This window comes from Loxodonta africana, chromosome 21 (genome assembly GCF_030014295.1).
Source record: "Loxodonta africana isolate mLoxAfr1 chromosome 21, mLoxAfr1.hap2, whole genome shotgun sequence".
Taxonomy (NCBI): Eukaryota; Metazoa; Chordata; class Mammalia; order Proboscidea; family Elephantidae; genus Loxodonta; species Loxodonta africana.
In genome coordinates this window covers 24,965,008-25,037,096 of record NC_087362.1, presented here as the reverse complement: position 1 = coordinate 25,037,096, position 72,089 = coordinate 24,965,008, and the positions used below count along the sequence as shown (strand labels likewise).

The 72,089-nt window shown below is 40.3% G+C and overlaps 1 non-coding gene, 1 pseudogene and 1 gene segment (V, D, J or C); 1 reads left to right on the top strand and 2 right to left on the bottom strand.

The window, feature by feature from the left end:
* Positions 1-12,315: 12,315 nt before the first annotated feature.
* On the bottom strand, positions 12,316-47,945 carry LOC100666956 (putative V-set and immunoglobulin domain-containing-like protein IGHV4OR15-8; annotated as a pseudogene).
* Positions 47,946-64,420: 16,475 nt separating this feature from the next.
* LOC111752830 (U6 spliceosomal RNA) lies at positions 64,421-64,527 on the top strand. The gene has a single exon (XR_002787730.1). It is a non-coding gene; the product is annotated as a U6 spliceosomal RNA (small nuclear RNA).
* A 1,415-nt stretch (positions 64,528-65,942) lies between these two features.
* Positions 65,943-66,410, bottom strand: LOC104846663 (immunoglobulin heavy variable 4-59-like). The segment is given in 2 exon segments: positions 65,943-66,259; positions 66,344-66,410. Coding segments are annotated over 2 exon segments (384 nt in total).
* Positions 66,411-72,089: the final 5,679 nt, after the last annotated feature.

The window sequence follows — 72,089 nt, the reverse complement described above, 5'->3', positions numbered from 1 at the left end:
CCTGTCCTGTGCCATCCTCACGATAGTGGGTATGTTTACACCCATAGGTACAGCCACTGTGTCAATCAATCTCGTTGAGGGTCTTTCTCTTTTTTGCTGACCCTCTACCAAGTATGCTGTCCTTCTTTAGGGATTGGTCCCTCCTGATAGCATGTCCAAAGTAAATGAGACAAAGTCTCACCATCCTGGCTTCTGAGGAACATTCTGTTTTTCCGCTAAGACAGATTTGATTGTTTTTCTGAGAATCTATGATATATTCAATATTCTTTGCCAAAAGCAAAATTAAAACACCTTAAGTCTTCTTTGGCCTTCCTTTTTCATTGTCCAGCTTTGCATGCCTATGAGGCAATCGAAAATACCATGGCTTTGGTCAGGCACTGTCATGGATTGAATCGTGTCCTCCAAAATCTGTGTATCAATTTGGCTAGGCCCAGATGCTCAGTATTGCGTGATTGTCCTTGCAACGCGTAAAACATTTTCGCCCCATTATATCATAGAAAAAGTCTTAAATCAACTCCAATTTGACTTAAATCAACTCCTGATGACCAAGAGGTCAAGGAACCAGGATGCAGAACCTGAAGGGACAAAGAAAACAGGAAGCCGAGCTGCCTCAGTCTTAAAGGATATGACCACGATCTCTGGGGTCTCAATGGCTGGAGCCATGGCCTCTGGAGTTTCTAAGGGTGGAATTGCCACTCAGATGGGCTATGAGGATGGTGCACCTAAAGGAGAGTGAGCAGAGTTGCTGTTCCAGTGGGCCTGGAAGGCACTGCTGAAGGCAAGGGCTGAGGGGCCTTCACTCAGAATCCAGAGAGTGTGTCCAAAAGCTAGAGTCCAGAGGACAAGGGCATTGTATAAATGGTTTCAGAGAACAGAGGATTATTTTCAAGCCTTGAGGGCTAATGTGTTCTGCTGACTTGCTTGGTGCCAGTTATGCCTTCTTTCCCTCCATTTTCCATTTGTAATGCAAACGTCTAGCTTGTGCCCGTTGCACCGTTGTACTTTGGAAGCAGATAACTTGTATTCTAGATTTCACCAATGAAGAGGAATTTTTGGATATTGGACTTGGAGTTGATTTAAGACTTTTTCTATGATATGATGGGGTGAATGTGTTTTAAATGTGGCAAAGACATGAATTTGGGGGGAGGGGCAAAGGGTAGAGTGTCATTAGTTGTACTGTGTCCCCAAAAAATACGTGTATCCATTTGGGTATGCCATAATTCCCAGTATTGTGTGATTGTCCACCATTTTGTTATCTGTTGTGATTTTCGTATGTGTTGTAAGTCCTATCACTATAATGTTGGTGAGATGGGATTAGTGGCAGTTACGTTAACGGGGCAGAACTCAATCTACAAGATTGGGCTATGCCTTCAGCCACTCCTTTTTGAGATATAAAAGACAGAAGTGAGCAGAGAGATATAGGGATCTCGTACCACAAAGAAATCAGTACCAGGAGAAGAGTGTTTCCTTTCAACCTGAGAAGATCCTTGACCTGGGAAGATTGATGACAAAGACCTTCTCCCAGAGCTGACAGAGAGAGATAACCTTTCACTGGAGCTGACATCCTGAATTTGAACTTCTAGTCTATTAGACTATGAGAAATTAATTTTCTCTTTGTTAAATCCATCCACCTATGGTATTTCTGTTATAGCAGCCCTAGATAACCAAAATAGGCACACCATAGTCAATAAAGTGACATCTTTTTTTTTTTTTTTTAAAGAAATCACATGCAACGGATTAGTTCAATGCAATATGTCATTTGATTTCTTGACTGCTGTTTCCATGGGCACTGAGATTGTTGATCCAAGGAAAAGAAATTTGATATGACCATGAATCTCATGTTGTCAATCTTCCAGTTAGCTAATGCCCATCCTCCAGTTCAAACGCAGAAAGACCTTGTAACAAGGCAGGCTGACAAATGTCCATAAGATGGCCTTCTATCAACTTGGATTTCCATACATGACATACGACACTTTGATGACACCCAGTGTGTGCTGTAGTAGGTTGCTCCTGGAGTCCAAGAAAGGATCCTAGTATCTCTTCTGTTTGGTGACTTCACATAGAAATTGGCCATAACTGAAATATTTACACCACGGAGATGCAAAAAGTCTACATATCAATGTGTTTTCGTCTTCCTCACTGTCTTAGGCTGGGTTCTCTAAAGAAGCAAAACCAGGGAAGTGTATGTCTCTCTCTCTCTCTATATATATATATATATATGTAGAGGGACAGAGAGTTTTCTCAAATAAATAGCTCATGAGGTTGTAGATGCTGGTCTATCCCAAGTCTGTGGGTCAAGCATTAGGCTGGAGGTTTCTCCTGACTCACATAGCTGCAGGGGAGACATACACAGGTTTGGCAAGGCAGATGGAAGGTTGCTGGCTCACAGACTGTAGAAGCTGAAAAATGCAAGATCAGAAGATAAGATAGTAGGCTGCTGGATCAGAGGCTGTGGAGAATGAAGAATGCCAAGATTAGTAGACAAAACAGCAGGCCCGTGGCCCAAGTCCCAGAAACCAGAGGTCACATGATCATGCACCAGATGCAGAGTTCAAGAGCCAGAAAAAGCCAGAGACTTGCCAGAATAACCATACATATTGTATGATGGCCATGCCTCCAAGGAAACTCCCTTTGCAAGTGATTGACAGATAACATCGTGGAAGTGATTACACTATATCACAAAATGGAAATGTCATGGACTGAATTTGTCCTCCAAAAATATCTGTGCACTTGGCTAGGTCATGATTCCCAGTATTGTATGATTGTCCACCATTTTGTCATCTGATGTGATTTTCCTGTGTCGTAAATCCTATCACTACAATGTTAATGAGATGGATTAGCTGCAGTTATGTTGATGAGATCTAAAGGATTAGATTGCTTCTTAAGCCAATCTTTTTTGAGATATACCAGATAGAATCATTCAGAGAGACAAGGGGACCTCATGCCACCGAGAGAGAATCACCAGAAGCATAGTGGATCCCTTGGAACTGGGGTCCCTGCAAAGAGGAGCTCCTAGTTCAGGGGAGCAAAGGCATTCAACTATGTGGATCATAGCATATTATGGATAACACTGTGAAGAATGGGAATTCCAGAACACTTAATTTTGCTCATGAGAAACCTTCACACAGATCAAGCGGCAGTTGTTCAGACAGAACAAGGGGATACTGATTGGTTTAAAATCAGGAGAGGTGTGCATCAGGGTTGTATTCTTTCACTATACCTATTCAGTCTGTATGCTGAGCAAATAATCCGAGAAGCTGGACTAGATGAGGAAGAATGGGGCACCAGGATTGGAGGAAGACTCATTAACAACTTGCATTATGCAGATGACACAACCTTGCTTGCTGAAACTGAAGAAGACTTGAAGCACTTACTAATGAAGATCAAAGAGCACAGCCTTCAGTATGGATTGAACCTCAACATAAAGGAAACAACAATCTTCACAACTGGACCAATGAGCAACATCGTGATAAACAGAGAAAAGATTGAAGTTGTCAAGGATTTCATTTTACTTGGATCCACAATCAACAGCCATGGAAGCAGCAGTCAAGAAATCAAAAAACGCATTGCATTGGGTAAATCTACTGCAAAGAGTCTCTTTAAAGTATTGAAGAGCAAAGATGTCACCTTGATGACTAAGGTGTGCCTGACCCAAGCCATGATATTTTCAATCACATAATATGCATGTGAAAGCTGGCCAATGAATAAGGAAGGCTGGAGAAGAATTGACACCTCTGAATTGTGGCATTGGTGATAAATATTGGATATACCATGGACTACCAAAAGAATGAACAAATCTGCCTTAGAAGAAGTACAACTAGAATGCTTCTCAGAAGCAAGGATGGTGAGATAGTGTCTTACACACTTTGGACATGTAGTCAGGAGGGATCAGTCTCTGGAGAAGGACATCATCCTTGGCAAAGTACAGAGTCAGTGGAAAAGAGGAAGACCCTCAATAAGGTGGATTGACACAGTATCTGCAACAATGAGCTCAAGCATGGCAAATATTGGAAGGATGGCACAGGACTGGCAGTGTTTTGTTCTACTGTGTGTGGGGTCATATGAGTCAGAACCGACTGGAGGGCACCTAACAACAACAACAACAGAAACAAAATCAACAAAAACGAAAAAGAAAATACATAGAGATATACTACTCAACACAAAAAATTAAGTGGGGAAAAAAACTGTCAACAACACACAAAAAAAGATATCAAAAAGACAGCACTAAATTCATACCTATTCATAATCATTCTGAATGTAAATGGACTAAATGTACCAATAAGGAGACAGAGAATTCCAGATGGATAAAAAAACACAATCTATATGGTGCCTAAAAGAGACATATCTTAGATCTAGACACAAAAACAAACTAAAAATAAAAGGACGGAAAAAATATATCAGGCAAACAACAATAAAAAGAAGACCAGTAGTGGCAATATTAATTTCTGAGAAAATAGATTTTAAAGGTAATTCTACCACAAAGGATAAGGAAGGACACTATATAATGATTAAAGGGACAATATACCAGGAGGATATAACCATATTAAATACTTATGCACACGATGACAGGGCTGCAAGATACGTAAAACAAACTCTAACAGCATTGAAAAGTGAGATACATAAGTCCACAATTACACTAGGACACTTGGTCACACCACTTTCCGTGAAGGGTAGAATATCCAGAAAGAAGCTCAATAAAGACACAGAAGATCCAAATGCCACAATCAATCAACATGACCTTATAGACATATACAGAACACTCCACCCAACAGGAGACAAGTATACTTTTTTTCTAGTGCACAGCAAACATTCTGAAGAATAGACCACGTATTAGGTCACAAAGCAAGCCTTAGCAGAATCCAAAACACTGAAATATTACAAAGCATCTTCTCTGACCATAAGGCCATAAAAGTAGAAATTGACAATGGGAAAAGAAATCAAACGCTTGGAAACTGAACAATACCCTGCACAAAAAAGACTGGGTTATAGAAGACATTAAGGATGGAATAAAGAAATTCATAGACTTTTAATTAGAATAAAAGCACTTTTTATCAAAACTTTTGGGACACAGTGAAAGCAGTGCACAGAGGTTAATTTATATCAATAAATGCACACATACAAAAACAAAGGCCAAAATTCAAAGAATTATCCCTACAACTGGAAAAAATAGAAAAAGAGCAACAAAAGCAACTCTCAGTCACCAGAAGAAAGCAAATGATAAAAATTAGAGCAGAATTAAATGAAATAGAAAACAGAAAAACAATTGAAAGAATTAACAAGACCAAAAGCTGGTTCTTTGAAAAAATTAACAGAATTGATAAACCACTGTCCAAACTGACAAAAGAAAAATAGGAGAGGAAGCAAATAACCTGAATAAGAAATGAGATGGGTGATATTACAAGAGACCCAACTGAAATTAAAAGAATCATGTCAGATTACTAAGAAAAATTTAACTCTAACAAATTTGAAAACCTGGAAGAAAAGGATGAATTCCTAGAAACACACTACCTACCTAAACTAACACCAGGAGAGGTAGAACAACTAAGTAGACCCATGACAAAAGAGATTGAAAAGGTAATATTAAAAAAAAAAAAAAAAAAACTCCCAATAAAGCAAAGCCCTGGGCTAGGCGGCTTTACTGCAGAGTTCTACCAAACTTTCAGAAAAGAGTTAATACCACTACTACTTAAGGTATTTCAGAGCATAGGAAAGGACAGAATTCTCCTAAACTCATTCTTTGAAGCCAGCATATCCCTGATATGAAAACCAGGTAAAGACACCACCAAAAAAAGAAAATTATAGACCTGTACCCCTCATGAACTTAGATGCAAAAATCCTCAACAAAATTCTAGCCAATAGAATTTAACAACTTATCAAAAAAAATAATAATAATTCACCATGATCAAGTGGGATTCATACCAGGTATGCAGGGATGGTTCAACATGAGGAAAGCAATGCAATTCCAACAAAACACAATAATCACACAATTTCATCAACTGATGCAGAAAAGGCATTTGACAAAATTCAACATCCATTCATGATAAAAACTCTTAGCAAAATAGGAACAGAAGGAAAAATTTTCAACATAATAAAGGCCATTTATACAAAGCCAATAGCCAACATTATCCTAAATGGAGAGAGCCTGAAAGCATTCCCCTTGAGATCGGGAACCAGACAAGGATGCCCTTTATCACCGCTCTTGTTTAACATTATGCTGGCGGTCCTAGTCAGAGCAATTATGCTACATAAAGAAATAAAGGGCATCCAGACTGACAAGGAAGAAATAAAAGTATCTCTATTTGCAGGTGACATGATCTTATACATGGAAAACCCTAAAGAATCCTCAAGAAAACTAGTGAAAACTAATAGATGATTTCAGCAGAATATCAGGGAAAAAGATCAACATACAAAAATAAGTTGGATTCCTCTATATCAATAAAAAAACATCCAAGGGGAAATCACCAAATCCATATCATTTACAGTAGCATCCAAGAAGATAAAATACTCAGGAATAAATCTTACCAGAGATGTAAAAGACTAATACAAAGAAAACTACAAAACACTACTGCAAGAAGCCAAAAGAAAGCTACATAGGTTGACAAATATACCTTGCTCATGGATAGGAAGACTTAACATTGTAAAAATGTCTATTCTACCAAAAGTCATCTGTAGATACAATGCAATTCAAATCCAAATTCCAAGGACTTTTTTTTAATGAAATGGAGAAACAAATCACCAACTTCATATGTAAATGAAAGAGGCCCCCTATAAGTAAAGCATTACTGAAAAAGAAGAACAAAGTGGGAGGCCTTTTTCTTCTACAATCTTCACCATTTTACAATTTTATATTTAGGTACTTGATCCATTTAGAGTTCCTTTTTGTGCATGCTGTGTGGTATGGGTCTTGTTTCATTTTTTTGCAGATGGAAATCCAGTTATGCCAGTACCATTTGTTAAAAAAAAAAATTGTCCTTTCCCCATTTAACTGACTTTGGGACTTTGTCAAATATCAACTGCTCATATGTGTATGGATTTTTGTCAGGATTCTCAGTTCTATACCACTGGTCTATGTATCTGTTGTTGTACCAGTACCAGGGTGTTTTCACTACTGTGGTGGTATAATAGGTTCTCAAATCCGGTAGAGTGGGGCCTCCCACTTTGTTCAGGCACTTCACTAAAGAAGACATTCAGATAGCTAACAGATACGTGAAGAAATTCTCACTATGATTAGCCGTTAGAGAAATGCAAATCAAAACTACAATGAGATTCCATCTCACTCCAAAAAGGCTGGCATTAATCCAAAAAACACAAAATAATAAATGTTGGAGAGGTTGGAGACTGGAGCATTTATACACTGCTGGTGTGAAAGTAAAATGGCACAACCACTTTGGAAATTCATTTGGCACTTCCTTAAAAAATTAGAAATAGAACTACCATAAGTTCTAGCAATCCCACTCCTTGGAATATACCCTAGAGAAATAAGAGCCTTTACACGAACAGATATACGCACACCCATGTTCACTCCAGCACTGTTTATAATAGCAAAAAGATGGAAGCAACCAAGGTGCCCATCAACAGATGAATGGATAAATAAATTATGGCATATTCACATGATGGAATGCTATGCATCGATAAAGAACAGTGATGAATCTGTGAAACATTTCATAACATGGAGGAATCTGGAAGGCATTATGTTGAGTGAAATTAGTCAATTGCAAAAGGACAAATATTGTACAAGACCAATATTATAAGAACTCAAGAAATAGTTTAAAAAGAGAAGAAAATTTTCTTTGATGGTTACTAGAAGGGGGAGGGAGGATGAGAGAGGGGTATTCACTAATTAGATAGTAGATAAGAACTACTTTAGGTGAAGGGAAAGACATCACACAACACAGGACGGGTCAGCACATATTGACTAAGCCAAAAGCAAAGAAGTTTCCTGAATAAACTGAACACTTTGAAGGCCAGCATAGCAGGGTCAGTGGTTTGGGGACCATGGTTTCAGGGGACATCTAAGTCAATTGGCATAATAAAATCTATTAGGAAAACATTCTGCTTCCCACTTTGGAGAGTGGCATCTGGGGTCTTAAACACTAGCGAGCAGCCTTCTAAAATGCATCCGTTGGTCTCAACCCACCTGGAGAAAAGGAGAATGAAGAACACCAAAGACACAAGGTAATTATGAGCCCAAGAGGCAGAAAGGGCCACATAAACCAGACACTATATCAGCCTGAGACCAGAAGAACTAGGTGGTGCCCGACTACAACCAATGACTGCCCTGACAGGGAACACAACAGAGAACCCCTGAGGGAGCAAGAGAGCAGTGGGATGCAGACACCAAATTCGCGTAAAAAGGCCAAACTTAATGGTCTGAGTAAGACTAGAAGGACATCGGTGGTCATGGTCCCCAGACCCTCTGTTAGCCCAAGACAGGAACCATTCCCAGGGCCAACTCTTAAAACAGGGATTGGACTGGACAATGGAATAGAAAATGATCTTGGTGAAGAATGAGCGTCTTGGATCAAGTAGACACATGAGACTATGTTGGCATCTCCCGTCTGGAGTGGAGATGAGAGGGCAGAGGGGATCAGAAGCTGGCTGAATGGATGCAAAAACAGAGAGTGGAGGGAATGAGTGTGCTCTTTCATTAGCGGGACAGCAATTAGGAGTATATACCTGGGTATATATAAATCTTTGTATGAGGGGCTGACTTGGTTTGTAAATTTTCACTTAAAGTACAATAAATTTTTTTTAAGTTAACATTTTAATTCAAAGAAAAAAAAAGAATCCTACCTCAAAAACATGCAATGACTTTTATTCTCTGACAGGTTACAACCTTACACATGTTCTGGCTTTTGAAATTTTTACTGTATTTGAACTATCACCCTGTTTAAAAATCCCTGCGGGTGCAGATTGAAATATCAGGGATTCCAAACCATGCTCAAAACACATCAGCTGCTCCATGGGAAAAACCTGGGGCAGACTGCTTCTGTAGAGATTAAAGAATTGGAAAGTCTATGGACTCTGTCCTATAGGGTCCCTAAACCCAGTGCCTAAGAGTCGGATTTTACTCAATGAAAATGTACTTTTTTTATATCAATGTGTTTGACCTAACTGCAATTTATAGAACATTCCACTGCATTGCAATATAACCCATCGAAATATCACTGTTATTTCTGTTTCCATTATCTTTTACCATGTCAAAAATTTAGTGGATTGTTTTCCTATGTGCATGTCTGCCATTCCAAAAGCAATTAAAGAATATGTTTAAATACAACTAATGTATACAACATAATGCTGATTGTTTTCTTCCTTGTTGTTTTATGGCTTAAATCAGAGAATACCAGAAAGATGTTTATCTGTGTTTTATTAACTATGCAAAGGCATTTGACAGTGTGGCTCATAACAAATTATGGATAACTTTGTGAAGAATGGGAATTCCAGAACACTTAATTGTGTTCATGCAGAACCTGCACATAGACCAAGAGGGAGTCATTCAAACAGAAGAAAGGGATCCTGAGTATTTTAAAATCAGGAAATATGTGTGTCACGGTTTTATCCTTTCCCTATACTTATTCAGTCTGTATGCTGAGCAAATAATCTGAGAAGTTGGACTATATGAAGAAGGATGTGGCACCAGAATTGGAGAAAGACTCATCAATAACCTTCAGTATGCAAACGACACCAGTTTGCTTTCTGAAAATGAAGAGGACTTGAAGCCCTTACTGATGAAGACCAAAGGCTGAAGCCTTCAGTATAGATTGCACATCAACATAAAGAAAAAAAAATCCTCACACTAGACCAATAAGCAACATCATAATAAACAGAGAAAATATTGAAGTTGTGAAGAATTTCCTTTAACTTGGGTCCACAATCAACATACATGGAAGCAGTAGTCAAGAAATCAAAAACCTACTGCATTGACAAATCTTCTACAAAAAGACCTCTTCAAAGATTGAAAAAGCAAAGATATCACCTTGAGGAGTAAGGTGTTCCTGACCCAAGCCATGGTATTTTCAGTCGACTCCTATGCATGACAAATTGGACAATGAATAAGGAAGACCAAAGAATAGATGCATTTGAATTATGGTGTTGGTGGAGAATATTGATTATACCACAGACTGTCAGAAGAATGATCAAACCTGTCTTGGAAGAGGTACAGCCAGAATGCTCCTTAGATGCAAGGATGGCAAGACTTCTTCTCACATACTTTGGACACGTTATCAGGAGGGACCAGTTTCTGGAGAAGGAATCACGCTTGGTAAAGTAGAAGGTCAATGAAAAAGAGGAAGACCCTCACTGAGACGGATTCATGCTGTGGCTCCAACAATGATCTCATACATAGCAAGGATTGTGAGGATGGTACAGGACTAGGCAGTGTTTAATTCTTTTGTAAATAAGGTCGCTATGAGTTGGTACTGCCCCAATAGCACCTGATGACAACAATGGTGCAACTGAAGATAAATGCCATACAAATTTTGTTTTCAAATATAAATTTTGTATTTAAAATTATGTTTACTTCTAGGCTCTGTGTTGTAATATTTTCCATTTATACAGTAGCATACTCTCTTATTATGTTTAAAGGAGCCCTGGTGGCTCAACAGTTAAGTGTTTGGCTGGTAACCAAAAGTGTGCTGTTCAAGCCCATCCAGCTGCTGTGCAAGAGAAATACCTGGCAATAGGTTCTCATAAAGATTTTTTTTACATGCTAGAAAATCCTATGGAACAGTTCTACTTGATCACATGGGGTTGTCATGAGTCCAAAATCTAATTGATGGCAAATTCCAATAACCATACCGTCAGTGGAAAATCAATACATTTAATAAATAATCAGGCAAATTATCTTCAATTTTAAATTTGTCATTACTTTCCTGGTTTTACTAACTCCTTGTTTCATAAAAGTGATGACACTTCTACATGTTAAAAAAAAAAATCATTTTTCAGATGGGAAAATGAAAATAAAATAAACAGAAGTCTTTCCCTGTCCAGGTTTCAGGGTGCAACATATAGGAACATATGTACTGGTGAAACTAGAAATATATTGACTAAGTGCTTACATATTTGTAGAACTTTAAGCGTCCTTGTTAGGTACTGTTAGTTAATTCCAACTCACAGTGATTCCATGTGACAGAGTAGAACTTCCCATAGGGTTTTCTAGGTTGTCATCTTTATGGGAGCAGATCACCAGGTCTTTTCTCCCTTGAAGCTGCTGGGTGATTTCAAGCTACCAACCTTTGGGTTAGCAGTCGAACACTTAACCATCACGTCACCAGGGCTCCTTGCTTCAGGTTCACGTAAGTATAAGCTGCATTTACTTTCTGCAGGTGTACATTTCTATTGCCGTTGGCCAGTTTTAAGGCTTTTTACTATACAGTTCCTCAATATCAGCAATATTGCCATTTTGGGCCATAGAATTATTTCTGTGGGGAGCAATCCTGAGTGTCGTATTTTTTAGCAGCACACCTGAACTCTAACACTAGTGCCATAAATACCTGCCGCCGGTTGTGAAAACCAAAAGTGATCCAAGAATTGCCAAAGGTCCCTGGGAGCAAAATTGTCATGGAGCAGTTCTACTCTGTCCTATAGGGTCGCCAGGAGTCGGAATCGACTCGATGGCACTGGGTTTGTTTTTTTTTTTTTTGGTTATGTGGACATGAATATAGACATGGAAATGCTGGTGGCGTACTGGTTCAGAGCTATGGCTGCTAACCAAAAAGCCTGCTGTTCGAATCCACCAGGTACTCCTTGGAAACCCCATGGTGTAGTTCTACTCTTTACTATGGGTTTGCTATGTGTCAGAATCAGCTAGAGAGAAACAAGTTTTTTTTCTGCTCTCTTTTTGAATATAGACATATACAATATTACCCAATTACCCAAGTCACTCTAAGGGAAACTCCTTTTGTCATCCTGCCTTGAGGAGTATTCCTGTGAATGATAAGATTGGAAATCAATCTGAGGGTGAGAGGCAGGTCTGAGGTTCAGCATGAGAATAATTTCCTACATTAAATGTTCCTGGTAAGCAGTGGCACTAATTATTATCCTGCATTGAAAACAGAGATTTCATCAAGAAATATTACTGTAGAGCCTGTCCTGGGACAGATGGGGAAAGACAGACAAAAGTCATTCCTGTGAAAAGCAGTCATGTTCATAGACATGAAGGTTCCCTAGAATCACTGTGCAGGGGGATCCCTAGAGAGGTGCTGACCAGGTGGGGAAACCACAACATCAGAGAGGAAGTCCTTCCCACTTCCTTCTCCTGAATCTGCTGACAAGATGGGCCACTAAGTTTAGTGGGTCCTGAACTCCCCCTAGAGATCACTCCCCTATTGGTCTCGTGCAGGGAGGTTTGTGTCTGGGCTCACGCTGACTTTCCTGCATTGTGCCTCTTGCACAGTAATACATGGCCACATCCTCAAGATTCACAGAGCTCAGTTTTAAATAAACTTGGCTCTTGGCGGTGTGCCTGTCGAAGCTGAGTCGGGACTTGAGAGTTGGGTTATAATACTTGCTCCCGTCATAAGCTACTACACCAAGCCACTCTAGCCCCTTTCCTGGAGCCTGGCGGATCCAGCTCACACCATAGCTTGTTAAAGAGAATCCAGAGACCGTACAGGTGAGGGACAGGCTCTCCGAGGGCCTCACTAGTCCTGGGCCTGATTCCTGAAGTTTCACTTGGAACAAGGCACCTGGAGACAAGGAGAAAGTCAGTGAGTCATGAGTTCAAATGCAGTATCCCCAGATCTTCATGTCTGAATCCCATAGATGCTCACCTCTGAGAGCTGTTACCAGAAGGAGGAAAACCCACATGTACTCCATCTTATTGTGGATGAGGTCCTTGACTCCCAGAAAATATTCTCCAAGATAAGGAGGAATCTGAATTTAAGTAAATGCGTGCTCTGATTTCTTCTGGCTGCTTAAATGAGATTTGCATGTGGGATGTGCATTTGCATGCAAAGTTGAAAAACAGTGAAGGGAGGTCCCTTTTTCTAAGGTTCTCACTGGATAAAAGTTGCTGAATGTTCCTTTGGGAGAATACAGTCCTCATTCTGGGTCTTCACTTCACCAAGCCCAGAATTCTCTTAAGCCACACTAGAACATATTAAGATCAGGGAGCCAGATGCAACAAAGGATCAAGGACACATTTGGGAATAGGGTCAATAAACCTCTTCTTCCAAGGATGGATAGATAGATAGATAAATACATACATAGAATACATAGATACACAGATAGATACATAAATACATACATAGATGGATAGACGGATAGAAGGATATATAGATCAATTAATATCAAATAGTTACCACAACTACGGGGCTCGCTGATTGGTCACATACACATTCTGATTCATTTCATGCCTCCATTAGTTCATGTTTAAACTTTAACTCATCCACAGTGTTGAGACAGCAGCTAAATGGACCAAAAATATCAAATTCAGACAAAATTCAGTCTAAAGTGTTTATCATACATTCAAATGACTTTGAAAGACTCATTAACTTGAGTGAATATTTCTTCACCTGGAACACCTTTACAACCATGTTTATTCAAGGGTTACTGCAGAGGGGGATAACTTCATGCTAACCTAAAGTCCTTTTTTTTTTTTTTAACACAGATTACAGATTTCTGCATAGGTAGTAATCATTACTAGTGTTGTTGCAAAAACCAGCAATCCTCTAGTTCTCATTTTTGCCAGGAGCTGAGTTTCTCCATTAAATTTCTGAGTCTGTAGACTATCTACTTGAGGGAAGACTTTGAGCAACATGAACCATCAAGACCATGAACACAGAGATTTAGTGCAAAGTCCTCAGTTCACCAATATGTTGGATCAGTAACCTGGTCTTTGTATACTATTAGTTTGTCCTAGATGTGTCATTCCCAGGTGGTGTAGTGGTTAAGTGCTATGGCTGCCAACCAAAGAGTCAGTGGTTTGGATCCACCAGGCCCTCCTTGGAAACTCTATGGGGCAGTTCTACTCTGTCCTATACGGTTGCTATGAGTGAGAATCGACTCAACGGCACTGGGTTTGGTTTGGTAACAGAGTATATTGAATTGAGTGAAAATGATTTCCATTAATATAGGGAGAATAATATTCATGATTCTTGGAAATAATGCTGTCCTCAAAGGAATTACAGAAGGCATGAGTTCACCATTGCCAGTGGGAATGTCACCACCCAGGAAGCAAGTCCCATTGAAAAATCCTGCTGAGGTCTGCCCCCGACATCCTATGTCACTGAATCCGGGATTATGCCCTGTGGCTGTTTCTCAGTGTGGGAAATGCTTCCCAGTCACAGGGATGGTGAGAATCCTCATTATGTCTGGTTGTCAAGAGGAAGAAAGGGTCATGGAGGAAGCTGGAGAAGTTCCTTCTGACCAAGACCATCTCGTGCAACAGAGGATCCTTCTTTCTCTTCTCAACTGCAGTAAGAATGTGAGAAATTGGGCGGGGGGGGGGAAGAAAGCTTGCTGGCATTAGAGCATTGAAAAGGAAAGGAAATCCCTGAGAGCTACGAAAGGAAAGGAAACCCCTGATCCACAAGGAAGACCCTCATCAGTCCCTCTCTGCACCTATTCTTTTTCTTGGGATCATCTTGCTTGGTGGATCCTGAGCACCTCCTAAGGCACAGCATCATCAATTGTTCCCTGGAGTCTCAGTTTGTGTCTAGGCTCCCGCTGCCTTCACCTCACCATGACTCACACACGGTCATATCATTTGCCATTACGGAGCTCAGGTGCAAGAAGACCTGATTCTTAGATATGTCTTAGGAGATGAAGAGTCAAGTTTGGAGGGATAGTTATATGGTTTTCTGCCACTCAAAACAAAAATATCCCATTGCGATCACATTGATTCCAGATCATAGGAACCCTATAGGTCGTTAGTACATACATATTTTTCTACTTTAATCCCTTCCAAGTTGGCTGGTGGATTCAGTGTCAGTCAGCAGTGACCACTGGTTGTGATTGAGAATCCAGAAACAGCTCAGGTGAAGGAGTAGGGGTATGAGGGCCTCAGCAGTTCTCAGCCTGACTCCTACAGCTGCACCTGGACATGACATCTGGGGAAAGGAAAAAAAATTCATCCTTATTGTCAAATATCAGACACCTCATCCAGGTCATCTCATTGTACAAATCTCTGAGATACTCATGGGGTGAAATGACTACAAGGTGGAAGCACATCAACAGGAATCTCATAATTTTTTGAACAAGGCTTATAATTCATGGAGAATACAGCACACAGTATGAACGTTCTTGTCAAATTCTGGAATTTAACAAGGGGAGGCCCCAGGTAGAAATCAGAGAAAGGCCAGGCAAGATCTCATCTCTGATTTAGAAGCTGGAAGAAGGAAGCCAGACTCATTCTCCAAGGATGACCTTAGCCTTACTGACAGCTTAGGAGCCTAGAGCTAGAGATTATATGTGTTTCCATTCTTGAGAGAGAGATCTTTGAGAACGGAAAAATAAACATTCATCCCATAAAAAATGCCCTTTTCCTTTGATCGGGACACACCTGTCTTCTTCTGTGCCTTCTTTCAGGAATGTATTATTTGACATGCTCATATTCTTTATTGATTCTAACATACCATTGGGTGGCACTTGGAAGGACATTGGAGGAGAACATATTCTATGGAGCATGCTGCTCCAGAGACAACAAATATGGGGCCACTTCCAAGCTCACCCTATGAGCACTGAATGACCTTTGCCAGGTCACTAGACTCTTCCCTGGTGGCTCTTCACCTCTGGAATGGGCCTTGTTAATACCTACCAACCTGGATTTAGGAGAACATACCCACTCCAAAAAACCCACTGCTGTTGAGTTGATTCTGATTCATAGTAACCCTATAGGACAGAGTAGAGCTGCCCCATAGAGTTTCCAAGGAGCGCCTGGCGGATTCAAACTGCCAACCTCTTGGTTAGCAGCCATAGCATCCACTAAGCCACCAGGATTCCAGGGGAATATAAGTGGATGATAATTCTTCCGGAAGGATATACACAGAGTTTGTATTCAGTGATAGTAAATCATTATTCATAACCATGAAGCACCTGGATTCTTACTTATTGCAACTCATAGCACGGATCTGAGAAGATTCTTCTTGCAACTCAAACTTCCTGGGCTCCGACCTGAAAGGGGGTCATGAAGTGTGACAACTCTCCCACTATCTCCTCAACTTCCATGATTCGCTGTTCTCAGATGGAACCTACTTCCACAGTTCTGTGCATGGGCTTTGCTTAAGTGAGCACTTATGGCAGTAAAGATTTTCTAGAATGTATGTTAGTATGAGCGCATGTTGACATTTGCATGTCAAATGTTTATGTGTGTGTGTGCACATGTGCTGAGGGTTAAAGAGAGGTTTCCATGCAATTTGAGCAAAATTATAAATGCTTAGACTTGGAAAGTTCTCCATGTTTGTAGAAAAGGAAGAAGGCTGTATGGTGAGAGTGCTGTGAGCATGTGAAAATGACAGAAATAAGAAAAAAAATTGAACTCTTAAGTCCTTCAAGTCCTTAAAACTCTCCCTTTTCCACACCATCACCTAGGTGGTCATTACCTCTGGAAGGCCTGAAACTGGTTCATGCATCCCATATACTCCCCTGAATCTGAAATTGAGAAGTCACTTAGGAAGCTGAACATCACAAGCAGACTAGGTGATCTCAAGAGCTGGGCCAGTCCTATCACATGTGTTCTCCTAAGTCTGTACTTATCAGAGGGAAGATTGTGTGAGGTGAGGTTCTTGTGCATGAGGCTCTAGGGAATTCCATGGATGGAGGTGCTCTGTAAGGAAACACAGGCAGGAAAGACAAATCCATGGACTGAATAAATGTCATCAGTCTGAGGACTCTTTCCTAAAGATCAAAAAGCACTTTTCATGGGTAAAGTAAATCTACTGTCTGTCTGTTCTTATGTATTTAATGTGGGCCTTTGTTTGTTCAGGTTAATTCAGTAGGATAAATTCCTGCTTATGTTGTAGGTGTGATGCAACTTTATAAATATTATCATCAGAATTACCCATATAGAGATGATCTAATGAAATTCCACCAAATTCTTTATTGTTTCCATGTAACAGAATCAAAACAAGACCTCCATGAATCTTCCCATAAAGCTGAACACAGGAACAATGGGATATCTTCCCTAAAGCTTCAATTCCCTGTGACATTCAATCTTATATAGAGAGAGGAGAGAAAAAAAATACCCCTATACTTCAATGTTATCTTCTAATTTTAGAGTCAGAATAAAAAGGTTTTCTCTGGATATTGTTATTTGTGGAATTAGAAGAAATTCCTGACAGTGACAGGAACCTCCCTTATCCTCCCCTGATTCTGCCCCAGGTGGGACCTGGGCTCATTGGGTCCTGAGGACTCCCTGCTTACAGTCTCCCACCACTTTCAGGTGAATGTTTTCTGGACTCCCACTGTCTTCCCCCCACTGTGGGTCTCACAGGGCAAAATCATCTCTGGTCCTAAGCTTCCAGGCTACTGATCAGAGATGGTGCCTGAAGCTCTCTTTCCAGGTGTCCTGGCCATGGATAGTTGAGCTACATTTGTGGTCAGCACAGCTGTTATAGCTGAGCACCCACTGCAGCCCCGTGCCAGACTCCTCTCTGATCCATCTTAGTTAGCAGGCATCAAAACTGCTCACTGTGCTCTCTAGCTACTGGATTTTCATGGTGTCTCAGGGACACAAATCACTGGGTCAGAACAAGTGTTTGTTGGAGACAAGAGTAAACTCAGACCCTGAAAGGAAACGCCAAATGACATGAGAAACATCAATCACCAGTTTCTTTCTTCACCTGACTGAGGAGCTGATGGCTTCTGAATGACCCCTACTGATCAGCCTTACCCTTGCAGGGAGTTTGTGACTGGGAAAACAATGACTTCCCCTCACTGTAGGTCCCTCATAGTAACAAATGGCCATATCCTCATTTCTCAGGAAGTCCATTTGCAGAATGTTCTTGGCCTTGTCCCTGGAGATGGTGAACCGATCATTCACTGAGTCTGCGTGGTGTGTATAACTTCCATCACACCATATACCAGCCAGCTACTGCAGCTCTTTCCTTGGAACAGATGTACTATGTCTGCTGTGGTGGTTAAGGTTGTGTGCCAACTCAACTAGGCCACGATTGGCAGTCCTATGATGGTGTGATCACCTCCACGATGGGATCTGCTGAGTAGCGAATCAGTTGAAAGGGAATTTCTTTGGGCGTGTGGCCTGCATCGAATAGAATTGGACTTTTTGGCAAATACCATGGGGTTTTTACTCATGCTTGACCCTGCAGCTGACTACTGTTCTTCTGACCTCTGGTTCTTGGGACTTGAGCTAGCTGCAGTCTTGCCTTCTGATCTTGGGATTTATCCATCTTTACAGTCTGTGAGCAAGAGCCCTGCTCTCTGAGCTGCCAGTCTTGTGTTTGCCAGCCCCTGTGGCTACGTGAATCAGGAGAAGCCTCTTTAATGGTCCACAGACTTTGGACATTCCAGCCTCTAAAACCACATGAGCCATTTCTTTGGCATAAACCTATCTATTTATAAACTTTACTGGTGAAGCTTCTCTAGAGAACTCAGCCTAAGACAACGGCTAAAGGTAAAATCAAAGTTTTCCCAGGATATTCTCAACCCTCAGGTTTTCTCAGGTCTCCTGCAGGCTCAACCAGTGTCACATCACACAAGACACCTGCAAACAAACATTGGGCTCAGGAGGCTTTTTCTCTCCACATATTTGGGCACACAACTTTGCATCGGTTTCCTATATCTCTAACAATAACCTTGCAGAAGGATGAAAAGGAGCCCCCAGATCAGTTTAAACTCCATATTGTGGCCACTGACTTCATGGATGCTTGGGATCAGCAGAGTACCTGGGCCTGGGGCCTCTCTCTTAGGGATGGAGGGATATGTTCTGTGAGAGTTTTATGAGAAGAAGGCGGGGCCCTATTTGCATGTTTCCTTTCCTGTAGAGGACTATTCCTTGTAAATGGCATGTATGGAGAGGTTCCTTAGGACAGAGAAGCTTGCAGGGGTAGATGGTGGGAGGAATGGGTGTAGAAATAATTTTAACAAAAGACTTCTTTTAAGCTTTTCTCTCTACATGAACCTGGTAAGCATGTTCCATCATTACCTTATTTAATTTTTTCAACAGTTAGTAAAGTTACCATTGTATTATGTCCTGTATATACAGACAGGGAAACGAAAGCTGTGCTCAGAACAGTTAAAACACTGGCTTCTCTCTGTAGCGCTACCAGTTGGCACAGGCATGACCGGAGCTCAATCAGTCCATACCTCAAATTGTTCACAGGAACTAGTCTAGCAACAAGGTATTCACCACTTATGTAGTGTTACACAATGTTGTTCCTTCTGTAATTATACTTCACACATTTCTTACAATAATTTATTATTTTGTGTAAAACATACATAGCAAAACACATACCGTACGAATAATCTCTACATGTACAATTCAGTGACATTTTCACTTTCTTCAAGTTGTGAAGTTATCCTCCCCATCCTTTTCCAAAATGTTCCTTTACCATTAACATAGAATCAATGCCCCATAAGCTTCTCTTCTAATCTTTATAGTTGTTGGAAAATTGATCACGTACAGATAATTCTTTAAAAGGGCATGATGCTCAAGGCAGACATTCTTTCCTAATTAAACTATTGTTTGGTTTAACAAATACTTCAGGGGATAATTTTGCTTTGAGATTTATTTTAAAAGTGTAATTTATTTAAGCCAGGTGGTTTTAATACTGCTGATATGAAGAACGACACAAGCTCAAAAGTCCTTCCACAGCACATCCAATATTTAAGTGCATATCAAGTAAAAAGCAGGGAGCTATTTATTAAGGAACAAAGTATAGTGAGGTGGCCCTTGTTGTCCACAAATGAGAGTCCAAGTTGGGATACTAAAGCGCATTACTGCAAAAAAAAGGCTATGTTAACATCAGATGGACAAGGTACCTAATGCACTAGAGGTGTTTCTCTGTGTGTGTATGTGTGTGTGCGTGTGTGTGTGTGCGTGTGTGAGTGTGTGTGTGAGAGAGTGTGTGTGTGTGTGTGTGAGAGAGAGAGAGAGTGATTAGGATATCATGTCATGCAAAAGAACCATAATTTATTTATAGTGTCTTAAATTAAGTACATGACCCTGGTCTTGCTGGCCATAGAGAATATAGAGAACAAAGCAAGACAACTTGTCACTGCACCTATGGCCATGCCAGGCTTTCCCTTCTCCTACTCTTTTCCCATGGGCACCTACAGCCTCTACATGATTTGGGCAGGCTAAGTTTGGGAACCAGGACTTCCGAAGTAGCCTGGGTAAGGAAGTACTGTCCTGTTCTCAGGTACCTTGAGAAAATAATATGTTATGGACTAAATTATGTTCAACCAAAATATGTGCTGAATTCTTACTCTTGTACCTGTGATTTTTCTTTATGTTAATTAAGCCATAAGAGTGTACGTTAGGTCTTAATCCTAATCACTTCTCAGTTATGCAAAGAACAGGATAGACACAAGGTCACATGGAGGAAAGAAAGACTCCATGTGAAAAGATATTTGATTAATGAAATTAAACAGGAGATTGTAAATAATTATGATTCATATGTTAAAAGCTCTGAAAGAAAAGGTATACTTATGGCAGGATCACACAGGAAACTTCAGGAGAATGATGGAAACTATAAGTAACAAGCAAATGGAAATGTCAGAAATTTTGAGAGACACCACAGTAACAGAAATGAAGAATACCTTCAACAAGCTACTAATCGAGTTGACGCAGATGTCAAAAAAGAGGGAATTTGAAAAAAAGATCAATAGAAATTACCAAACTGAAAAATAGAATGAGGAAAACATAGCAGTACCTCCAAAAGCTGTGAGACAATCCCACAAGACTCAAAGCAATAACAATACATATGAATTGTGCCTTACGTAAAAGTGAATGGAACAATGCAAAAAGAAAAAGAATGGGGAGGAGGAATTGGGAATATATTTTTAAAAATATCCTCACAATCCGTATGAGAGGGTAGAATCATTTTGTTTTAAAACACATATTGCAAACCCTAGGGCAACCACTGAAAATCCATAAAAGGAAATAAATAATAAATCCATAAAGGAGATACAAATAATATATTTAAAATGTTAGTTTAAAACATGAGACAGCAGGAAAAAATGAATTAAAAAGAAAGGGGAAAAATTTCAGCAAATAGAAAACTTGCAAGATGTTAGATTTAAATTAAAAAAAAAATTTTATATCAATAACTTTAAATGCTAATGGTCTAAAAATATCAGTTACAAAAGAATAACTGTCCAATTGGAAAAAAAGTAAACCCCCCAAAAAGAAAGGCCTTTAAATATAAACATATAGATGGGTTGTCCTCAGGCAGAAACTGTATATAGAAAAAGAGGTAGTCATTTGAATAGGAATATTGCATGGTTTAAATTTGGGAAAAGTATGTGCCATAATTATCCAATCTTTATGCTGAAAGTGTGTGCCATAATTATTCTATCTTTATGCTGAGCAAATAATTTGAGAAGCTGGACTACATGACGAAGAACATAGAATCAGGATATGAAGAAGATTCATTAACAGCCTTCATTATACAGATGACACAACCTGGCTTGACAAAAGTGAAGAAGACTTGAAATATTTACTGATGAAGATCAAAGACTACAACCTTCAGTATTGATTGCACCTCAACACAAAGAAAACACAATTTCTCACGTTTAGAAAATAAGCAACATTACGATAAACAGAAAATATTTAAGACATCAAGAATCAACAGCTAACACGCATGGAAACAGCAGTCAAAAAATCAAACGAAGTACTACATCGGGCAAGTCTGCTGTGCAAGACCCCTTGAAAGTCTTCAAAAAGTAAAGATATCATTTTGATGACTAAGATGCTACTGACCCAAGTCATGGTCTTTTTTATCTCTTCACATGCATACAAAAGCTGAACAATGAAACAATAAGGTCAAAGAAGAACCGACACATTTAAATCATGGTGTTGAATATACAATGGACTGCCAGAAGAGCTAACAATTCTGTCTTAGAAGTAGAGCCAGAATTCTTCTTAGAGATGAGGATGGTGAAACTTTTGTCTCACTTATTTTGGGGATGTTGTCAGCAGGAACCAATCCCTGGAGAAGGACATCATGCTTGGTGGAGAGTCAGTGAAAAAGTGGAAGACTCTCAGCAAAGTGGATTGACACAGTGGCTACAGAAATGGGCTCAGCCATACCCACTATTGTGAGGATTGCACAGGACTAGACAACATTTCCTTGTGTTATACATAGGGTTACTATGTGTCAGAACTGATTCCATGGCACCTAACTACAACAACAACAAATTGGGTAAAAGTAAAAGATAAGGAGACATAAACCATGAAAACAAAGCTTCAGAAGTGATACTAATTTCAGAGAAAGCATACTTCAAAAAACAAGAAGATTTTTAGGGAAAAAGATGAACAATATGTTTTTATTGTTCATAGTGATGAAGAAGTCAGTTCTCCAAATGCAGAAAGTCCTAATAGTACCTAAAAGGGACATAGACCAACCTCAAATATATCTGGAGACCAAAATACTCCACTCTCTGAAGTGATGGAACAATTAAGTAGAAAATAATTAAGGATATAAATACACTGAATAGCACTATGAAACTACTTGACTATTGCCATTTATAGATGATTTAACTGAAAAACAGCTGAGCACACACAAGGTCACTGATTAGAAAAGACTTAAGAGGTGTTGTGACTAAATTCAATCTGATGTCTTAAAATGAATCTTTAAGCAACAACAAAGGACATTTGTAGATAACTGGTGAATTTCTAATGAAGTCACCAGCGTGGTAAATATAAGTGTAATATGTTAATTTCCTGGTTATTATAATGTACCACGGCTATGTGAGATGTTTGCAGTAGAGGAAACCAGGGAAGAGGTATATGACCACTCTCTTTATTTTCTTTGTAATTGTTCTGCTAATTTGATATAATTATGAAGAAAACATTTAGAAAAGAACCTCTATCAAAAATGAAAATCGCAAGAACTGTGGAATAGATTTACATTATGGTAATATTAAATTCTTCATAATGATTTTTAAAGACATATAGTTAAATTACAGTCTGAACAAATGACAAACAGATTTAATACAGGCAATTAATGCAAAACACCTGATCCTGAACTCTATAGATGGGGTGTTATTTTCTCTTACATGATTGGTCAAATGTTATAAATAGCTGTTTATTGACCAGTGTGAATTAGTGCATTTTATCTTTAACAATTTTGCATTGATATTCAATTAATTACAAAGTGACATTTGCAACATTTCTTACTTCAGGAATCTTATTAAAACAAATCTAGGTATTTTTGCTCATCATTAGTAATACATGCTATATGCTTAAAGGTTACAGAGCAACACACACAAACACACATATGATCAATTACAAGAATTTGCAGATATGTGGGGAAGATGTTTTCTGTGCAGGAAGAAGAAATACAAGGCTAATTTAAGAAACCGTTTCCTAAGCTTCCCTGCATCTTCTCACTAGAAGGTCCCTATGATCTGTTGGTCCAGAGTGGCCCTGCAACCCATCCCTCTTCCAGAAAGGGAGCTTTGTTTCTGGGCTTCCACTGCGTTTTCCTTAATGTGTCTTTCACACAGTAACAGGCAAGAATACCCACGCAGTCACAGAGAAAAGCTGCGGGGAAAACTGGCCCCTGGACAGGTCTCCCAAGAAGGAAAGTTTTCTCTAGAAGGATGGGTTGATTGATGCTCTACCACTTGTAGTGAGCTCCATAGATGCACTGGGCAGAGGAACACATGTCCCGTCCATGGGACCCAAGGCATGCAGAGTGGTGAGGTATACAGACGCAATTTTAGAATAATGAGAACAGGGGCCCTGTCTCTTCCAACCCTTGTATCAATATTCACACTTAAATTAACCTTCCACTTGACTTATCTCATTCACTCATTATTCATACATTGATGCAGTCACATATTCTTATATTTATAAAATGTCTCTATGTTAAAATAATTTCTACAACTTTATGGGAAATAATATGAATGGTTCTTGGCAATAGAGTTGCTTCTAAATGATTTGCCAAACAGACAAGATTATGATGGACAGAGGGAACTGTCTGTCTAAGGAGGTAGGTTATGTTGAAAAATCTTTTGAAAGCTGATCTCTTGAGGTTATGTGTCACTGAATACTGGAATTGTGGCTGAGATTCTACAAGTAAGTAGTGGTGGAAAGAAAAGTATAGTTCCATCCCTTCTCACTGTGTGACCCTGAGGATTTGGCCTCACCCACTGAGCTTCAGTCTGAAAAGACAAAAATTATCATCCACTGAAGTAAATTTATATCTGAACTTTATAGCAAGGACCTATTGTCGTTAGATATTCTTATCACTGTAATTAGTGTTATAGTCATTCCCTGGAAACCAGGGAGGACCTGTGTAAACCCTCATCTCTGACCACCAGGACCGCACAAGGAACACCTGCCCTGGTCCCGCACCTTTGTGACTGGGGCCATGTCAACAAAACCTCAGCCCCGTGTCTTCATGTGTTTCGTTCAATTCCTCATACCCTTCCATAAACAGAGCTCCAATCCAACACATTTCCAACTGGTTATTCAATATTAGCCAAGGTAACAAAATGACATACTACTTCCATGCCTCAATGCAGGCAATAAGAAAGGTACCAGAATGAAGATTAGGTGATTAACACAAAAAAATATGGACTGTCTGGATGGGACCTGGAAAAGTGGGCTGACCTGCTGTGGGATTGTGAAGGAAAGGATGCAGCATCTGATATCGAGACGCAGATGGTTTCATTATTCACCAAGGGGGTCTCTCAAACCTAAGTGTATACAGAGGGAGTAGTTTCTGTCATGGTCTTCAGGGACTGATGGAACAGATGGGAGACTGCACAAAAATTTTGCCCTAAGGGAAAGACGTAAGAAGTGAGCATATGTTTATATGGGTGTGGATGAGTTCCTAGAGCCTGTTCATCACCAGAAAAGAAGAAAGTATTAAGTCACCATGGTTAAAAAGAGCTTGTGGCACTTGTAGTGATTATTAAAAACAACTGGACTCGGTGTCTAAATTTTGTTAAAATTATTGCCTAGCAGAAAGCAGCAGTTTGTGACAGAAAAATAGGAGGGAAAACAACTTAAGTGAGGTGGCTTTGAAGGTTACAAGTGAGGAATCCACAGAAAGGAATCAGCCATCATGACCAGAGAGAGATTGGAAATGTGGTGAAGGTTTTTATGTTGAGGTTATGGTTGAGCTGATTGATTTTTTTTTTTTTTTATTCCCATTAAGTAGTTGACTGGAAAACTAAGAACGGAGTCTGAACTTTGGGAATGAAGAGGCCATATATTTGAGAACAATGAAGGGTCATTTTCAGAGTCAATGTAAAATGTGGACACCTACAATATGCAGGGAAACATAGCAGTGTTGCTGTGCAATATTCATTTCAGTTGAGTAGGTTGTTGTTGAATAGCTCTTGCGAGGGAGGTAGGAGAGACGATCTGCTGGGGCATTCCTGGCCCTTCAAAAGAGTATTTTGGAAGAAATATCCTCTCCTCTTCTCCAACCCATTTCCATACCTGCATGTAACCCTTGGAAATGCTATCACCATGTCCGTATAGGATGGGAGTCACTGGAGCTTAATGGAGCAGGACCCCCGCTTTGCAATATCAGGGGTGAAGAGATGTACATGATGATTTGGCCTGGGGAATCAACTTGACGGCACTGGGTTTGGGTTAAGATCATATAGAGGAGAGGCAGCAGGGTCAGATGTCCCTTGGGAGTAGGACAGGTACATGAGGTACATCACTAGTATGTGGAAAAGTGATTGAGGCATCAGGTGAGATAGACAAGAGATAACCTAGATACTGGAATCATGAATGAAGTTGGAAAATCTTGGGGATCAGTGGAAATCAAGAACTAACATCCAAGTCATTACATCATCGGAGGACAAAAGTGATGAGAGAAAAGTGTAGAGTTTTAGGGAATATAGTTGCATGGCATAAGACAAGAACTCATATCAGACTCTATGAGACTGTGGGATACTTCTTGAAGGGCTAATGAGGAAATCAACTCTACCACTTCTGTCTGTGTCATGGCATAGGTGAGCATAATTACCTGGAAGGAAGTTGGGCTATTATTGTGTGGAGCTGTAAATTACTATGAATGAAATATTGAACAAAATATGAAGATTAGAAATTATAGAAATGGACTTTAAAAAGCACAAATATATGGAGTTAGTGTTGGAGGAGCATGGAGTGTTGGATTGGGGAGAGGAAGCACAGATCACTGTAACTGGGAAGATGTAAGACAGGAAAAATGACCACAGAGGATGTACTGGCTCATCAGGTCACCATGAGAATAACCCATTTGGAACCAGAATGGTGTATAATTGTTGTGCTCAGTAAAGTTAAGACATGTCGTAGGGACTTAACATTCATTTTAACTCTCGTCACAAACTAGTCAGGTACTGATAGTCACAGATAAAAAGAAACTGGTGTGAGGATGTACAAGCAGTAATGTCATTCAGAAATCAAGAAATATGGGTCTGTCCTTGGAGGCAAGTACCATATTGTCAAGCAAGAGGTCTCTGCAAAGGAAGCTCCATAGAACCTGGACACTTCTATTATGGACCAGAATATAGCTGAACACTCAGTATATAGTGATTAACTCACTTTCTATGCAATTTTTCACATTGAGAAAAGAGTCAATGACAGGAGAGCTGTAGATGTAATGTCCTGAGCTAGCCCCATGGCTTCTCCACATCTCCCTCTACCGTAATATGTGGTCAGTTACTCAATAGCTAATTGACCCCTATGATGTTGAAGTCATTCGCCAGATATTTCTCAGCACCCACTGGGGAAGGAATTAATGTCTGAGTTTAGTTTCAATCTCTAAAGCCTTCTTGTCCCTCAAGACTGACTCTGCTGCCCCTGCTGAGCACCTACCATGATTCAGAGAGGTAATTCTGGAAAAGTGTTTAGAAAAGATGTCATTATATAATGGCAGATTTCACTGTTTTTAATATTGTAACTTAAGTAAGTGCAAAGGTGAGGCAAATCCAACTATTTCATATAGTATAGTGAGAGTGTAAAGAAAAATTGCTTTGAGTACAATAAGTAGACATTTATCACAAAATTTCAAATAGTTTTACTCACTGATAAAACTACTAGAAATCGTAAAACTATAAATATAGGTATGAATGCAAGATGTATAACGTCCACCCCTTCAGCTTCCTTTAAATTCTTCAAGTCATTTAAACATTCTCTAAAATATTTGAAGGCTGTGTTTTTGTTTTGTTTTTTAATATTGCTTTGTCTTCTCATGTGAAACATCATAACATTCAGTTATATAATATTCCTTAAATTTGAGGACTTAAAGGTACACCATAATACAGACCCTAGATGGGATGGCAGGAAAGAAGGAAGGGGTTTTGAATTAATCAGCTATGATAAAACACCAAAAAAAATAATTTCATTGTGCAGTTATATGGCCACTCTCTATGGCAACCAATTGAAAGTTTCAACCTTGAAGATATACTAAATGGTAAGTTAAATTTTCATCTATGTGACCACATAAACTTCATTTGAGCACTAGGTTTCGGTATAGTTAATGCTTAGTCTACGTGGGGATGCTGGGCAAGATGTAGGAGTAAACAATCATTCCCATTTATTCCCCTTCAATTAGCCCACTGAACAATGAATAAAAACAAGCACAGACTGAGATCTCAGAGCTCTGGAGGACAGTTGAAGTGCTGGAGAGTTGAGGTAAGTCCTAAAACAGGGGAGAGGAGTAGAGGGTCAGCAGAGAAGCTGGGAGTTTCTGGCCACTAGCATCCAGAAGACTTGTCCCACTGTGACTATTTTGGGATGGGGACAGAGGGCATCTTGAACAAAGAACACAGGACAGGAGCTAAACTGAGGAAAGTGTAGTCCAATATAGGTTTTGAGGATTGGCTGTGATAATTGACAGGTCAAGGACTTAGCTAGGTCCACTGGGAAGTTGAGACACTGTAAGTGAGTGCTACTGAACCTCGCTAAGACCAGAAAATGTTAACCAGTAGGACCTAGGTACACTGAGAAGCTGTGTGACTCTTCCATCAGCCAGAGTGATAAAAATATCTCAAATAGGCCACACAGTGGGGGAAAAAACTGGCTTCCTACTCAAAATTAGGGACCCCAGTAGAGCCTGTACTGGGTCACCCATGAGGGAAGATCATAAAGTGAACAGGCATATAAAACACTCCACCACACAAAAGAAACAATAAATTCAAGCAGACAAGAGATAGAATAAGTGACCAGGAAGACAGTGTAGCTGAACTTATTAAATTCAAGAGTAACAAGACAAGGACAAGTAAACAAACCCTAATGGAAATGTGCGATTAAATTACAAAAGCTAACATTAGAATTTTTGGAATTCCATAGCATCATGATATTAGTAAAAGAATATATATACCAAACCAAGACCAAACCCAGTTGAGTCGATTCTGACTCACAGCAACCCTATAGGACAGAACTGAACAGCCCCACAGAGTTTCCAAGAAGGGCCTGGTGGATTCAAACTGCCAACCCTTTGGTTAGGAGCCGTAGCTCTTAACCACTAAGCCACCAGGGTTTCTATGTATGTATATATATCTCCAATTTTTTTTCTTTTTTTTGTATATATCTCCAAGGGATAATAGAGTGTTTCCCAGATATGATTAAGAATCCAAGTCTGAAAAGGCAGGAAGCTACACAAATTCCAAACAGAAGAAATATATAAAGGGCTACACTACAACACATTGTAATAAAATTCTTGAAAACTAAAGACAGGGAGAGAATTCTGAAAGTGGCAAGAAAAAAAGCATACTATAACATATTAAGTGTCCTTCTGTCCTTCATAAGTATTATTGTGGATTTCTCCCCAGAAATCCTGGAAGCCAGAAGAGAACGGAGCAGCGTATATAAAATATTAAAGGAAAACAATCGCCAACCAAGAATTCTTTACCTAGCAAAATTGTCGTTTAAAAATAAGGGGAATACAAGAAACACACCTTAGAGCCAAGGACACAAATAGGTTCAAAGTGGAGGATGGAAAAATGTCCCATGCAAAAAATAACCAAAGGGAGCTGAGATGGCAATCTTAATATCAGACAAAATAGGCATTTGGACAATATCTGCTGGAAAACATAAAGGTGAAGACTATGTAGTGATGAAAGTATCAATTAATGAAGAATCATAAATTCATAAATATATGCCCCAACATCTGAGCTCCTAAATACACAAGGTAAACACTAATAGAATTGAAGAGTTAAGTATATACCACTAGAGTAATAGTTGGAGACTTCAATACACTGCTTACAGTATTGGGCAGATCATCTAGAAAGAAGATCAACAAGGAAACAGAGGACCTGAAAAAAAAAAAAAAACAACTACACTGATCAGACATATAAAACACTCTACCAAACAACAGCATGATATACTTTCCTTTGTTGTTGTTAGATGCCATTGAGTTGGTTAGGACTCATAGAGACTCTATGTACGACAAAATACTGTCCAGTCCTGTGCTATTCTCACAACAGTTGTTATGCTTGAGCCCATTGTTGCAGCCACTGTGTCAATCTATCTTGTTGAGGGTCTTCCTCTTTTTAATTACCCTCTACTTTACCAAGCATGATGTCCCTATCCAGGGACTGATTCCTCCTGATAACTTACCCAAAACACACGAGATGAAATATCGTAATCTTCATCTCCCTTGAGCACTCTGGCTATAGTTCTTCCAGGACAGACTTATTCGTTTTTCTGGCAGTCCATGGTATATTCAGTATTTTTGCCAACACCATAATTGAAAAGTGTCAATTCTTCTTCAAACTTCCTTATCAGTTGCCCAATTTTCACATGTGTTATGGGTTGAATTGTATCCCCCTAAAGTTGTATATCAACTTGTCCACCATTTTGTCAACTGAAGTGATTTTCTTATGAGTTGTAAATATTTTTTGGGTTCTTATAATGTTAATGAGGCATGTTAACGAGGCAGGATTAGAAGCAGTTATGTTAAGTAGGCAGGACTCAATCTACAAGATTAGGTGGTCTTGAGTCAAGTTTTTCTGAGATATAGAAGGCAGAAGCAAGCAGAGAGTCGAAAGAAACACTGGAAGCCTAGTCTGTCCTTTGGACCTGGGGTCCCTGTGCTGAAAATCTCCTCAACTGGGGAAGGCTGATGACAAGGACTTTCCTTCAGAGCCAACAGAGAAGACAAAGCCTTTTCCTGGAGCTAATGCCCTGAATTTGGACATTGCAGCCTACTAGAGTGTGAGAAAATAAATTTCTCTTTTCTGAAGGCATCAACTTGTGGTATTTCTGTTATAGCAGCACTAGATAACTAAAACAGCATGCCTATAAGGTGACAGAAAATACCATGGCTTGGGTCAGGAGTACCTTAGTCCTCAAAGGTATTTATTTATTTATTCCTTTTGAATATTTTAAAGAAGTCTTTTGCAGAAGATTTGTCCAATGCAATATGAAGTTGGATTTCCTGACTGCTACTTCCAAGGATGTTGATTGTGGATCCAAGTAAAATGAAATTTTTGGTAACTTCAGTATTTTCTCAGTTTGTCATCATATTGTTTATTGATCCAGTTGTGAAGATTTTTGTTTTCTCTATGTTGAGGCGTAATCCATACTGAAGGCTGTGATCTTTTATCTTCATCAATAAGTGCTTCAAGTCCTCTTCACTTTCAGCAAGGAAGGTTGTTTCATCTGCATATCACAGCTTATTAATGATTCTCCCTCAAAACCTGTTGTTGTGTTCTTCTTCATGTAGTCCAACTTCTCAGATTAATATACATTCTACTCCAGGGCAGTTGGATCATTCCCCAGGACAGACCACATATTACGTCACAGAGCAAGATTTATAAATTTAAAAATCTACTGAAATCATTCAAAGTATTTTTCCTTACCAAAAGGAGTGAAGCTACAAGTCTATATCAGAAAAAAGGGAAAATACACAAATATATGAAAATTAAGCAATAAAATATTAAAATACCAATGGCTCAAGGAAGAAATCACACGTCATAGAGTGAACCAAAGATGGCATTCAGGTGGCTAACAGACGTTTTAGGAAATGATCATGATCACTAACCATTCGAGAAATGGAAAATCAAATCTACATTTAGATACCGTCAATCCTCAACAAGGGAGGTGGAGCCAAGATGGCAGAATATACAGAAGTTTCCAGTGAGCCCTCTTTGCAACAAAGATTCAAAAAAACAACTAAGATGAGTATATTCATGACAAGCCAGGAGCCCTGAGGATCAAAGGCAAGCTTAGAAAACGAACTGAGGGGCAAGGGCAGGAAAAGACCATTCAGAAGTGGAGAGGAGTTACCGGACCTGAATCCTGGGGAGCCCTCAGGCACCATTTCTGGAGCTGTGGGCTGGTACTAGTGTTCCATCGGGGTTTCCTCAGGGAGAAGCAGCCAGCCACACAGGCTACTCACACCTCCAGAACCTGAGAAGAACAGTGTTCTCCTCAAAAGCTAAGTATATTGAGTATATTTTACTGCACACCCCACCTCTAAGCTGGCTTCAGTGGCTGAAATCCCTGGGCCTGATATAGGCCCTGTTGAGCATCTAAAGCCATCCTCTAGGTCCAAGAGAAGGAAAAAAATTGCTAAGATAATTTGCCAATGCCACTAACCAGGGGACCTCAGGACAGAAGCAGCTCCTGTCTAGGCATAAACAGTCCAGGGATGCTGAGCACCTTTCCCATCTGCATGGACCTGTGTGGGCTTAGAAGATTAGGCCCTTGTTGGCAGACTCCAGCCGTTTCAGCTGTGCAGTGAAGAGTTGGGTATTTGATGTTTGACATTGCTTTGCCTGTTAAACAGGGACCTCACCTACCCACATCAGGGGCCCAAGGACTAGTAGCTCCACTCAGGTCACCCAGCCACCTGCGACAGGGGTCCAAGGATAATTGGTACCTCCCAGCCCTAATAAACAGAAACGTTAGGTTCCCATGGTCCATCTGCAGAACCCACCCACCTGCACGCTGCAGAGAACAGGGACATGCTTTCCTCAGAGACACTTGGGGGTCAGTTCTCAGCCCCCTCCCTTGTTCAGAGTGAAACCCCCTGCTGCAATCAGATACCGATACATACACCAATCACCCCTGCCCCTCTAAGACTGTAGGACAAAGCCTGTACCACACACTTTATAATCAGCTACCTGGATGCCTGAGCTGAACTCATACAAGAAAAGTGAATGGACTCCAAGACTGATATACCTGATAACAGCTCTAGTCAGAGACATGTATGTCTGGGCTGACGCTAACTTCTCCTCACTGTGCCTGTGGTACAGTAATACAGGGCCATGTCCTCAGGTTTCAGGCTGAACATTTTAAGGGTTATCCCTGGCGATTTTGAATCTTCTTTGAGTTGACGGAAAGTAATATTAATTCTTTCCACTTGTTTTACTCACTTTTATCACGCACCCCAGTCCCTCCCTGGAACCTGGCAGACACACTGCATGCCATAGTCAGTGAAGTGGAATCCAGACGGTTTGCAGGAGACCCTCAGAGGACCCTCAGGCTGAGTCACATCTTCCACTGATTCCACCAGGTGAACTTCACACAGGATATACGCACACAGAGAACACATACTGAGAACAGTCCCACGTGGAGCAATCGCAGCTGACCTGAGGCAGAACAGGCATTACCTTTGACAGTGATAAGAATGGAATCCCAGGTGTGTCCCTATGTTGTGGACACTGAGGCAGATCCTCCAGAACCTGTAGAGACAGGGGAACATCTGCTTTTCATAAGCAGGGAAGGGTCCACATTTACATGTCTGTCTCCCTGTGTACATGTATCAGCCATTCATCAGGGCATGTCCCTCTCTGCCTCTGGGTTTCAGGGAAGGCATGTAGGAAGGGACTCCTGGGACTTTCAGGAGGTAACATATCATCAGGAACTGATGGTACTGAAGGAAGAAGTCCAAGCTGCGCTGAAGACATTGGTGAAAAACAAGGCTTCAGGAATTGACAGAATACCAACTGAGACGTTTCAACAAATGAATGCAGCTCTGGAAGGGCCCACTTGTTTATACCAAGAAATTTGAAAGACAGCTACCTGCTCAACCTGCTGTTAGAGATCCATATTTATGCCTATTGCCAAGAAAAGTGATCCTACAGAATTTGGAAATTATCAGACAATATCATTAATATCACATGCACAAAAAATTTTGCTGAAGATCGTTCAAAAGCCATGTGAGAGCAGATTGCCATGTTCTCAAGCCCTATGTGAAAATAATGTCCTGTAGATTGAATTATTCCACCTCAGTGAAATTTCTAGAGGTCTGGTATGTGGGGCATGTGGAGACAGTCCTTCTAAAGTGAAGGATAAGTTATTGGATCTGGCCTCTCCAACTAAAAAGGAGGCACAAAGCCTGGTGGGCCACTTTGTATTTTGGAGTCAACATATCCCTCATTGGGGTGAGCTACTGTGGCCTACTTAGCACGTAACTCAAAAAGCTGCAAGTGTTGAGTGAGGCCCAGAATAAGAGACGGCTTTGCAACAGGTTCAGGCTGCCATGCAAGGAATGCTCTGCCATTTGGCCATATGATCCAGCTAATCCAATGATGCCTAAAGTGTAAGTGGCAGTTAAAGATGCTGTTTGGCAGCATCTTCATCATTACCCATTTGGCTGCATATTTGTCTTTATCTTCATCAATTCTTTGACAGGCCCCTGTTGGCTAATCACAGCACAGATCCATGAGATTTTGGAGCAATTCCTTGCCATTCTCTGCAGATAACCATTCTCCTTTAAAGAAACAGGTTTTAGCTTCTTACTCAGCCTTAGTAGAGACTGATCACTAAACCATGGGCCACCAAGACACATGTGGCCATGAACTGGTTGTTGTTTGTGCCATAGAGTCACAAAATTGGACTAGCAGAGCAGCACTTCATCATTAAATGCAGGTGGTATATATAAGATCAGGCCCGAGTACGATATGAAGGCACAAGTAAGGCACATGAGGAAGTGGCCAAAATGTCCATGGTCTTCATTTCTGTCCCTTTACCCTTCCCCTCCCAGTCTGCTCCTATGGCCTTATGGAGGATTCCTTATGGTCAGTTGACTGAGGATAAGAACACTTGAGCCTAGTTTATAGATAGTTCTGTGTCATACACAGGTACCACTCAAAAGTTGACAGCAGCAGCACTGTAGCTCCTTTATGGGATCTTCCTGAAGGACAGTAAAGAAGGGAAACCTTCCCAATGGGAAGAACTTTGAGAAGTACACCTGGTTGTTCACTTTGCTTGAAAAAGGAAATGTGCAGATGTGTAATTATATACTTATTCATGGGCTGTGGCCATTGGTTTGGCTGGATGGTCAGGGACTGTGAAGGAATATGATTAGAAAATTGGTGACTAGGAGTTATGGGCAGGGGATATGTGGATAGACATCTCTAAATCAGCCAAAGAAGTGAAAAATATTTATGTGCGATGTGAATGCCTATCAAAGTATGACCTTGGCCGAGGAGGACTTCAACAATCAAGTGGGTAAAAATACCCCAGTGTCGTCGAGCTGATTCCAACTCATAGCGACCCTATAGGACAGAGTAGAACTGCCCCTGTGGAATTTCCAAGGACCGCCTGGCAGATTCGAATTGCCGACCCTTTGGTTAGCAACCGTACCACTTAACCACTATACCACCAGGGTTTCCAAACAAATAATACTTTAGCTTAATTAGTAAAGAATAGGGTGATGTATTCTGGGGAAACCAGTCATCCTCTTTTCCCATCCACTCCTGTCATTGCCCAATAAGCTCATGAACAAAGCAGCCATGGTGGCAGTTATAGAAGTTATGCATGAGATGAGCAACACGCATTTTCACTTACCAAGGTCAACTTGACAACAGCCACTGCTGAGTTCCCTGTCTCCCAGCAGTAGAGACCAACACTGAGTCCCCCAAATAGCACCATTTCTCAAGATGAACAGCCAGTAACCTGGTGGCAGTTTGATCACATTTCCATCATGGAAGGAATAGTGTTTCATTCTTACTGGGATAGACACTTAGTCTGGATATGAATTTGCCTTCCCTGCACACCATGCTTCTGCCAAAGCTAACATCTGTGATCTCACAGAATGCCTTACTTGGAGTCATGGCATACCACATCTCATTGTCTTGGATCATGGAACTCACTTCACAGCAAATGAAGTGTGGTAATGGGCCCAGGCTCATAGAATTATCTGGTCTTACTATGTTCCTCACTATCCTGAAGTAGCTGGCTTGATAGCATGATGGAATGGCCTTCTAAAGACACAGTTATGGTGCACTAGGTGGTGGTACTTTGCACAGTTGAGGCAGTGTTCCTCAGGATGCTGTATGTCCTCTAAACCAGTGCCCGATACATGGCGCTGTTTCTCCAATAGCCAGGCTTCATGGGTCCAGGAACCAGTGGGTAGAAATGCGAGTAGCACCACTCACTATTACACCTAGTGACCCACTCTCAAAATTTTTCTGTCCTGTCTCCGTGATCCTAAGCTCTGCGAGTTGAGAGGTCTTCCTTCCAAAGGGAGTAATATTCTCACCTTGGGACACAATACTGTTTCCACCAAACCAGAAGTTAAGTGTACCACCTGGCCACTTTGGGCTCTTCATGGCTCTGGATTAAGAGGCAAAGAAGGGAGTTACCATACTAGTGGCGTGATTGATCCTGATTACCAAGGGGAAATTAGATTGATATTACATATTGGAGTTAAAGAAGAGAGTGTGTGGAACACAGGTAATCCCTTAGGTCATTTCCTAGTACAGCATGCCCAGTGATTAAAGTCAATGGAATACTACAGCAACCCAAATCTCACAGGACTATTAATGGCACAGAACCTTCAGGAATGAAGGTTTGGTTCACCCTACCAGGCACAGAACCATGAACAGCTGAGATACTTGCTGAGAGTAAATGGAATACAGAATGGGTACTGGAAGAAGGTAGTTCTAAATACCAGCTATGACCACGATACCAACTGCGGAAATGAGGAGTACAATTGTTATGAGTATTCCTTCCTTGTAAGTGTGTATCAAATAGTTTTGTTTTCTTCACTTATAAAATCTGTGATGCAGATGGGGCTAGTGCATTTTGGTTTTATGCATGTTAGTTTTTTCATGTTAGGCACAAGTAAGACTTTTCCAATACAATGTGATTGGCCGAACCTTTGAAAAGGGAGTTTACTTGGGGGTGTGGCCTGCATCCAGTATATATACAAATGTTCTGGCAAAGCTCCCTTGCTTTTGATTCTGCATCCAGTTCTTCACCACCTGACTTCAGGTTCTTGAAACCTGAGTCAGTGGTCTGTCATATTGCCTATGGATCTAGGGATGCATCATCCTCCACAGTCTTTGAGAGAACAATTGCCGTATTAGCTGACCTACTTTTCAAGGGGTTGTTAGCCCCTGCAGCTATGTGAGTCAGGACGAAACATCAGGCTGATACCTAACACACTTGGGCTTTGGACTTGCCAGCTTCTACAAGTGTGTGTGCTGTTTCTTTGAGATAAATCTCTCTCTGTATATAAATATTTATGTATATACATATATATGTATACATACACTCACTTCACTGGTTTTACTCTAGAGAATACAGCTTAAGAGAAATAATTTTGAGTGGAAATACTATAAAATTACCATTAAAAAAATGATTGCCATATTGGATAAAAAAATCAAAACCAGCAATATGTTGTTTATAAGAAAGTGACTTTCAATATATATGTTATTGTTAGGTGCTGTCAAAATGGTTCTGACTTATAGTGACCCTATATACAACAGAATGAAACACTACCTGCTCCTGCACCATCCTCACAATCTTTGTTATGCTTAAGATCATTCTTGCAGCTACTGTGACAATACACCTCATTGTGGGTCTTCCTCTTTTTCACTGACCTTCTACTTTACCAAGCCTGATGTCCTTCTCCAGGGGCTAGTCCTTCCTGATAACATGTTCAAAGTAAGTGAGACAGTCTCACCATCCTTGCTTCTAAGGAGCATTCGAGCTGTACTTTCTTCCGTGGCAACTTTGTTCCTTCTTCTGGCAGTCCATGATATAGACAATATTCTTCACAAACACCAAGTTTCAAAGGCATCAGTTTTTCATTGGTCTTCCTTATTCATTATTCAGCTTTTACATGCATATGAGTTGATTGAAAATGGTTTGAGTCTGGCACACTTTAGACTTCAAAGTGATATTTATGCTTTTTTAACTTTTTAAAGAGGCATTTGCAACAGATTTCCCCAATGCAATATGATGTTTAATTTCTTGACTGCTGTTTTCATGGGCCCTGGTGGTGCTAAGCGTTTGGCTGCTAATCAAAATGTTGGCAGTACAAATGCACCAGCTGCTCATTGAAAACCATATGGGACAGATCTATTCTGTCGTATAGGGTTGCTATAAGTCAGAATTGACTCAATGGCAATGGGTTTTTGTTCTGTTTTGTTCTGTCTTTGGCTTCCACAATTCGTTGATTGTGGATCCAAGTAAAATGAAATCCTTGATAACTTCAATCTTTTCTCCTTTTATCATATGCTGCTTGTTGGTCCATTTGTGAGGATTTTTTTTTCTCTTTATGTTGAGCTGCAAAACATAATGAAGGCTGTAGCCAATAATACTTACCAGTAAGTTCTTCAAGTCCTCTTCACTTTCAGCAAGGAAGGTTGTGTCATCTGCATATTGCAGGTTAATGAGTCTTCCTCCAATCCTGATGCATGTTCTTCACATAGTCCAATTTCTTTGATTACTTACACAACACACAAATTCAATAGTTATGGTGAAAGGATACAACCCTGATGCACATCTTTCCTGACTTTAAATCACACGGTATCCTCTAGTTCTGTTCGAAGGATTGCCTCTTAATTCATATAGAGGTTCGTCATGAATAAGTGTTCTGGAATTCCCATTTTTCCTGGTATTATTCATAATTTGTTATGATCCACACAGTCAAATGCTCTTACATAGTCAATAAATAACAGGTAACATCATTCTGGTATTCTCTGCTTTCAGTCAAGATCCATTTGACTTCAGCAATGATATTCCATGTCCCATATCTCTTCTGCATCTGGCTTGAATTTCTAGCAGTTTGCTCTTGATGTACTGCTACAACTGCTTTTGTATGATCTTCAGCAAAATTTTACTTGTGTGTGATATTAATGATATTGCTCAATAATTTCTGCATTTGGTTGGATCACATTTATTTGGAATGGGCACAAATATGGCTCTCTTCCAGTTGGTTGGCCAGATAACCCTCTTCCAAGTTTCCTGGCATAGAGTGAGCACCTCAAACACTGCATCCATTTTTTGCAAAGTCTCAATTGGTAGTCCATCAATTCCTGGAGAACTGTTTTTCATCATTCCCTTCATTGCAGCTTGAACTCCTTCCTTCAGTACCATCTGTTCTTGATCATATGCTACCTCCTGAAATGGTTGAATGCCACCCAATTCTTTTTGGTATACAATGAATCTGTGTATTCCTTCTATTTTCTTTTAATGTGTCTCACGTGGTTCAATAGTTTTCCCCATAGAATCATTCAATAATGTAACTCAAGGCTTGAATTTTTCCTTCAGTTCTTTCAGCTTGAGAAATGTGGAACATGTTCTTCTCTTTTGATTTCTAACTCCAGGTCTTTGTACATTTCATTATAATACTCTGTTTTGCCTTCTGGGGCAGCTGTTTGAAGTCTTCTGTTCAATTATTTTACTTCATCATTTCTTCGTTTCATTTTAGCTACTCTACAATCCAGGACCAGTTTCAGAGTCTCTCCTGCCATCCATTTCAGTCTTTTCTTTCTTTCTTGTCTTTTTAGTAACCTTTTGCTTTCTTCATGTATGATGCCTTTGGTGATTTCACAACTTGTCTGATATTCCATCATTAGTGCTCAGTCCATCAAATCTGTTCTTGAGAGGGTCTCTAAATTCATGTAGGATATACTTAAGGTCATATTTTGGTTCTCATGGACTTTCTCTTATTGTCTTCAGCTTCAACTTGTACTTGCATATGAGCAAATGATGATTTCTTCCACCGTTGGCCCCTGGACTTGGTCTGACTGACAATATTGAGCATCTCCATTAACTCTTTCCACAGATGGTGTCGATGTGATTCCTGTGTATTTGTTCTATCTGGTCTGGTCCATGTGTACAGTCAGCATTTATGCTGTTGAAAAAACGCATTTGTAATGATGTCGTTGCTCTTGCAAAATTCTATCATGCATTCTCTTGTGTCATTCCTATCACCAAGGATCTATTTTCCTACTACTGATCCTTCTTCTTTGTTGCCAACTTTCACATTCTAATCACCAGTAATTATCAATGCATCTTAATTTCATGTTTGATCAATTTCAGACTATAAAAGTTGGTAAAAATCTTCCATTTACTCATTCTTTGCAATGTTATCCATAATTTATTATGTTCCACACAGTTCAATGCCTTTGTATAGTCAATATAACATAGGTAAATATCTTTCTGGTGTTCTCTGCTTTCAGCCAGGATCCATCTGACATCAGCAATGATATCCCTGGTTTCATGTCATCTTCTGAACCTGACTTGAATTTCTGGTATTTACCAGTCGGTATAGTTTTGAATTACCTTCAGCAAAATTTTACTTGTGTGTGATGTTAAGTATACTGTACGATAATTTCCTCCTTTGGTTGGATCATTTTTACTTGGAATAGGAATAAATATGGATCTTTTCCAGTCAGTTGGCCAGGTAGCTGTCACCCAATTCCTTGGCATAGGTGAATGAGAACTTCCAGGGCTGCATCTGTTTGTTACAATATCTCAGTTGACATTCTATCAATTCCTGGAGTCTTCACTCCATCCATGTTATTTAGGTTTTCTCTACTTTGAGGTTGCAGCTCTTCCAACCTGAGGGACTCATCTTCCAGCAGGATGCTAGACACATTTCAGTAGAGCCTCCATGATAAGAGAACAGCAAGAAGTACTTAGCAGTCTACTCCTGAAAAAATTGGCCAATAAAAACCTTATGAATAGCATAAAACATAAAAGTCACCACAGTACAAAAAAATGACAGATACATGGGGATACATAGAAAACAAAAATTCTAACAAGTGGACCAATAAGCAACATCATGATAAATGAAGAAAAGATTGAAGTTTTCAAGGATTTTATTTTACTTAAATCCACAATCAACATGCGTGGAAGCAGCAGTCAAGAAATCAAACAACACATCGCATTGGGCAAATCTGGTACAAAAGACTTCTTTCAAGTGTTAAAAAGCACCTTGAAAACTAAGGTATACCTGACCCAAGTCATGGTGTTTTCAATCACCTCATATGCATGCGAAAGCTGGACAATGAATGAGGAAGACAGAAGAATTGATGCCTCTGACTTGTGGTGTTGGTGAAGAATAATGAATACACCATCGACTGCCAAAAGGACAAACAAATCTGTCTTGGAGGAAGTACAACCAGAATGCTGCTTAGAAGCAAAGATGCTAAGACTATGCCTCACATACTTTGGACATTTTATATCAGTAGGGATCAGTCCCTGGAGAAGAACATCATGCTTGATAATTTAGAGGGTCAGAGAAAAAGAGGAAGACTCTGAACAAGATGGACTGACACCATGACTGCAATGATGGGCTCAAGCATAACAACAGTAGTGAGGATGGTGCAGGACCTGGCAGTGTTTCGTTCTGTTGTACATAGAGTGGTTATTAGTTAGAACTGACTCGACAGCACCTAATAACAACTTACCATGAAATAGAGTCAAAAAAATATTGAGTACCAATATTGTTTTCAGACAGAACACCCTTTCAAATAAAAGATGATTATTACGTATAAGAAGGCATTACATTAAAATAAAGTTGTAAGCTTTCAAAAGGTAAACAGGCATAAAGGGCATCTATGCAAAGCCAACAGCCAATATCACCCTAAATGGAGAGAATCTGAAAGCATTTCCCTTGAGAACGGGAACCAGACAAGGATGCCCTTTATCACCACTCTTATTCAACATCGTGCTGGAAGTCCTAGCCAGGGCAATTAGGCTAGACAAAGAAATAAAAGGTATCCGGATTGGCAAGGAGGAAGTAAAGTTATCACTATTTGCAGATGACATGATCTTATACACAGAAAACCCTAAGGAATCCTCCAGAAAACTACTGAAACTAATAGAAGAGTTTGGCAGAGTCTCAGGTTATAAAATAAACATACAAAAATCACTTGGATTCCTCTACATCAACAAAAAGAACACCAAAGAGAAAATAACCAAATCAATACCATTCACAGTAGCCCCCAAGAAGATAAGATACTTAGGAATAAATCTTACCGAGTATGTAAAAGACCTATACAAAGAAAACTACAAAGCTCTACTACAAGAAATTCAAAAGGACATACTTAAGTGGAAAAACATACCTTGCTGATGGATAGGAAGACTTAACATAGTAAAAATGTTTATTCTACCAAAAGCCATCTATACATACAATGCACTTCTGATCCAAATTCCAATGTCATTTTTTAATGTGTTGCAGAAACAAATCAGCAACTTCATATGGAAGGGAAAGAAGCCTCGGATAAGTAAAGCATTACTGAAAAAGAAGAAGAAAGTGGGAGGTCTCACTCTACCTGATTTCAGAACCTATTATACAGCCACAGTAGTCAAAACAGCCTGGTACTGGTACAACAACAGGCACATAGGCCAATGGAACAGAATTGAGAACCCAGATATAGATCCATCCACGTATGAGCAGCTGATATTTGACAAAGGACCAGAGTCAGTTAATTGGGGAAAAGATAGCCTTTTTAACAAGTAGTGCTGGCATAACTGGATATCCATTTGCAAAAAAATGAAACACGACCCATACCTTACACCATGCACAAAAACTAACTCCAAGTCGATCAAAGACCTAAACATAAAGACTAAAACGATAAAGATCATGGAAGAAAAAATAGGGACAACCTTAGAAGCCCTAATACAAGGCATAAACAGAATACAAAACATTACCAAAAATGATGAAGAGAAACCAGATAACTGGGAGCTCCTAAAAATCAAACATCTATGCTCATCTAAAGACTTCTCCAAAAGAGTAAAAAGACCACCTACAGACTGGGAAAGAATTTTCAGCTATGACATCTCCGACCAGCGCCTGATCTCTAAAATCTACATGATTCTGTCAAAACTCAACCACAAAAAGACAAACAACCCGATCAAAAAGTGGGCAAAGGATATGAACACACATTTCACTAAAGAAGATATTCAGGCAGCCAACAGATACAGGAGAAAATGCTCTCGATCATTAGCCATTAGAGAAATGCAAATTAAAACTACGATGAGATTCCATCTCACACCAACAAGGCTGGCATTAATCCAAAAAACACAAAATAATAAATGTTAGAGAGGCTGCGGAGAAATTGGAACTCTTATACACTGCTGGTGGGAATGTAAAATGGTACAACCACTTTGGAAATCTATCTGGCGTTGTCTTAAACAGTTAGAAATAGAACTACCATACAACCCAGAAATCCTACTCCTTGGAATATACCCTAGAGATACAAGAGCCTTCACACAAACAGATATATGCACACCCATGTTTATTGCAGCTCTGTTTACAATAGCAAAAATTTGGAAGCAACCAAGGTGTCCATCAACGGATGAATGGGTAAATAAATTGTGGTATATTCACGCAATGGAATACTACGCATCGATAAAGAACAGTGACGAATCTCTGAAACATTTCATAACATGGAGGAACCTGGAAGGCATTATGCTGAGTGAAATTAGTCAGAAGCAAAAGGACAAATATTGTATAAGACCACTATTATAAGATCTTGAGAAATAGTAAACCTGAGAAGAACAGATACTTTTGTGGTTACGAGGCGGGGAGGGAGGGAGGGTGGGAGAGGGTTTTTTAATGAATAATTTTTTAATCAGTAGATAAGAACTGCTTTAGGTGAAGGGAAAGACAACACTCAATACATGGAAGGTCAGCTCAATTGGACTGGACCAAAAACAAAGAAGTTTCCTGGATAAAATGAATGCTGCAAAGGTCAGCGGAGCAGGGGCAGGGGTCTGGGGAACATGGTTTGAGGGGACTTCTAAGTCAATTGGCAAAATAATTCTATTATGAAATCATTCTGCATCCCACTTTGAAATCTGGCGTCTGGGGTCTTAAATGCTAACAAGCGGCCATCTAAGATGCATCAATTGGTCTCAACCCACCTGGAGCAAAGGAAAATGAAGAACACCAAGATCACACGACAACTAAGAGCCCATGAGACAGAAAGGGCCACATGAACCAGAGACCTACATCACCCTGAGACCAGAAAAACTAGTTGGTGCCCGGCCACAATCGATGACTGCCCTGACAGGGAGCACAGCAGAGGACCCCTGAGGGAGCAGGAGATCAATGGGATGCAGACCCCAAATTTTCATAAAAAGACCAAACTTCATGGTCTGACTGAGACTAGAGGAATCCCGGCGGCCATGCTCCCCAGACCTTCTGTTGGCACTGGACAGGAACCATCCCCGAAGACAACTCCTCAGACATGAAAGGGACTGGTCAGCGGGTGGTAGAGAGATGCTGATGAAGAGTGAGCTAATTATATCAGGTGGACACTTGAGATTGTGTTGGCAACTCTTGTCTGGAGGGGGAATGGGAGGATAGAGAGAGAGGGAAATCGGTAAAATTCTCACGAAAGGAGAGACTGAAAAGGCTGACTCAAGAGGGGGAGAGCAAGTGGGAGTACGGAGTAAGATGTATGTAAACTTATATGTGACAGACTGATTGGATTTGTAAACGTTCACTTGAAGCTTAATAAAAGTTAAAAAAAAAAAAAAGGAAAAAAGGTAAACAGGCCTACCTAGATGAACTGAAAAAAGAAAAAGAAAAATTTTCATTGCGTTTGGATACGCCAATACTCTTCCCTCTCTGAATAATAGAAGTAGAAGAAAATAAGCATATTCAACTTATATTTATAAATATATGAATAAATATACATAAATACACAAAACACATATACATTGTGTAATCTGTGAGTGCCAGAATTCGATGAGACAGCTTTTATTTATTTGTTTATTTATTCATTCATTCATTCATTTATTTTCTGGGTCTTGCAAGTTTTGTTTTGCCTTGGACAGGGTTCTTACCACTTTTCTATCACTCTCTATTGAGAATCCTTCCTCATAAACACCCAGCGACTTTTCCTCCTGTGACAGGTTAGCACCTTACACAGGTTCTGGCTTTTGCATATAGGGTCTCTATGAGTCAGATTTGATTTGATGACAATGTATTTTTTTTAATCAATGTATTTGATGTAACTGCATTTTATAGAGCATTCCACTGCATTGCAATAAAAGCAATCAAAATATCAGTGTTTTTTTCTTTGCTTCCATTTTCTTTTACCCTGTCAAATATTTAGTGGATTATTTTCCTTTGTACATGTCTGTCTATTCCAATAATAACTAGCAAATATGTTTAATACAACTAATGTGTACTACACAATGCTGATTGTTTTCTTCTCTGTTGGTTTCTGGCTGAAAGCAAAGAATACAAGAAAGATATTTACCTGTGTTTTATTAACTATGCAAAGGCATTTGACAGCGTGGCTCATAATGAGTTATTGATAACTGTGAAGAATGGGAATTCCAAAACACTTAATTGTGCTCATACAGAACCTGCACATAGACTAAAAGGGAGTCATTCAAACAGAACGAAGGGATCCTGAGAGTTTTAAAATCAGGAAATGTGTGTGTCAGGGTGTTATCCTTTCACTATATTTATTCAATCTGTATGTTGAACAAATAATCTGAGAAGGTGTATTATATGAAGAAAATGTGCTACCAGAATTAGAGAAAGACTTATTAACAATCTTCAATGTACAAATGACACCAGTTTGCTCTCTGAAAGTGAAGAGGACTTGAAGCACTTAACGTTGAAGTTCAAAGACTGAAGCCTTCAGTATGGATTGCACATCCACATAAAGAAAAAAAAAATCCTCACACTGGACCAATAATCAGCATCATAATAAACATAGAAAATATTGAATTTGTGAAGATTTTCTTCTAACTGGGGTCCACAACTAATGTCTATGGAAACAGTAGTCAAGAAATCAAAAACCTATTGCATTTGACAAATCTGCTACAAAAGACCTCTTTAAAGGTTTAAAAAGCAAAGCTATCACCTTAAGGTAAGGTGCTCCTGACCCAAGCCAAGGCATTTTCAATCGACTCCTATACATGACAAGTTGGAAGATGAATAAGGAAGACCAAAGAGGAATTGATGCATTTGAATTATGGTGTTGGTGAAGAATATTGATTATACCACAGACTTTCAGAAGAATGACAAATCTGTCTTGGAAGAACTATAGCCAGAACGCTCTTTAGATGCAAGGATGGCAAAACTTCATCTCGCATACTTTGGACATGTTATCAGGAGGTACCAGTTCCTGGAGAAGGACATTATGCTTGGTAAAGTAGAGGGTCAAGGAAAAAGAGGAAGACCCTCAATGAGACAGATTGACACTGTGCCTCCAACAATGATCTCATACATAGCAACAATTTTGAGGATGGTGCAGGACTAAACAATGTTTTGTTCTTTTGTAAATAGGGTCGCTATGAGTTGGTGCTGCCCCAGTAGCACCTGATGACAACAATGGTGCAACTGAACATAAATGCCATGAAATTTTGCTTCCAAATATAAAATTTGTATTTAAAATTATGTATACTTCTAGGCTCTGTGTCATAATATTCCCTATTCTTACAGTAGCATACTCTCTTATTAATAAATTCAAAGGAGCCCTGGTGGCACAACAGTTAAGTGCTTGGCTGCCAAACAAAAGTTTGCCATTCAAGCCCATCCAGCTGCCGTGCAAGAGAAATACCTGGCCATATGTTCCCATAAAGATTACCTCCTAGAAAAATCTATGGAACAGTTCTACTTGATCACATGGGCTTCTCACTAGTCAAAAATGAAATTGATGGCAACTACCAACAACCATACCATCAGTGGATTATTCATACATTTAATAAGTAATCAGACAAATTATCTTCTATTTTAAATTATTCCTTACTTTCCTGGTTTTACTAACTCTTCCCTTGTTTCATAAAAGTGATAAGACACTTCTACATGTTAAAAAAAAAAAAAAAGTCATTTTACAGACAGAAAAAAAAATAAAATAAACCGAAGGCTTTCCCTGGCTAGATTTCAGGCTACAGCATATAGGGGTGTGTGTACTGGTAAAGCTATAAATATATTGACTAAGTGTCTATATATTTGCAGAACTTTAAGGGTACTAGTTTGTTTTGGTCCAGGCTTGTTGTTAGGTTAGTTAATTCCAACTCATAGTGATCCTGCGTGACAGGGTAAAGCTCCCCATAGGGTTTTCTCGGTTTCCATCTTTATGGGAGCAGATCACCAGGTATTTCCTCCCATGGAGCTGCTGGGTGATTTCAAACTACCAGCCTTTTGGTTAGTAGTTTAAACTTAACCATTGAGTAGCCAGGGCTCCTTGATTCAGGTTTACCTAAGTATAATTTACATTTACTTTCTGTAGATGTACATATCTATTGATGCTGGTCAGGTTTAAGGCTTTATACTAGAGTACTTCAGTATCAGCACTATCACCATTTTGGGCCATATAATTATTTCTGGTGGGAAGAAGTCCTGAGTATTGCATGTAGCAGCACATCTGGACTCTAACTCTAGTCCCAGAAATACCTGCCCCCGGTTGTGAAAACTAAAAGTGACTCCAAGAATTGCCAAATGTCTCTGGGAGCAAAATTGTCCTGTAATATATGGATGCTAATATAGACATGGAAACCCCTGGTGGCATAGTGGTTGAGAGCTACAGCTGCTAACCAAAAAGGTCGGCAGTTTGAAACCACCAGGCAGTCCTTGGAAACCCTATGCGGTACTTATATTCTGTCCTACAAGATTGCTATATGTCAGAATCAACTAGACATCAATGAGTTTTTTTTTGGGGGGGGTGGAGATATAGACATATACAATATTATACAATTACTTACCCAAGTCATTCTAAGTGAAAGGCATATTGTCAACCTGGATTGAAGAGTATTCATACGAATGAAAGGATTGGAAATCAATCTGAGGGTGAGAGGTAGGTTTGAGGTTCAGTATGAGAATAGTTCCCTGCATTAAATGTTTCTTGACCTGGCAAGCAGTTGCACTAATTATTATCCTGAACTGAAAATAGATATCTCATCAAGAAATATTACTGTAGAGCCTGTCCTGGGACAGATGGAGAAAGACAGACAAAACTCATCCCTGTGAAAAGCAGTCATGTTCATAGACATGAAGGTTCCCTAGAATCACTGTGCATGGGGATTCCTAGAGAGGTGCTGACCAGGTGGAGAAACCACAGCTTCTGAGAGGAAGTCCTTCCCACTTCCTTCTCCTGAATCTACTGACAAGATGGGCCACTAAGCTTAGTGAGTTCTGAACACCCCCTAGAAATCACTTCCCTATTGGCCTCCTGCAGGGCAGTTTGGGTCTGGGCTCACCCTGACTTCCCCTCACTGTGTCTCTTGCACAGTAATACATGGCCGTGTCCTCAAGATTCACGGAGGTCAGTTTTAAGTAAACTTGGCTCTTAGAAGTGTCCCTGGTGATGTTGAGTCGGGACTTGAGAGTTGGGTTATAATTTGTGTTCCTGTTATACCATATAACACCAACCCACTCTAGCCCCTTTCCTGGAGCCTGGCGGACCCAGCCTACACCATAGCTTGTAAAAGAGAATCCCGAGACAGCACAGGTGAGGGACAGGGTCTGCGAGGGCTTCACCAGTCCTGGGCCTGACTCCTGAAGCTTCACTTGGGACAAGGCACCTGGAAACAAGGAGAAACTCAGTGAGTCATGAGTTCAGATGCAGCATCCCCAGACATTCATGTCTGAGTCCCTTAGACACTCACCTCTGAGAGCTGTTACCAGAAGGAGGAAAACCCACATGTGTTTCATCTTATTGTGGATGAAGTCCATGACTTCCAGAAAATATTCTCCTAGATGAAGAAGAAACTGAATTTAAGTAAATGTGTGCTGTGATTTCTTCTGGCTGCTTAAGTAGGATTTGCATGCGGGATGCGCATTTGCATGCAAAGAAAAAGGGCATTGGGAGGTCTGTTTTTTTAAAGTTCTCACAGGATAAAAGATGCTGGATGTTGCTTCTGGAGAATACACTCCTCTTTCTAGGGTGTTCACTTCACCAAGCCCAGAATCCTCTTAATCCACACCAAGACATATTCAGATCAGGGAGCCAGATGCAACAAAGGATCAAGGACACTTCTGGGAATAAAGTCAATGCACCTCTTCTTCCAAGGACAGATAGATGGATAGATACATACATACGTACGTACAATACATAGATAGATAGATGAATAAATGGATAAACAGATCAATTACTATCAAATAGTTATCACAAGTCCAGGACTCCCTGAATGGTCACATACATATTCTGATTCATTTCACACCTCTATTAGCTCATGTTTAAACATTAGATGGTCCGCAGTGTTGAGATAGTTACTAAATGGATCAAAAACATCGAATTCAGACAAAACTGAATCTAAAGTAATGTTTGTCATACACCGAAATGACTGAAAGACTTGTTAACTTGGGTGAATATCTCTTCACCTGGAACACCTTTACAACCATGTATATTCAAGGGTTACTGTAGAGGGGAATATCTTCATATCAACCTGAAGTCCTTTTTGTTTTCTGTTAATTAGTTGTTTTTTTTTTTTAACACAGATTAGAGATTTCTGCATAGATAGTAATCATTACTAGAGTTGTTGCAAAGACGACCAATCCCCTAGTTCTCAGTTTTGCCAGAAGCTGAGCTTCTCCATTAAATTTCTGAGCCTGTAGACTATCAATGTGAAGGAGAACTTTGAGCAACATAAACCATCAAGACCATGAACACAGAGATTTAGTGAAAAGTCCTTAGTTCACCAATATGTTGGATTAGTAACCAGGTCTTTGTACACAGTTAATTTGTCCTAGATGTGTCATTCCTCTCTTTCTGAGTCTCTAATGGAGGATATTGAATTAAGTGAACATAGTTTCCATTAATATGGGGAGAATAATATTCATGATTCTTGGAAATTCTGCTGCCCTCGAAATGAATTGGAGAAGGCATGAGTTCACTATTGCCAGAGGGAAAGTCCCTGCCCAGGAAGCAGGTCCCCTTGGGAAATCCTGCTGAAGTCCGCCCCCTGACATCCTATGTCACTGAATCCAGGATTATGTCCTATGGCTGTTTCTCAGTGTGAGAAATGCTTCCCAGTCATAGGGATGGTGAGAATCCTCATTATGTCTGCTTCTCAACAGGAAGACAGGGTCATGCAGGAAACTGGAGGAGAAGTTCCTTCTGACTAAGACCATCTCATGCAATGGAGGATGGTACTTCCTCTTCGTTGACTACAGTGAGAATGTGAGAAATGGAGGGGGGGGGAACTTGGTGGCAGCAGAGCATTGAAAAAGAAAGGAAATCACTGAGAGTTAGGAGAGGGAAGGAAACCCCTGATCCCAAAAGGAAGACCCTCATCAGCCCCTCTCTGCACCTACTCCTTTTATTGAGATTATCTTGCTTGGTGGATCCCTAACACCTCCTGAAGCACAGCACCATCCCTTCCTACCTGTAGTCTCGGTTTGTGTCTAGGCTCCCCCTGTCTTCTCCTCACTGTGACTCACACATGGTCATGTCCTTTGCCATTACGGAACTCAGATGTAAGAAGACCTGTTTCTTAGACATGTCTTAGAAGATGAAGGGTCAAATGTGGAGGGACAGTTATATGCTTTTCTGCCACTCAAAACAAAAAATCCCATTGCTGTCACGTTGATTCCAATGCAGAGCAACCCTATATGCCACTAGTATATATCGATATTCATTCACTTTAGTCCCTTCCATGACGACTGGTGGATTCAGTGCCAGCAGTGAACACTGGTTGTGATGGAGAATCCAGAGACAGCTCAGGTGAAGGAATACTAGTATGAGGGCCTCAACAGTTCTGAGCCTGACTCCTATAGCTGCACCTGGACATGACATCTGGGGAAAGAAAAAAAAAAATCATTGTCAAATATCAGATACCTCATCCAGGTCATCTCATTGTGGAAATCTCCGAGATACTACAAGGTGACTACAAGGTGAAAGCACATCAACAGGAATCTCATGATTTTCTGGAAAAGGCTTAAAATTCATGGAGACTCCAGCACACAGTGTGAAGATTCTTGCCAAATTCTGGAATTTAACATTGAAGGTGAAACGTTTTCTCTGGTTGTTGTTATTTGTGGAAATAGAAGAAATTCCTGACAGTGACAGGAAGCCCCACTATCCTCCCCTGAATCTGCCCCGGGTGGGATCTGGGCTCATTGTGTCCTGAGGGCTCCCTGCTTGCAGCCTCCCGCCACTTTCAGGTGAATGTTTTCTAGACTCCCACTGTCTTTCCACCACTGAGGGTCTCACAGGGCAAAATCATCTCTGGACCTAAGCATACAGGCTGCTGATCAGAAATGGTACCTGAAACTCTCTTTCCAGGTGTCCTGGCCATAGATAGTTGAGCTACATTTGTGGTCAGCACAGCTGTTATAGCTGAGCACCAACTGCACCCCCGTGCCAGGCTCCTCTTTGATCCATTTTAGTTAGCAGATGTCAAAACTGTTCACTGTACTCTCTGGCAACTGGACTTTCATGGTGCCTCAGGGACACAGATCACAGTGTCAGAACAAGTGTTTGTTGGAATGAAGACTAAACTCAGACCCTGAAAGGAAACTCAAATGACACAAGAAACATCCCTCACCAGTCTCTTTCTTCACCTGGCTGAGGAGCTGATGGGTACTGAATGCCCCCTACTGATCAGCCCCATCCTTGCAGGGAGTGTGTGTCTGGGGTCACATTGACTTCCCCTCACTATAGGTCCCTCACAGTAACAAATGGCCATATCCTTAGTTGTTATGATGTCCATTTGCAGAGTGTTCTTGGAGTTGTCCCTGGAAATGGTGAACCGGCCACTCACTGAGTCTGCATAGTGTGTGTAACTCCCATCATACCACATACCAGCCAGATACTCCACCTCTTTCCTTGGAACAGTACATACCATGACTGCTGTGGTGGTTAATGTTGTGTGTCAACTCAACTAGGGCACAATTGGCAGTTGTATGATGTTGTGATCACCTCCATGATGGGATCTATTGTGAGTTGTCAATCATTTGAAAGGGAATTTCCTTGGGCATATGGCCTGCATCAAATATAAGTGGACTTTTTGGCAAAGATCATGGGCTTTTTGCTCCTGCTCAATCCTGCAGCTGACTACTATTCTTCTGACCTCCGGTTCTTGGGACTTGAGCTATCTGCAGTCTTGCCTTCCGATCTTGGGATTTATTGATCTTTACAGCCAGTGAACAAGAGCCCTGCTCTCTGACCTGCCAATATTGCTTTCACCAGCCCTGCGGGTACGTGAATCATTAGAAGCCTCTATGATGGCCCACAGACTTGGGACATTCCAGCCTCTAAAACCATCTGAACCATTTCCTCAATATAAATCTATCTATCTATATATTTATACACTTTACTGGTTTTGCTTCTCTAGAGAACCCAGGCTAAGACAGCTGCTAAATGTAAAACCAGAGTTTTCACAGGAGATTCTCAACCTTCAGGTTCTCTCAGGTCTCCTGCAAACTCAACCAGTCTCACATCACACAAGATACTTGCAAAAAGACAGGAGACTTTCTCTCTCCACACATATGGACACACAAGTATGTGTCCGTTTCCTACATCTCTAACAATAACCTTGTAGAAGGATGAAAAGGAACCCCCAGATCACTTTAAACTTCATATTGTGGCCACTGACTTCATGGATACTTGGGATCAGCAGAGCAGCTGGGCCTGGGATCTCTTTCCCAGGGCTGGAGGGATATGTTCTGTGAGAGTTTTAAGAGAAGAGAGCAGGACCCTGTTTGCATGTTTCTTTTCCTGTAGAGGACTATTTGCTGTAAATGGCATGTATGGAGAGGTTCCTTGGGACAGAGAAATTCACAAGGATAGATGGTGGGAGAAGTAGGTGTGGAAAAAATTTTAACAGCAGACTTCTTTTAAGCCTATCTGTCTGCATGAAAATGGCAAGCAGGTTCCATCATTGCCTTACTTAATTTTCTCGACAGTTTAGTAAAGTTAGTATTATATGATGTCTTCTTTATACAGACAGGAAAACCAAAGCTATGCTCAGGACAGTTAAAACACTTGCTCCTCTCTGTAGCACTAACAGTTGGCACAGGCATAAATGGAGTTCAATTGGTCCATAACTCCAAATGTTTACATGAACTAGTCTACTCACAAGATATTCACCACTTATCTAATCTTACACTATGTTATTCCTTCTGTAATTACACTTCACACATTTTATTACAATAATTTATTATTTTGTGTAAAATATACGTAGCAAAACATACACCATATGAACAATCTCTACATGTACAATTCAGTGACATTTTCACTTTCTTCAAGTTGTGAAGCTATTCTCCCTCTCCTTCTCTAAAAATATTACTTTACCATTAACATAAACTCAATGCCACATGAGGTTCTCATCTAATGTGTATACTTGTTGGAAAATTGATCATGTACAGATAATCTCTCAAAAGAGCATGACGCGCGAGGCAGGCATTCTTTCTTAATTAAGCTATTGTTTGGTTTAAAAAAATTTCAGGGGATAATTTTGCTTTAAGATTTATTTTAAAAGTGTAATTTATTTAATCCAGGTGGTTTTCATACTGCCGATATGAAGAATGTCACAAGCTCATGTGCCTTTGCATGACACATTCAATATTTAAGTGCACGTCAGGTAAAAAGCAGGAAACCATGTATTAAGGAACAAAGTAAACCCACGTGGTCCTTGTCTACAAATGAGAGTCCAGGTTGGGATACTAAAGTGCATTACTGAAAAAAAGACTATGTTAACTTCAGATGGATAAGGACCTCAATGCACTAAAGGTGTTTCTATGTCTGCGTGTGTGTGTGTGTGTATGTGTGTGAGGGAGTGGCTAGGATATCACATTATGCAGTAGAATCATAATTTATTTATTTACATTGTCTTAAATTAAGTACATAGCCCTGGTCTTGCTGGCTGCAGAGAATATGGAGAACAAAGCGAGACAGCTTAACACTACACCTATGGCCATGCCAGGATGGAAAGACAAAAGGGAAGAACACACTCGGCATTTCTCAAGCTGAAAGAACTGAAGAAAAAATTCAAGCCTCAAGTTGCAATAGTGAAGGATTCCATGGGGAAAATATTAAATGATGCAGGAGCATCCAAAGAAGATGGAAGGAATACACAGAGTCATTATACCAAAAAGAATTAGTCGATATTCAACCATTTCAAGAAGTGGCATATGATCAGGAACTGATGGTACTAAAGGAAGAAGTCCAAGCTGCTTTGAAGACATTGGCGAAAAACAAGGCTCCAGGAATTGATGGAATATCAGTTGAGATGTTTCAACAAACAGATGCAGTGCTGGAGGTGCTCACTCGTCTATGCCAAGAAATATGGAAGACAGCTTCCTGGCCAACTGACTGGAAGAGACCCATATTTATGCCTATTCCCAAGAAAGGTGATCCAACTGAATGTGGAAATTGTAGAACAATATCATTAATATTACACTCAAGAAAAATTTTGCTGAAGATATTAAAAAATGGCTGCGGAAGTATATCAACAGGGAACCGCCAGAAATTCAGGCTGATTTCAGAAGAGGACGTGGAACCAGGGATATCATTGCTGATGTCAGATGGATCCTGGCTGAAAGCAGAGAATACCAGAAGGATGTTTACCGGTGTTTTATTGACTATGCAAAGGCATTCGACTGTGTAGATCATAACAAACTGTGAATAACATTGCAAAGAATGGGAATTCCAGACCACTTAATTGTGCTCATGAAGAACCTTTATATAGATCAAGAGGCAGTTGTTCAGACAGAACAAAGGGATACTGATTTGTTTAAAGTCAGGAAAGTTGTGCGTCAGGGTTGTATTCTTTCACCATACCAATTTAATCTGTATGCTGAACAAATAATACGAGAAGCTTGGCTATATGAAGAACAGGGCATCAGGATTGGAGGAAGAGTCATTAACACCCTACGTTATGCAGATAACACAACCTTGCTTGCTGAAAGTGAAGAGGACTTGAAGCACTTACTAATGAAGATCAAAGACCACAGCCTTCAGTATGGATTGCACCTCAACATCAAGAAAACAAAAATCCTCACAACTGGACCAATGAGCAACATCATGATAAATGGAAAAAAGATTGAAGTTGTGAAGGATTTCATTTTACTTGGATCCACAGTCAACAGCCATGGAAGCAGCAGTCAATAAATCAAAAGATGCATTGCATTGGGTAAATCTGCTGCAAAGAACTTCTTCAAAGTGTTGAAGAGCAAAGATGTCACCCTGAAGACTACAGGTGCACCTGACGCAAGCCATGGTATTTTCAATCGCCTCATATGCATATGAAAGCTGGACAATGGATAAGGAAGACAGAAGAAGAGTTGACACCTTTGAATTGTGGTGTTGGTGAAGAATATTGAATATACCATGGACTGCCAAAAGAACGAACAAATCTGTCTTGGAAGAAGTGTGGCCAGAATGCTCCTTAGAGGCAAGGATGGCGAGACTGCATCTTACATACTTTGGACATGTTGTCAGGAGGGAGCAGTCCCTGGAGAAGGACAGCATGTTTGGCAGAGTACAGGGTCAGCGGAAAAGAGAAAAACCCTCAACAAGGTGGGCTGACACAGTGGCTGCAACAATGAGCTCAAGCATAACAACGATTGTAAGTGTGGCGCAGGACAGGGCAGTGTTTCTTTCTGTTGCGCATTGGGTCACTATGAGTTGGAACCGACTCGACGGCACCTGACAACAACAACGCTCCTTTCCCCTGGGCACCTACAGCCTCTACATGGTTTGGACTGTGTAAATTTGGTAACCAGGACTTCTGAAGTAGCCTGGGTGAGGAAGTATCATCCTGTTCTCAGGCACCTTGAGAAAATAATATGTTATAGACTAAATTATGTTCAACCAAAATATGTGTTGAATTCATAGCCTTATACCTGTGATTTTTCTTTAGGTTAACTAAGCCATAGGAGTGTTGGCTGGATCCTAATCCTAACCACTTCTCAGTTATGCAAAGACCAGGATAGACACAAGACTACACAGAGGGAAGAGAGACTCCATGTGAAAAGATATTTGATTAATGAAATTAAAGAGGAGATTGAAAATAGTTACGATTTATATGTTAAAAGCTCTGAAAAAAACATATACTTATGGGAGAATCACATAGGCAACTTCAGGGGAATGATGGAAACTATAAGAAACAAACAAATAGAAATGTCAGAAAGGTTGAAAAACACCACAGTAACAGAAATGAAGAATGCCTCCAATAAGCTGCTAATTGACTTGACACAGATGTCAAAAAATAGAGAATTTGAAAAAAAGATCAATAGAAATTACCTATACTACATTGCGAACCGAAAAATAGAATGAGGAAAACATAACAGTACCTCCAAAAGCTGTGAGACAATGTCACAAGGCTCATAGCAATAACAATATATATGAATTGTATGTATATAGGTTATGTAAAAGTGAATGGAACAAAGCAAAAGAAAAAAGGATAGGGAGAAGGAATTGGGAATATATTTTTAAAAATATCCTCACATTCCCTATGAGAGGGTAGAGTCATTTTATGTTAAAACAGATATAGCAAACCCTAGGGCAACCTTTGAAAATTCATAAAAGGAAATAAATAATAAATCCATAAAGGAGATATAAATGGTATATTTAAAATGTTAGTTTAAAACATGAGACAGCAGAAAAAAATGAATTAAAAAGAAAGAGGAAAAATTTCAACAAATAGAAAACTACTTGCTAGATGTTACTTTTAAATTGAACTATGTCAATAAATTTGAATGCTAATGGTCTAAAAATATCAGTTACAAAAGAATAACTGCCAAATTGGAAAAAAAAGGTAAACATGAAAAAAAGAAAGAGCTTTAAATATAAACATATAGCTGGGTTGTTCTCAGGCAGAAACTGTATACAGAAAAAGAGGTAGTCATTTGAATGGGAATATTGCATGGTTTAAATTTGGAAGAAGTGTGTGCCATAATTATCTGATCTTTATGCTGAAAGTGTGTGCCATAATTATTCTATCTTTATGCTGAGCAAATAATTTGAGATGCTGGATACATGATGAAGAACATAGAATCAGGATATGAAGAAGATTCATTAACGACCTTCACTACACACATGACAAAACCTGGCTTGACAAAAGTGAAGAAGACTTAAAGCATTTACTGATGAAGATCAAAGACTACGACCTTCAGTATTGATCACACCTCAGCATAAAGAAAAAAAAAATTTCTCACAACTGGACAAATCAGCAACATTATGATAATCAAAATATTGAAGACATCAAGAATCAACAATTAACATGCATGGAAGCAGCAGTCAAGAAGTCAAACGAAGTGTCGTGTTGGGAAAATCTGCTCTGAAAGGTCCTTTAAAAAATCTTCAAAAGGTAAAGATGTCATTTTGATGGCTAAGATGCTACTGACCAAGTCATGGTCTTTTCTATCTCTTCATGTGCATGCAAAACCTGGACAATGAAACAGTAAGATCAGAGAAGAATTGACACATTTAAATTATGGTGTTGAGGAAGAATATTGAAGATACAATGGACTGCCAGAAGAACTAACAATCCTGTCTTAGAAGGAGTAGATCCAGAGTTCTTCTTAGAGATGAGGATAGTAAAACTTGTCTCTTATTTTGGGAATGTTTTCAGGGAGAACCAATCCCTGGAGAAGGATATCATGCTTGGTGGAGAGTCAGTGAAAAAGTGGAAGACTCTCAGCAAAGTGCATTGACACAGTGGCTACAGAAATGGGCTCGAACATACCCACTATCGTGAGGATTATACAGGACTAGACAACATTTCGTTGTGTTATGCATAGGGTTGTTATGTGTCAGAACTGATTCCATGGCACCTAACTACAACAACAACAGGTTGGGTAAAAGTAAAAGATGAGGAGACATAAACCATGAAAACAAAGCTTCAGAAGTGATACTAATTTCAGAGAAAGCATACTTCAAACAACAAGAAGATTTTTAGGGAAAAAGGTGAACAACACATAGTGATGAAGGAGTCACTGCTCCAAACGCAGAAAGTCCTAATAAATAGTACCTGAAAGAGAAATAGACCAACCCTCAAATATATTTGGAGACCTAAATACTCCACTCTCTGAACTGATGGAACAAGAAGAAAATAATTGTATGGTTAATGTAATCAGCATTAACTAAATTGTATACGAAAAAACTGTTGAGTTGGCAAATGCGTTATGTATCTTTCTACCATAATTTTCAAAAATGTAATGGAAGGTTCCAGGGGTTAGATGCTGTTAATGAAAGAGATGACTCCCTATGCCATGATAAGAAATCCCCTACCCCACCGCACCTGCTCCTGAGCTGGGCCTTTTTGCTCCGCGGGCCGTGAGGAACCCTGATGTGTATCCTCTTTTGCCTCCATGCAGAGAGAGGTATTTGGGTTTGGACCCCCTCTGCCTTCCCTCACCATGTCTCTCACACAGTAATACCTGGCCATGTCCTTAGCAGTCATTGAGCTCAGCTGCAGCAAGACTAGTTCTTTGATATTTCTCTGGAGAAGCTGACTCTACTCTTGAGAAACGGTTTGTAGTGCACGTTCCCATCACATCAATGTATTCCATCCACTGCAGCACCTTACCTGGGAGATGGCAGATTCAGTCCCAACATCATTCACTGATGATGGAGTAACCAGAGACAGCACAGGTGAGGAAATGTGTCTGCAATGGTTTCAAAAGTCCTCAGCCAGACTCCTGCTGTTGCACCTCTGACAGAACTCCTGGGGACAAAGAGGACCACAGTGAGTCATGCGCTCTATTCAAATCCCCAGACCTTCATGTCTGAACTCCTGAGACACTTGACTCTGGGAGCTGCCACCAGGAAGAGAAAAATCCACCAGTGTTTCATATGCTTGTGGATGAGGTCCATAGCTTCTCCCCACCAAAAAAAAAAAAAAAAAAAAAAAAACCCAGAACATCCAAGAACTGTGGAACAATTTCAAAAGATGTAACATTTGTGTATTTAGACTACCAGAAGGAGGAGAACAGAAGAATTATTTAAAGCAATAGTACCTGAGAATTTTCCCAAATTTATAGAAAACTGGAAACCACAGATCACAGAAGTGACAGACCAACAAACAAAACACATTACAACACCATAACAAAGGAAATGAGACAAACCAAAGAAAGCACACTTAGGTATATTTTTTTCAAACTGCAGAAATTCTAGAAAAATTTACATTTAGAAAGCAAAGACAAGAAGGCTTGCCAATAAATTAACGTGAAAAGGAATTAGAGAAGGGCTTTTCATCAGAAATCATCTAGGCAGGAAGAGATTGGATTGAAATAAAGTGTTGGAAAATAAACAAACAACAAGTTAGAATTGTGTATTCAGAGAAATTACACTTCAGGGAGTACCAAATTGAATACCTTGTCCTTTAGTTCCCAGGCCAACTCTAAGCATCAGACCAAGGGGACCTCTGGGCTCCCTCAGCTCCTTGGAATGCGGAAGGGGGCGAGTCCTCTTTAGGAACAGTGGCCAGCTGTCCAGGTAGCCCCTCAGGCTCAGAGGCCTAGATGTTCCTGTGTCTAAGTAGGGGTCAGACAGTTAGGGGGCATGGGCTTGGCTGGGTGGGTACGGGAGGAGGCAGTGTCAGGCCCACTTGTATTTATAGAAAAGGCTGAGAGCTGGTTTGTGGACCTCTTGTTCTTTGAGATGGACAGAAGGCTCATGTCTGACAACTGAGTAAGCACAGCCTGTGTGGCTCATGAAGACAACTCAGGGGACCAGTCATTGGGATTCTGGGTCTTAGATTTGGTGTAGGCTGTTAGGCATAGGCTCCCATTCATAGCAACCCTTTGTACAACAGAAGGAAACTTTGCCCAGGCCTGTGCCATCCTCACAATCATTGCTATGATTGAGCCTATTGTTACAACCACTGTGTCAATCCATTTTATCAATGGTCTTCCTCTTTTTCACTGACCAAACATCATGTCCTTCTCCAGGGACTAGTCTCCTGATATCCTGTCCAATGTATGTGAGATGAAATCTCATCATTTTCAATTCAGAGAAGCACTCTGGCTGTATTTTGTCCAAGACAGTCTTCTTTGTTATTCTGGCAATCCATGGTATATTCAATATTCTTCACCAGCATCATAATTAGAATGATTAAAATTTTTCTTTCATCTCTCTTATTCATTGTCCAGCTTTTATATGCACATGAGGTGACAGAGAATATCATGGTTTGAGTCGGTTACACCTTTGTCCTCAAAGTGAAGTCTTAGCTTTTCAACACTTTATGGACGTCTTTTGCAGCAGATTTGCCCAATGCAATGCATTATTTGATTTCTTGGCTGCTGCTTCCGTAGATTTGATGGTGGACCCAAGTAAAATGAAATTCTTGACAATTTCAAAATGTTTTCCATTTATCGTGATGTTACTTATTTGTCCAGTTCTGAGGATTTTTACTTTCTTTACATCCAGGTATAATCCATACTGAGGGCTGTAGTCTTTGATCTTCATCAGTAAGTGCTTCAAACACGCTTTGTTTTCAGCAAGCATGATTGTGTCATCTGCATATCTCAAGTTGTTAATGAGCCGTCCACCAATCCTCTTGTTCCCTTCTTTTTCATATAGTCCTGCTTCTGTGATTGTTTGCTCAGCATACAGTTAGAATGAGTATGGTGAAATTATACAACCCTGACACACACTTTTTCTGATTTTAAACCACAAATTATCCCCTTGTTCTGTTCATGCAACTTACTCTTAGTCTATGATCAAGTTTCACAGGAGCACAACTAAGTGTTCTGGAATCCCCATTCTTTTCAGTGTTATCATTAACATAATTCCCTCTAATTCTGTCTTTTTTATATAATACGTTTTATGATTTAAAACATAGTTAATTATATCAGATCACAAAGTGGGGGACAACCACACAGTACTGAGAATCATGACCTAGACAAGTTGACATACAGCTTTGGGGGATGCAATTCAATGCATAAGAACACTAGGTTAGGTGAATGGTCCCCAAAAACTAGGATAATTATAGACATACTATCAAATTCTTCTTCTTTTATATATATATACATATATATATTTGAATTCTATTTATGTTCATATTTATGAACAATGTATGTGTTCACTCATACATATGTGTGTGTGTGTGTGTTTTCTTTTTTTTCCGAAAAAGGAAAACCTAGACCCTAACAGGAAGCATTCACCAGTCTCGTTCTGTACCTGTATACAAGCCACAACCTTGACTACCCTGAGACCAGAAGACTAGATGGTGCCCATCTAACATCACTGATAATTCTGACTAGGGTCACAGTAGATGGCTGCAGGTAGAACAGGAAAAATATGTACAGCAGAACTAAATTTATTATTAAAAAAAAAAAAGACAAACTGGAACAGTAGAGGACCTATAGTCAGGACTCATCTATCACCTTACAACACTCTTTAAATATAGAACCTAGCCTATACCATGAGATCATCCTTTAACGAAATAGCAGAGTGGAACACAAATTAAAGGATATTACCAAAAAAATTGGTGCTGTACTTAAAAACCATCGGTACGAGACCAAAAGTTCAACAATTATTCAGAAGTAAAGATGAAACCATTAGGGGACAGGAAAGAAGGGTACTGGAAAAGGAACAGCCAGAACACAATTAAAAAGAATGTTGACAAATTGTAATAAATGTAAATAAAGTTACTGAACAATTTGTTTGGAAACTGTCAAATGGAAACCTAACTTGCTGTATAAACTTTCACGGAGAACTCAAAAAAAAAAAAAAAAAATGAAGCAAGGAAATGATGGAGTCCTGTATTTCATGTTGGAGGTAAGCCAACCTATAAGTCTAAATCCTGAGTATATGTTAAGGGTGACACGAAAATTTGAAAATGGATAATGGTAATAGCTGGACAACATGATAAACCTAAGTAATGCTGCTGAACTGTACATACGAAAAATGTTGGAAGGACAATTTTTTTGTTGTTGTATACTGCAATAAAATATTTAAAAAAATAAACGAGAGATAAATATTTTCTCAGACACCCAGAAACTGAGGAAAATTTTTTTCAACACAAAAACCCTTCAAGAAGTGACTAAAATCTTTCTACAGGAAGAGAGATTATGATATAAACTAGAAACAAAAATTTATATAGTCAAAAATGAAGTAAAGATTATATTTTTTAAATAATTTTTATTGTGCTTTAAGTGAAAGTTTACAAATCAAGTCAGTCTCTCACATACGAACTTATATACACCTTACTACGTACTCCCATTTACTCTCCCCCTAATGAGTCAGCCTGCTCCCTCCTTCCAGTCTCTCCTTTCTTGACCGTTTTGCCAGTTTCTAACCCCCTCTACCCTCTCATCTCCTCTCCAGACAGGAGATGCCAACACAGTCTCAAGTGTCCACCTGATACGAGTAGCTTACTCCTCATCAGCATCTCTCTCCAACCCATTGTCCAGTCCATTCCATGTCTGATGAGTTGTCTTCGGGAATGGTTCCTATCCTGGGCCAACAGAAGGTTTGGGGACCATGACAGCCAGAATTCTTCTAGTCTCAGTCAGACCATTAAGTCTGGTCTTTTTATGAGAATTTGGGGTCTGCATCCAACTGTTCTCCTGCTCCTTCAGGGGTTCTCTGTTGTGTTCCCTGTCAGGGCAGTCATCAGTTGTGGCCGGGCAACATCTAGTTCTTCTGGCCTCAGGATGATGGAAGTCTCTGGTTCATGTGGCCCTTTCTGTCTCTTGGGCTCATAATTATCTTGTGACCTTGGTGTTCTTCACTCTCCTTTGATTCAGGTGGGTTGAGACTGATTGATGCATCTTAGATGGCCACTAGGTAGCATTTAAGACCCCAGATGCCACACTTCATAATGTTTTCTTAATAGAATTTATTTTGCCAATTGACTTAGATGTCCCCTGAAGCCATAGTCCCCAAACCCCCGCCCTTGCCCCACTGACCTTTGAAGCATTCGGTTTATTCAGGAAACTTCTTTGCTTTTGGTCCAAAGATTATATTTTGTATTTTTATTATTTTCCTTATCCTAAAAGATAATTCTGAAAACAATAATAATAGCCATGTGTGATGGTTATGATTGTGTGGCAATTTGGCTGGGCCATGATTCTCAGTGGTTTGATAGTCATATGATGGTGTGATCACTTCCATGATGAGGTTTAGTATTATGTGATCACCTCCATTATGGGATCAGCTCTCAGTAACCAATCAGCTGAAAGCGAGTTTCCTTGGGTATATGGCCTGCATTGAATGTAAGTGGATATTCTGGCAAGGCTTGTGGGCTTTTCCTGGATCTCATAGCTGGCTCCTGTTCATCTGAATTCCTGTTTTTACAACTTGAGCTAGCAGCTTACCTGCAGTCCTGCCTGCAGATCTTTGAGATTTGCCAATCTTCAAAGCCTGCAAACAAGAGCACTGCTTTCCAACCTACTGATGTTGGGTTGACCACCCCTGTGGCTACGTGCATCGGGAGAAGTCTCTATCCTGAACCACAGTCTTTGGATGTTCCAGTCTCTACAACTGCGTGAGCCATTTCCTTGGTATAACTCTCTCTATATATAAATATTTATATGCTTTACTGGTTTTACTTCTCCAGAGAACCCACCCTAAGACACCATTCATTGTATGTTTGTAGCACATGCAATAGTGAATAGACCAACAAAGGGACAAGGGATGGAAAAAAGGAATTGGAAATTGAAGAAGGGGCAATCCAGGTGCAGTCTGCCACCTTTCCCTATGGCCCACAATTGAATTTTGTTCTTAGGACCAGATGTGCCAGCCTGGCTTCTTGGATGGGATGAGCGTGTGGGCTGATTCCATTTCTCATGTTGTCTTAATCCCAAAGCATATCCTATAGTAGCTGCTGGCCTACAGCACCTCCCTCTTCTCTTGCCATGAGCACATGTCAATATTCCTAGAAATTGCTTACACATGCACATCACATGGCACCTGGACAACTCCATTTCTATACCTCTTACTCATGAGAGGGAATGGTATCCTTCACCTGCAACACAAAAAAGGGGTGTGTACAAACCTCCAGTACTGGGTTGGCTGCAGAGACTCGCTGGCTATGGGGCACAGGCATTCACAATTGAAGCTGTCTTTGTTCTGTCTCTTCTCTACGTAAGTAAACCATTATTCCATAAAACATCTGTGTGTAAGTTGTGCTTTTGTGGTGATCTCAGATATTGGCTCAGCAAAAATGTACCGTAATAATGTTCTCATATACAAGAAGGAGTATAATATAATTGGGAGGTATAGTAAGATTATTTGAAAAGGAAAAAGGTATTTAAAATGTTATTTAAAATAGTTAACGTTAATAGGGAAGTTATAAATAGTACCAACAAGTGCTAAATTAAAACAAGAGGTAGAAGAAAAAGATTAAAAAAGAAGCAAAGGGAATTACAACATATATAAAACAACCAGCAAGGTGATAGATTCAAATATAAGAATAGCTATAAAAATTTCTAAGTGGAAGTACTAAAATATTACCAGTTAAAAAACAGTGATTGACACGCGGGAATAAAAAATGACAACCTGCAATATGTGTTTACAAGAAAGTCACTTGAAATATACATAGGTAGAAAGGTGAAAAAAAAAGTATGAATAAATATATGCCATGAAAATATGGACCAAAAGAAAGAGTGAATATTAATATTATTTTCAGACAGAGTAGACTTCCAAATAAAGGATGATTATTAGGGATAAGAGGGACATTAAAAAAATTAAGTTGTCAATTCACAAAAGGTATCATTTACATACAACAACATACACTTTCTGCAGATGTACGTTTCTATTTATGTTGGCCAGTTTCAAAGCTTTGTACTATAGTTCCTCCATCTCAGCTCTATTGCAGTTTTGGGGCACGTAATTGTTGAGGGAAGCTGTCCTGTGCATTGATTGTTTAGAAGCACCCCTTGACTCTAAACCACTAGTTTCAGCAGTACCTGCCCCCAGTGGTGAAAACTAAAACTAACTCCAATAATTGCCAAATATTCCTGGGGGCAAAATTGCCCTTGTAATATATGGATGCTAATATTGACATGTACAAAGTACCATGTGCCATTCTAAATTAAAGGCATTGCACAAAACTAGATTGGGGCACACTCATCAAAATGTGCAAAATGAAGATCCATCTGTAGAGAAGGCACAGATTTGAGGTTCAACATGAGGATTATGTTCTGCACTAAATGTTTCTAAACCTGGCAACCAATGACACTAATTAGTATCCTGAACTGCAAACAGAGGTCTCATCAAGAAATATTACTGTGGAGTGCTCGCTTCAGCAGCACATATACTAAAATTGGAACAATACAGAGAAGATTAGCACGGCCCCTGTGCAAAGATGACACACAAATTCATGAAGCATTCCATATTTTTATCAATAAAGACCAGTGAGGAATCTGTGAAACATTTTATAACATGAAGAAACCTAGAAGGCATTATGCTGAATGAAATTAGTCAGCTGCAAAAGGACAAATATTGTATAAGACTACTATTATAAGAACTTGAGAAATAGTTTAAACTGAGAAGAAAACATTCTTTTGTGGTTATGAGAGTGGGGAGGGAAGGAGGGTAGAAGAGGGATATTACTAATTAGATAGTAGATAAGGACTACTTTAGGTGAAGGGACCAGCACACAATACAGGGAAAGTCAGCACAACTGGACTAAACCAAAAGCAAAGAAGTTTCCTGAATAAACTGAATGCTTCAAGGGCCAGCGTAGCAAGGACAGGGGTCTGGGGACCATGGTTTCAGGGGACATTTAAGTCAATTGACATAATAAAATCTATTAAGAAAACATTCTGCATCCCACTTTGAAGAGTGGTATCTGGGGTCTTAAACGCATGAATTGGTTTCAACCCACCTGGATCAAAGGAGAATGAAGAACACCAAGGACACAAGTGATTACGAGCCCGAGACAGAAAGGGCCACATGAACCAGAGTTGACATCATCCTAAGACCAGAAGAACTAGATGGTGCCCGGCTACAACCGATGACTGCCCTGACAGGGAACACAGCAGAGAACCCCTGAGGGAGCAGGAGAACAGTGGGATGCAGACCCCAAATTCTCATAAGACCAGACTTAATGGTCTGACTGAGACTAGAGGGACCCTGGTGGTCATGCCCCCCAGACTTTCTGTTGGCCCAGGACAGGAACCATTCCCAAAGCCAACTCTTCAGACATGGATTGGACTGAACAATGGGTTGGAGAGGGATGCTGGTGAGGAGTGAGCTTCTTGGATCAGGTGGATACTTGAGACTATGTTGGCATCTCCTGACTGGGGGGAGATGAGAGGGTGGAGGGCATTAGAAGCTGGTGAAATGGACATGAAAAGAGAGAGTGCAGGGAGAGAGTGAGCTGTCTCATTAGGGGGAGAGTAATCGGGAGTGTGTAGCAAGGTGTATATGGGTTTTTGTGTGAAAGACTGACTTGATTTGTAAACTCTCACTTAAAGCACAATAAAAATTATTAAAAAAAGAAAAGAAAAGAAATATTACTGTGGAGCCTGTCTTCGGACAGATGGAGAAAGACAGACAAAACTCATTTCCGTGGAAAACAGTCATGTTCAAAGTCATGAAGATTTCCTAGAACCACTGTATATGGAGGTTCCTAGAGAGCGCTGACAGGATGGGGAAAACACAACATCTGAGAGGAAACCCTTGCCTGTCTTCCTTCCTGTGTATCTGCTTATAAGATGGGCCGCTAAGCTTAGTGGTTCCTGAGCACCCCTTACAGACCAGCCTCCTGCTGGCCCACTGCAGGGATATTTGTGTCTGGGCTCACACTGATTTCACCTCACTGTGTGTTCTGCACAGTAATACATGGCCGTGTCCTCAGGATTCACAGACCTCAGTTTTAAATAAACTTGGCTTTTGGAATCATCCTTGGTGATGCTGACTCGGGATGCCAGAGCCGGGTAGTAAGACGTGCTTCCACTGCTAGTTATTACACCGACCCATTCCAGTCCCTTTCCTGGAGCCTGGCGAACCCAGCTCACAACATAGCTAGTTAAAGAGAGTCCAGAGTAAGCACAGGTGAGGGACGGGGTCTGCGAAGGCTTCACCAGTCCTGGGTCTGACTCCTGCAGCTTTACCTGGGACAGAACACCTGGGGACAAAAACAACCACAGTGAGTCATGTGCTCAGATGCAGCATCCCCATATCTTCCTGTCTGAATCCCTGAGACACTCACCTCTGGGAACTGCCACCAAGAAGAGGAAGACCCAGAAATGTTTCATGTTCTTGTGTATGAGGTCCATGTCTCCCAGACAGTATTCTCCAGGGTGAGGAAGGACCTGAATTAAAGCAAATATGTGCTGTGGTTTCACCCGGCTGTCTCAGCGGAATTTGCCTGTGGGAGGTGCATTTGTATGTAAAGGTGAAGAGAGGTGAAGCGCAGTCCCTGTCTCTGGGGCACTCACTGGAAAAAGAGATACTATCTATTTTTTTTTTTTTTTTATCTATACCTTTAGGAAAACACAGTCCTCTCCCTGGCTCTTTTCTTCATCAAATCCATGGTTTTCTTAATCCTCGTCTGGACATATTCTGATCAGGGAGCTAGATGCAACCAAGTATCAAGGACAGCTTTGGGAGTAGAGTTAATGCACCTCTACTCCCAGGGATAGATAGAGGGATAGACAGATATATAGATAGAGAGAGAGATAGACAAATAAAGGTAGACAGGTGAATAAATAGATAAATATCAAATATTCACCACAAATCCAGAGCTGTCTGAATGGTGGTATACTCATTCTTATCTATTCCACACCTTCATTAGCTCATGTTTAAACTATTGAATATTCCATTATATTTAGACAGTAATTAAATGACCAAAAACATTGAATTCAGTCAAAAATGTGTCCAACTCCATGTTTTTTCTAAAATGAAACAACTTTGAGTGACTTACTAACTTCGGTGAATATTTTTTTCACCTGAAACAACTTTACTGCCATGTATACTCAAGGGTTACTGTGGAGGGGATTATCTTCATGCCAACCTAAAGAGCTTTGGGTTTTCTTTTTATTTGTAGCCCCCCCACACACATAGACTAGATATTTCTGCCTTGTGAATAATCACACCCACTGTTGTTAAAATGGCCAGCAACTCCCCAATTTTCCTTTTTTCCCAAGCCAAGAGTCTGCAATAAATTCCTGGGTCTGTAGATTCTCTCAAGAAAGAGATCTTTGAGAAACGTAAACCTTCAGAACCACAAACAGATGGAGTTAGTGCAAGGTCCCCACAACCTGGTCTTTGTGTAAAACTCATGTGTCCTAGAGGTGACCATTTTTTGTTCTCTGAATGACTGAGCGTATTTATTGAATTTAGTGAAAATGACTTCCATTATTTGGGGGGAGATAATATGCATGGATCTTGGAAATAAAGCTGTCCTCAAAATGGGTTGCAGAAATGATAAGCTCACCCTTTGCAGCGGGAAACTCCCTGCCAAGGAACCAAGTCCCCTTGGAATACCCTCCAGAGAGATGCCCCCCTGAGACCCTATGTCACTGAACCCTGGAATTATGTATGAGATCCTACGACTGTTTTGCTTTGTGGGAAATGCTTTGCAATCGCATACATGGTGAGAATTCTCGGCATTTCTGATTGCCAACTGGAAAAAATGTGTCATGAAGGAAACTGGCATTGGAGAACCTCCTACTGACCAATAACAACTAATGCAAAAGAGGATGTTGCTTCCTCCTTCCTTGGCTGCATTGAGAATGTGAGAAATTAAAGAAGAAAATTCCTTGTTGACAGCTGAGAGCTAGGAAAGGGAGGAAAACCCTAATCCTGGTAGGAAGAACCTCATCAGCCTCTCTCCGCATCTACCCCTGGTACTGGGTCCCTCCTGCTGTGTGGATCCTGACCACCTCTTGCAGCACAGCCCCGTTCTAGTCCCCTTCAGGTCAGGCTTGTGTCTAGGCTCCCACTGCCTTCCCTCACTGTGTCTCACACATGGCCATGTCCTCCGCTATCCTGGAGCTCAAGTGTAGGAAGACTTGATTCTTGGATATGTCTTTGGAGATTGGGAATCAACTTTAGAGGAACAGTTTTATGCTTTTAGACCACTAGTAACATGTACCCATCCACTTTAGCCCCTTCCTGGGAAAGGGGGTCTGGTGGATTCAGGCCCAGCAGTGACCACTGGTTTTCGTGGAAAATGCAGATAAGGTCCAGGTGACAGAGATAGTCTTCAATGGCCTTACCGTTTCTATGCCTGAATCCTGTAGCTTCACCTGTGGCATGGCATGTGAAGAAAGAAAAAAAAATTACTGACAAATATTGATACGTTATCCAGATTGTCTTATTTTAGACATTCACAGGGTGAAGTGATCACTGGTTGGAAGAACCTCAACAGGAATCTTCAAATTTTTTGAACATGGTTCATGATTTCTGGAGAATTCAGCCCACAGTGTGAAGGTTCTTGTCAAATTCTGAGATTTAACTTTGTCTGTGAAGACTTGAATTTAATGTAGAAGGACCAAGATATGTAGTAGGGAAGGGCCAGGTAAGGTCTTGAATACAGAAGCTGGTAGGAGCAAGCTAGTGCCACTCCACAGGCATGGCTCTGTCTTTACTGAGAGCCCAGGGGCCTAGAAATGAAAAGTATAGATATTTCCAGTCCAGAGAGAGCTTTGATGGTGGGAAAATAAATTCTGATCCCATTAGAAGTTGCCCTTTTCTTTCACTGGGATACAAATAACTTCTTTTTTCCCTCCTTTCAGGAATATATTATTTTGAATGTTCATCCTCTTTACATGTATTAACATACCACAGGGTGAGACTTGAGAAATTATTGGTCAGAACGTATTACATGAACCAAATCAAACTCTTAAGTCCCTCTTTTCCTTAGAGCCCTTCTTTTTCCACGCTATAAGCCAGGTGGTCAGTATCTCTGGAAGGCCTCAAACTAGGTTATGCTTCCCATCTACTACCCTGAATCCCAAATGAGAAGTCACTTAGATAAGCCAGCCATCACAACCAGCTGCTTTAGGACTATGGCAGAGAGCATTTGATGACCCCAAGGGCTGGGCCAGTCCCTTCACTCACTCACTCCTAATTATCTTCTTCTCAGAGAGAACGGTGTGTGAGGTGAAGTCTGGTGCATGAGGCATTTAGGAATTCCATGGATGGAGGTGCTCTGAGGGGAAGGAAAGGCAGGAAAGAAAAATTCTTGTGCTAAATAAATGTGATCTCTCTAAGAACACTTTACTGGAGATCAAAGTGCACTTTGCATAGATAAAGTAGATCTAACTCCTCTCTGTTCTTATACATTACTGTGGGGTTGGTATTTGTTCAGTTTAATTTAGTTGGATGAATACCTGTTCCTACTGTATGTTTGATGAAACTTTATCATCAGAATTACCAATATGGCAATGATCTAATGGAATTCCTGCAAATTCTCTATCCACCATGTACCAGAATCAAAACCAGGCCTACATGAGCTTTCCCATACAGTTGGACACAGGAACAAGAGTGATATCTTCCCTAATGCTCTTTTTCTGTGACAATCCATCCCAGGTAGAGAAGATAGAAAAAAATCCCCACACTTCAAAGTCATCTTCTAGCTCAGGAATTAGAATAAAGTGGAGGTTTCCTCTGGATGCTGGTATTTGTGGGATTGGAATAAATCCCAGACAGTGAAAGGAAGCTCCTTTATCCACCCCTGAATCTATTCCAAGGGTAGGTGGTCCTGGGCTCAATGAGTCCCGAAATTCCCAGCTGACTGCTGCCAGCACATTCAGGAGAGGTGTATGCTGGGCTCGCACAGTCTTCCTCCCTCTGTGGGTCTCACATAGCAATATCTTCTCTGGTCCTAAGCATTAAGGCTGTTGGTCAGAGATGACACCTGGAGCTATCTTTTCCAGTGTCCTGAGCACGAGTGGTTGAGCTACTGTTGTGGTCAGCACAGCTGTTATAGCTGAGTGGCCACTGTATCTCTGCCAGACTCCTCTTTAATCCAAATTAGCCAGCTGACATCACAGCTGTTGGACTCCATGGATGCCTCAGGGCCATGAATCACTGAGTCAAAACATTTTCTCTTTTTTTGCCAGAGAGAAAAGTAAACTCAGACCCTGATAGGAAACCCCAGATGACACAAGAAACAACCCTGTCCTGCCTCTTTCTGCACCTGATCCAGGAACTGATGAGTCTTGAGCACCCCCTACTGACCAGCCGCCTCACTGCAGCAGTTTTGTTTCTGAGCTCACACTGACTTCCCCTCACAGTGGGTCTTGAAAAGTAATACACACCCATGTCCTCAGCATTCAGATGCAGCGTGCTGTCAACATTATCTCTGGAGATAGTGAACCTTCACTTGGTCTGTGTAATGTGTGCTACTTCCATCATACCATACACCTGCTGGCCACTCCATCCCTGTCCCTGGAGCCTGGCAGAACCAGTGGATGTCATGACCGCTGAAGGTAAAATCAAAGGCTGCACAAGAAAGTCCCAGAGAACTCCCAGGTTTTCTTAGGTCTCCTCCAGACTTCACCAGCTGCACCTGACAACGGACACCCTGCAAACACACACATTGGACTCAGGAGACCTGCACACTCTATGTACTTGCACACACAACATGCAGCAGTCCCTTATATCTCTAACAATACCTTGCTGAAGGATGAGAGAGAATCCCCAGATCAGTTTAAATTTCACGTTGTGGCCACTTTGTTCATGGATGCTTGGGAACAGCACAGTACCTGGGCCTGGAGTTTCTCTCCCAGGACTGCAGAGATAGGTTCTGGGTTGCCTTTTATGAGAAGAGGGCAGGCCCTATATACGTGTCTCCTTTGCTGTAGAGGGCAATTGTTTGTGATTGGCATGTACTGAGAGGTTCTCCAGGACAGACAAATGCTTTAGGATGGAAGGGGGCAGGGAGGAGTAGTGTAGAAAAAAACAGTACAGCAGACATTTATTGGGATTTAATCTACTATGGAACTGTGGTTAACACATTCTATCATTACCTAATACAATTTTCTCAACAATTCAGTAACATCGCAGTATATATTTATTCCTCTGTATACAGAAGGGAAAGCTAAACAATGCTCAGAGAAGTTAAAACAATTGCCGCTTTCTGCAGCATTAATAATTGGAACAGCTATGGCCTGGGTTCACTCAGTCCACACCTACAATCCATTGAATGAACCAGCATAGCCCCAACTTTTTACAACTTACTTAATGTACCACATGGTCATTCCTAGTGTGATTATACTGCTGTGTGCCCTCAAGTTGATACTGACTCATAGCAACCCACATTTATATTTGAATCATAAAAGTGGAACAGTTTTAATCCAGGAGGTTTTCATGCTGTTGATATGAAGAATGCCGTAAGTTCACAAGTCTTCCATGACACATCCAGTACAAGGCAGGACGTTATTTGCTAAGGTATGAGGACTACTGAGGTGGCTCTTGCAGTCCAGTAAATAATTGTCCAGGTTAGGATACTAAAGTGCATTATTGCACAAAACCATGCTAACATCACATGGACAAAGTGCCTCAATGCAATAGCTTAGTGTGTGTGTGTGTGTGTCTGTGTGTGTGTGTGCAGGTTACAATGGTAACATGCTATGCAATGTAATCATAGTTTATTTATAATACATTAAACAAAGGAGCCTTGGTGATGCAACCCTTAAACACTTGGCTACTAAACGAAAGGTTCTTGGTTCAAATCCACCAAGTGGCTCTACAGGGGAAAGACCTTGCAATCTGCTCCTGCAAATATTAAAAATTACAGCCTATAAAAACTATGGGGCATTTCTACTCTCTCACATAGGGTTGTTCTGACTTGACTCTTCTAGTATCTCTTTGACTCTCAGGATACCTTGTTCTCAGCTGGAACCTGCATGCACCAGTCTGTTCATGGACTTTGCATGAATGGCCATTTGAGTAAGTATAGATTTTCTAGACTGTATATTAGTATGAGTGGATGTTGGTTTTTGTGT